Genomic DNA, 71,091 nt, shown 5'->3' on the forward strand with positions numbered 1-71,091 from the left:
CAGAGGCATCGCTTTCCTGTCCCTTCCAACGTTGCCATGGTGGGCCTCAGGCATCCACGCGCTTGCCGGAAACAGGGCTGTGCCTCGATGCGGCAGGAGGGAACGCGCTGACATGGAAGACGGAATTTTTTTTTTTAATGTGCAAACAGTCTGGGGAACCCACAGCAACAAAGGGAAAAAAGAGGAGACAACCCAACAAAGCCTGGAAGGGCCGAGGGGGCTGAGAGGCTGAGAGGGGGCGCAGGGAGAGGAGTGGGGCGCAGGGAGAGGAGTGGGCCGCCGATTAGCATCTGAACTGGGGGCGAGGGCCGGGCGGGGGAGGCCTTGCTAGGCCTGGGGGCTCCCGGGACGTGGCGGTGGGCCCTGGAGGGAGGACAGGTCGCCCGATGTGGGGATGCGGGGACAGAAACACGGTCGAGACGAGCAGACTGGACAGGCCAGGCTGAGGACCGCAAACTGCCGCGGACGACAAATACTTCCGTGCGTGACCCTGGGCGGAGTCGTCGCGAAATTCACAGAATCGCGGGGCGGAGCCACCGTCCAGCCGGGCCTTTGCGCCCAGAGAGGACGGAAGACGATTTCGGAGGCCGAGGTCTGCTGGGTCCAACCCTCTGTTGCAAGCTCTCTCCCCAGCACCCGTCACCTGCCTCTTGTTTATCATGCGTTTATTTTGACTGAGATGTAATTGGCAGGTCACGTTATGCTCACCTCGGGTGTACGGTGTAAAGACTCGGTATTTACACACATCGCGAAAGAGCGTGGTGTACACCTTCATGACCAGAGCGAACAACCCTGCCTAGGGGAAGGCGACCGAGAGAGCAAGCCTAAGAATCCTCATCACGATGGGAAAAAAAATGTGGTGACAAGTGGAGGCGGGTTTACTAGACTTATCATGGCGAGCATTTCCCAGTATAGTCAGCCTGCTGTTCAAACACAGAGCCACACCCGAATACGGGGATCCAGACACCCGGAGGAGCAGGAAGAATGTAGAGAGAGCCGGACGGGTCAACACTGGAGAGAAAGACCTGAGAAGCAAGAAGGGGCCGGACTCGGGCTGAGAGAGGAGGATGGGGGGCGGCTGGAGGCAGGCTAGGAGCCTTCCTGGTCCGTGAAGCTTGGAGGACCCAGGGCAGGAGTTGGGCAGGAGGTGGCAGGTTTGGGGCAGTGAGTATGGCAACAGGTGAAGCAGCAGAGATGCAAACGGCAGGGGGTGGTAGCGCAGGGGAAGATGCCCCCCAGGAAGTGGCAGACGGGTGTCAGCTTCCTCCCTGAGAGCTCGCTGGGACCCTCAGAGCATCCCGGGTGATGGAGGCAAGCCCATCCATTAGACAGTAACTCTGCTGCCCTGGGAGGTAGGAACACGTGACCAGAAGGGACACTCGGGGGGAAAGTCCTACGGTTGATGGATGAGAAGGGAGAATGTCCAATTGCCTGCTTTTCATTCCAATGGTCAGTTAGGTGAGGAAATCACCGTGTCCTGTCCCACTCTCTTTTTTCCCCCTGTTTTTAAATTCGGGGCTGTGCTGGGTCTTCGTGGCTGCTGCGGCGAGTGGGAGCTACCATCTGGTTGCCTGCGCAGGGCTCTCATTCTGGTGGCTTCTCTTGTTGCGGGGCACGGGCTCCCGTGAGTTTCAGGAGTTGCAGCTCATGGGCTCAGTGGCTGCGGGTCCTGGGCTCTGGGGCACAGACTCAGTCGTCGTGGTGTGCGTGCTTAGTTGAGCGGCATGGGGGATTGTCCCGGACCGGGGATGGAAGACAGGTCCTCTGCACTGGCAGGCGGAGTCCCACCCACTGCACCATCAGAAAAGTCCCCATTCTTTCTGTTATTTATTTCTGGAAATGTATGAGGTTAGTCTATTTGAGGGGCTCACTGTCCCCCAATGTGCTTCATTTTGTAAAGCATTCTGGCAACACAAGACCCAAAGACCTTACGGTCACATCGCCCTTTGCCACCAAAGTATAATAAGCGGAGCTTACCATTGACTTGGTTGTAGATACTTCCGTTAAATCTGAACACTGGTCTGAATGATTTCTTCAAGCAGTCTCATTACTGATTTGAGTGCTCCCAAAAGAAAGCACTGGTGATTGGCTTTTTTGAGGTGTTTCTCAGATGAAATCAATCTTCTAATCCCCCTGGATTGAACAAGTCTGTTTATGGGGTTCGGATTTGGGTTTTGTACTATCCATAAAGTTTTTCCTGTGAGATGAGATGGTTGGTTGGCATCACTGACTCAATGGACGTGAGTCTGAGCAAACTCCAGGAGATGGTGAAGGACAGGGAAGCCTGATGTACTGCGGTTGGTGGGTTCACAAAGAGTTGGACACGACTGAGTGACTGAATGACAAAGTGCTTTTGAGACCATTTTGTACCTTTACTAATAGTAGTAAATGCAGCTGACTGATCTTTTGGGAAGCATTTCAGGATGAAGCCTGGGATCACTTTAGGACTGGAGGATAAGGAGGGGAGAGGCTGAGCCAGACCAACTGGTCAGCACCTCTGGCAGGAGCCCGAGTGGGGCTCTAACTTGCTGTGTGGCCTTGGACCAAACGGTTAGCCCCTCCGTTCCTCATTTGTCCTCTCAACAAGATTGCTTGTTTCTATTTCCTTTAGGGCAGGAGTTACTCACCTGGGTTCTGTGCATTTGGGTGGGAAAAATCCATCCTTGTTCTCCTCATCTATCTCTAACTAAAACGGACCAGCTGGTTTCATTATGAAATAGGCATAATGATGCTACGGCAAGGATTGCGTCGCCTGTGACACTGTTGCAGCATAAACCACAGACACTTCTGTATGGCGCTACAGTTACAGACAATAATGCAGTTTCTGCTGTGTCTGCTGCTTCAAAATCGGTGATGAGACCTCGTTAGTTAACCTATCGGTAAAGACGCATACATCACAAGGGTATTTTATAACTATTTTAAATCTAATTGGTTTCCTAGAGGTCTTGTGTATTTCGCTTTATGCATTTAAACATCTTTGCCTAAGGAGGGCTCCCAGGGCTCCCATGGCATTTAAAAAAAGGTTAATAGGCTCTGCCTAGAGGGGTACTGAGGGGGTTGAGTGTTGGCTACAGGACAAGCAGGTCTTTAGGGCAAAAGAGGGGCAAGTTGACAGTGCTCCTATTGCAGCGGTGAATCAGGGAAATGACTCTGAGGGCTGAAGGGCTGAGCTGGGCTGACTTCGTGACCTGCCCGTGTTCAGAGCGGTCGGTTCCTGCAGGATGGTGTCTGGGCCACTCCTCCCGGATCTGGCTGAGCTGGCACCGGTGGGCACATCAGCCAGCAGCGCCCGGCCGTGTTGGCAACCTGAACAGGATGGCACGGCCCCGCTCACCACCCGGCCGCCGCCCACCCACCTCTCACTGGCACCACGTCCCTGCTGTGGTCCTGAGGAGAGATGTCGTCTGCGGACAAGCTGCGGGGCTGCCCCCACGGTCCTGCTCCTGCCGATGACTGGGCGGGGCTGCCCAGGGGCCCCAGACCTGCTTCCGGGTCTGACACGGGGGGGCCCTCCAGGGAGACACCCTGGCCCTGCGGTAGGGACACCTGGGCCTTTGACCCTGGTCACAGTGTCTCTCCAGACCCTGGTTTCTTTCTCTTCTTTCTTGGCCACTCTGTTAGACCTGTGGGATCTCACTTCCCCGACCAGGGATCGAGCCTTTGCCTCCTGCAGTGGAAGCTCAAAGTCTTAACCACTGGACCACCAAGGAGGTCCTAGACGTTGGTTGCTTCACCTTCAAGTGAAGGCGGTAACTGTGTTTCTCAACCAGGTGGTCTGAGGGTGACACCTCCAGTGCCCATGAAGGGTCAGGAAGCATCACCAGGACTGCAGTTACCAGAGCAGCGGAGCGCTCCGGGGGCCAGATGGGGTGGGGTGTGGCAGGGCTCAGCCCGACTCTGGGTGACTGGCTCCAGCCCACGGCTTGGGAACCTCGTCAGGCAGGTTCTGTTGTCTTTGGAGTGAAGATGCAGGAGTTTGCCAAGCAGGGCATGGTGCTCCTGGACACCAGATCTCCCCAGGAGGACAGCACCGTCCTGGACTCCAAGGACATCGTGGGTACCAGAGACTCAAGACTCCCTAAGGCGTCCCTGGACCACGAGGAACCTGGTCCAGGCTGATGGGGACGGTGCCCGCCTCGCAAGGGCCACACGGAGACCCTGGCGATTCACATGTGCTAATGCCAGAAATCCTGCTTCCAGAAATTCATCCACAGGAAATTTCCTTGAATATGCTAAAGACTTGGCTACCAAGTGGCTCAGTGGTAAAGCCACAGCCTGCCAATGTGGGAGAGGCAGGAGATGTGGGTTTGATCCCTGGGTCGGGAAGATCCCCTGGAGGAGGGCATGGCCACCCACTCCAGTATTCTTGCCTGGAGAATCCCATGGACAGAGGCGCCTGGTGGGCTACAGTCCACGGGGTCGCAAAGAGTCGGACACAACAGCACACACGCGTGCAGCTACCAAAACTCACCTCCGTCTTTTTCACAGTGATAAAAATACTGAAAATAATCTAAATGACCTAACACAGGAGACTAAACGAATGTGGTGTGTGTGATACACGAGGTAACACTTGGCAGCCGTCAGAGTCATGGTGTTGAAGGAGATGAGACGACAGGGAAAGGAGCGCACCGCATGTTAGGGCAAAGGCCACTCACAAGCAGGAGGGACGATGTCTAATTCACATACGTGTACACACGTGTACACAGACATACATATGTGAGATGAACAATTAGCTGAGTGCTGAAGCTGAGAAAAGTCTTATTTTCTTATTTTTTTAATCTATATTTTCTAAATACATGTATTTCTTTTTACTTATAAGAAGGAACATAGGGGATTTTTTGTGTTTTTCATTTTGTTTTGTCTGGATTTTTTTTTCTTGGCCGCATGGCACGAGGGATCATAGTTCCCCCAATCAGGCATCGAACCTGCACTCCTTTCTGTGGAAGGATGGAGTCCAAACCGCCGGACCACCAGGGGAGTCCCTGTCTTGTCTGGTTTTAAAAGAGGAAAGGCAAGTTAAAGAGGCAGAAATGCCTTTCTTTGCAGTTGCCCTGGGCAGGGCAGACTGAGGTGACCCTGGGCACCCGCCTGCCCCAGCCCCGCCTGCTCTGGTCTGAACCGTACTTTCTGAGCCTTCAGAGGACCGAGGACTCCCTCAGCGTGGGCCCCGTGGACCCCAGAAAGGGAGACCCAGTGCGCGGCAGGACACTTAGGTAGTCTCCAATGTGGTCTCCCAGATGAGAAGACCAGCAAGGTCCACTCGGGGGCTCGCGAGCACAGACGTGGAGCCAGCAGATAGAGCAGCAGAGCGAGGCTGGAGGTCCACCCCGCCACCTCCGGATAAGGGAGGGTCCCCGGCTGGGGGTGCCGCCAGGATGCAGGCTGGTCCAGGGGCATCATCCGACACAGAGACTCTAAGGGGATCCGAGAGAGCCCATCTCCTCCTGGACCTTCCGCTCTGCAAGAACCTAAGGTAATAAATAAAAACGAAGTGCCCTCTCCCTTACTGAAATTTACCCAAAGGAGATGAAAGGGCTCCACCATCGGAGCTTGCGCCTGGCTTGACACTCAAGCAGTGCCCACGGCCCCAGCACAGCCCAGGAGGTCGCAGTTCTAGGAAAGCCCGGAGGGCAGGTTTCCTAAGATGCCCAGCCCTGCCTGGCCCTGGGGGTGCAGATTGGAGGCCCTGGGGCCAGAATGGGGCCCCACACTTCCTGCTGGTCCCCCTGCAAAACCAAGAGCCGCCTGAGGTCGGGCTGGTCTCTGTCCCTTAGCTGAGGATCGCGGAGGCCCCTGCACGGAGCTGTCCCCGAGGCAGCAGGGCAAGAACACCTCCATCCTCGGCACCCGCCCGCCGGGCTCCAGCTTCCTCCTCAGCGTCTCTGCTTCTTCAGCCTCAGATGCTCTCGTACCAGACCCCTTCTCTCAAGCCTACCCAAGGCCGCGGGCCAGGGAACCTGTCTTCTGAAAGCTGTCGCTGGCTGTCTTTACCGTCGGCGTTCCCCAGCCTCCAGCCGGGACTTCACCCTCTCTGCACCCGCCGCCCCGCTCCAGGGGGCCGGTCACCCCGGAAGAGGTGGTCCTCGCGGGAGGACGACAGAGCCCAGCCCGGGTCCACCCGGGGGGACGTCAGCGCTCAAGCCGAAGACCCCGGCGCGGTCTCCCTCCGCACATGCCCCCCCCCCCACGTCGGGCTCCGGCTCCGCGGGGTGGAGGGCACTGTGCCCACGGTCAGGGACACGTTTCCTTGGATGCCTCTCGGTGCCCGCTCCACCCAGGGGCCCGCTGGGCCCAGGACGGTGACGGGCAGGGCAAGACCAGGCGTGTGGAGAGCGGGCGGGGTGTCGTGAAGGCGCCGGCTACCCCCCAGGGACCCCACGCGGGATGGGGCGCCAGGCGTCCGGCTGCCGTGCTGGCTGCCAAGGCCACCTGGACCGAGGGCCCGGGCTGCAGGCGGAGGAGGGGACGTCGGGGACGGCCCGGGGCCTTGCGCACGCAGGTCTGACCGGGAAGCTCCATTTCTCAGCCAGATGAGAGCAGGGCCGTGAGCCGGGCTGGCTCCCGGGTTCAGACCAACGAGAACGAGCCGGAGAAGCTGGCGGGCCCCCCTCCACTCCCGTGGCTGCCCCTCAGCCTCACGGGCTGGCCGGCAGAGGGGCCTGCTCCCCGGGGCCTCAGGTCAAGGACAGCTGGGCTCAGGGCCGGGGCAGCTCAGGGCAAGGACGCAGGACCTCCCAGCGGGGCCACTCCCCCGGGCCTGCTCCCCTCACCTGCCTGGGGGGCCTTGCCTGGGCCACGTGATGGCCTTGCCCGGAGCGGGGCGGGGTCTCTGGTCCCACCTCCGTCCCCTGAGCCAGCGGTGACTGCGGGCCCTCGGCAATCGTGGGAACGCAGGAGAGAGCTTCCGCCGCCGGCTGTGTCGTCGGGCACCAAGGCTCTGCTGGACCTGACCCCAGACTCCTGGGAGAAGGAAAAGGATTTCTGAGCGAGAAGCAAGTGTTCCTTTCTCAAGGCTGAAGGTCTCACATCCTTAGTTCCTACGGACAGTCAGCAGCTCGTCCTCGGGTTTTATAAAACACAAACGCTGCTTCTGACGCTTCTCCTCCTGCGAGAGGACCTTAACAAGCAACAGGAGGAAGTGTGAGACCGGATGAGCCTTCTGTGGTTTGACAGGAAAGAACACACTTCCAGCACACAGGGCCTCAGCCCATGCACGGCTGGACCACACCCTGGCGGTTTTCACCCGCAAAATTCGTCCAGGTTTTAGCGCCCACAAAGTATACAAAAGGCAGCAACATCTCCTATTCACCATTTGGGGGTATTGCTTAAAAAAACCTACTCAAGTGACCCTTTAATCTTAGGGCATTAATATTTAATCACAGCTTTGATTGCATATAAAGGCAGTTCTCGGGTATATTTTCACCTAAAGGTCTAATAATTTAATAACACTTATTGAAGCTGCATTTGTATTAGATCTCGCTCTGTTTTAATACCATGTTGCTTTAAATGGGGTCCATTTTTAATGGGGACCAAATAGTCTATTTTTTGGTTCTCTGCTTTCTTCTACAAACCACAGGGCATGAAGGTGCTTAATCAAGGTCCTTTGATGAAGAACAACAAAGCCATAAAGATCATTTCTATCAGACAGTGGAGATCACCTGACTGCAGTCTTCTCTCTCTGTGGACAACGGTCCCCCCGGGATTATTAGCACCTTTCATTGGCCACCATCAGATCACGCAGCAGAGAAATCCCCACTGGTTCAGAGAGCAGTTTGGGGCAAACCCCTAACACGGAATGGCCGGAGGACATTGGTAGTCAACTTCTCTGCTCACCAAGTTTGAGACCGGTATTAACATTTTCACTTATCACTTACAGGATCTTTCTGACTCCCAGGCAGGTTCTTAATTAGCTGACATTGGGCTGCCAACGTTTCATTATGTAACCTGCATTCCTTAGATATTGGTTTAGTAACAATCCTGAAAGGAGAAAGAAGTCGCTAGAATCTCTGCTCTAAGGAAAGACCTGTGTGCCTCTGAGCTGCATCACAGATCAACCAAGTCTGCACTTAGGGAACTTGGTCCTACACTGCGGTTCAACAGAACATGACTCTATTCTAATCGAATGGCTTACCCTGCTGTATCAGGCTTCTGCTTTGTGCTATTATGTTTGGGGGAAGGTATACAATTTTGACCCGTGGTTCCTTGAAATTTTGTTCCATAATACTAAGCCATATTATAAGATTCAAATACATTTTCCATGTAACCTCGTGGCTTATTTTGCTTCCTAGTAACTTTTTTTCTTTTTTCTTTTTTAAATTATGAAAGTATAATAACACACTTACAGGAGGCTTAGGAACTACAGAACAAAGTTACATATTGTTGTTCATTGTCCAGTTGCTAAGTTATGTCTGACTCTTTGTGACCCCACAGACTGCAGCACACCAGGCTTCCCAGTCCTTCATGTATAGTTCCACTGTGTATGACAATTATTTAATAAATGAAGCATTTTAGCTGGAGTTTCAGTATCAAACTCTCAAAAATTAACAGAATGACTATGCAGAAAAGTAGGAGAATATAGTAGACCTGAAAAGCACCATGAACCAATTCAACATCATTAAGATTTATATAATTTTCACACAAATTCAAGTTCTCATAGACCATAAACTAGGAGACGCTGGAACATATCCAGGGACATAAACCATGGTGCAAAAATTCCATGGTCTCAAGGTATTGAAATCATAGAGTCTGTCCTATTTGTCACTGTACGCTTCCCACTAACCTTTTAACAGATCAAACGTGTCTCATGAACAGTTTGCTGCTGTGGGGTAGAATATTTTCTATGTGTGTCATGGTACAGGCTATCTTTTTTCTTTCTTGAAAATCAAGATGCGAGTATAGCAATGATTTTTTTTTTTTCTTTAAGGAATTAAAGAAATCTCTGGGCACTTTTTCTCTGGGATGCAGTCAGAGTTGTAGCTGGCCTGAGTCCTGACTTGATTCCTATCTATGTACATAGGTTTGAGGGCTGCATCTATGAATCTAGGTTTCTACCCACCCATCCATCTTCCGAGTCCCCCCTAGGATTGGCAAGGGCACAGAGCTGTATCTGATGCTTTAGACACCACTTCCACAAACTGTCCTTACGAAGCAAAGCTTGCTCTTTCAGGTGATGGTCCTACAGACAAATGAGCCCATATCCTATTCAGTTTAATCATCATCTGTTTGAGCAGGGCAGGTCCTGAAAACAGATGAAAAGGGTGGATCCTTCCTCTCCAGCAAATACGTTTCACGCAGGAGGCCCCAAGCATGATTCCAGAGAGAAGCACGTCATCTCCTGCCTCTTTTTCTGCGTAATTCACAGGCGACGAGTTTCTACAACTTTCATATTTCAATTTCATTTGTTGTGTTTGACCTTTCATTTATTTAAGTCCTTGCTCTAAAAGCAGATCATCTGAGGAATTTAAGAAACTTATAAAGGGGATTAAATTATAGGCTAAAGATCACAATAAAAAATGCACATATCTAATGGGTATCCTTTTTATCCTTTTATAATATTATTAATTGCATTTTGGTATAAAACTATGGAATATGCTATGGACTGGGTGTCAAGATTTAAGATTACCTCAAACATTTGCCTTAGAGTTTAAAACAGGATATACAATCACATCAAAGGCTGGCGTTTTCTCATATTCATTACAACATGAATTTTAAGATAGATTGGTATACAGCTTAAAATATTTATTTAGATCATACTATTACATATATGAATAAATGTCAACCAAGCAGAGAAATAGGTATAAAAAATATAACCAGCTATTGACTCTATTTTTTTAGGGCTTGTCTTAGTAAATCAAGTATTGATCGCTCCCATTTGGGACTTTGCTCTATTCCACTCTCCACTCCTCAGTGAAATAGATTCATTGGTCTTGGCTTATTCTTTGCAAATAGTAATCCACATAACAAAATATAAGCTGTGCATCTCAGCCAATTTGGTCTTTTTCTTTATGAGAAGAGGCTCACAGAAGTCTTCCGTGGAGACCCAGAGAAACCATCTCATAAAACTGCGATTTGAAACCATCCACCTCAAACACATCTTCTCTCCTCATTATTCTAATAAGTAATGTAAGCCTCCCCCCAATATTTTCTCCGGGAATTTCTCTCAGTATTAGGTGGCTTTTCAGGGACTCTAAGAAACTTTTCTGTTACAGCCTAGGTGTTGTTTTCTTTTTCCTTTTTTCAGGCTTTTTGCTTTTGTTTGGTTTTTTGGTCAATAAAGGTCATTAAAAGGCAGGAATGTGGTTGGAGGGAATGTGGTTGGAGGGACGGTGGAGCCAGCGGCTCCTCTCTCATTATTTTTCATTAGCAAAAGCAGCGCAGCCTCACCACGACCCGGAGGGAAACCTAAGAGTCGTCGCAGCCGTAAGAAACGCAGTGACTCATATCCAGGACTCAAATGTAGTTTTAATCAGAAATCACAAACGTTTACATGAGTTTAACAAGTTTGATCTGGAAAGCAAAATATCTAAGTCATGAGATACTGAAAATCTTGCTAAGAGACAAGATTATTTTTACTAGGAAATAAGAAAAAACTGAATAGCCATATTGAGCAAAACCTTGAGATATTCACCATCAGAGGCGAGGTGTGTGGTTCTTGTCACAGTGGAAGCACCAACATCCATGGGAAACACCATCAAGAGTGAAGGCAGACCTCCCCACAGACACTCAGGGTGGAAACCAAAGCCCACATTCCCTTAAATTCTACGGCTGGCAAGAGCTGTATGTATGTGGGGGGTTGTCAGCGACACCCCTACACACACAAGTGTTACGGTTTGAACGGGGACTTCAAGCCAGTGTCTCTGTTGTGTTCCCGTGAAGAAATAGTTCAGTGTGCTTACCAAGGAAGCCGAAGGTAGGATAACGTTTACGGCTTATTATCTGATATGCGAAACGAAACTTAAATAGGTAAGTTTACTAAAGGTTTAGGCACTATGTTTTAAGTCCCAGTTTTCCTACCGTCCTGAAAAATGAGGCTAATGATTCTTAAATCCCATTTCCATTTTTTGTCAGTTGCAGGCAGTGCAGACTCATCAGGTTATAATATATAGGCTCCACACTACTGATATCAGCTAAAAAATCAGAAACTTTCTCAGTGAATGAATGACATTAACACAGAAGCCTGACTTTAACACAAGCTGAGGTGGGAGAGGGAGAAAGGGAACTTCTTTCTCTCCATGGTGGCAAATTTTTCTAAACTTACAAATTGTTTTCTCCCCAAGTGTCAGTTGAACGGTTTAAGTAATGCGCTTTCTAGGTAACCTTGTAACACACGGCAAATACTTTCTGCTTTTGGAGGCGGAACATCAACCCACTTCGTAAATTTCTCAGAGATAACAAGGAGAATTTCTTCTTTAAAACATTGTGTGTGAAGCATGTCCTGACATTTTAAACAATTAAAGTTTTATTCCACTAAATGTAAATTCAACAGAGACAATAATCTCTGTTGAAATCTCCAAGAAATGAGATCCCCAAGACAATGAAATCTCTAAGAGTGAGATCACTACACACCATTATTAAGGTGGTCAAAAGGCAATTTTCTATAAGTTTCCATCTCTCCTTTCATCTCCACACCTACAAAAACATCCATAGACAGAACAATAGTTGGTTAGTAGTAAAATCTACATGCTAAATATGAGGTGAAAATCTTTAAAAACAAAGCATGACAGGAGAGTTTGCACCAAAATAAACGAGTCCATTGGTGTCAGCCTTTAAGAATACATGATAATAAATACATGAATAATAAATCAACTTTCTAAATCATTTCAATTCAGAATGCATGCGTTAGAAAGGCCAATAAAATTGTTCACTATAAAAGTGTTCACTGCTTTCTATGCATTTGGTTAAATTTTAGGAATTAGAAAGTATTTAAACTTAAGGTTTCTAGAAATTTAAATTTCATTCCTGACATAAAGTAAATTCATTTCTTTTGGTGATAGCCATACAGTCCATAAAAATTAGCCTGGAATTTTGCAATGTATTTTCTTAATTTCATGACTAATCAAGTACTTATGAAATCAAATCAAGTCCTTATCAAACAGGACACTATACTTGTATATGTGCATGAACTATGCAGTACATGTTATTAAATCCTTATTTCATTTATGAAATGTCTTCACATTTGTCCTATTACTAAATGCTTTCCTGCCAAGACTCTTTGTAAATATCAAAATCCACACAGGTAATTTGCTTCATGTACTCCTCAACTGCACCTGGAGAAAGAAGTGGGACTTGTCATGATGCCAAAGAAGAGATTTTCAATAAAATATCAAACAGGAGACCCTGCAGTATGAAAAAGAGACACATAGTTTCTTCTTGTGAAGAAACATGAAGACGGAAATGCAGACATTGACCTTGGGGGCCGCGAGGTGACTCCTCTCTGCTAGTAGCACCGAGATTCCTAGAGTTCAGTGTGGTTAGTGGAAGTTTCACACAGACCTGGGGGAAAAAAGTTAGATGGCATCACTCTCACATTTAACATCAGCCCATAAGTCATTTACTTTCTGCAAAAGCACATTCTTGTGGAAGCACATTTAAAAAAAAACCAAAAACTTTCCTTATGGACATTTTCAAATACACACAAGCAGAGAGAAGAATGAGTTTATTCTGTTGCAGACTGGTCAACCACTGCTATTCCACTGGCACTGCCAGCCTTTTTTCCTGGAGCATTTTGAAACAAAGCCCATGGGTTGTGTCCTCCTGCCTGTGGCCATGGGAGTATTTAAGGAAAACTCGAGACAGGGAATCAGTGTGCTGGGCACTTAATCCAAGGTGCGGAGAGGCTTGGATACACAGTACATTTCCCACTGGAAGCAATGAATGCCAGCTCTCTAGACTGGGCTATGGATTATTCCAGCTACATAATTTATTTAAAATAGGAAATAGGCTAGCCCTTGTGTTATTTTGTATCATGTGTTTGCTTTGAAAGTAATTATTTTAATATTAGAATTTACCACTCTCTTTAATGCTTGAAAGTCTACACAGAAAGGTCGAAATGCTTTTACTTTAAATGCAGGCTAACTATTTCAGAATACTTGAGACCTTATTCCTTAGGTGGCCGTTCAAAATGACCATGTCACAAATTCTTATTGGTCTCATGTTTTTCTAAATGTTAAGATTTGATACCAAAGCAGAAGTGATATGTATAAAAAACATATTTATGTATTTATATTTATAAACTCACTCTTCCTAATGAATACCTCCACAAACCAAAGAATCCATTCATCCATAATCTAGAGTGACATGTTTAACCTTGAGTGAAATATAGCCATCTTTTTAATCATGACCTTGTATCTTATTAAGATTTTAAAATACCATTTTTACTTCAAGACATTAAAATGACAATCTAGAGAAGACTGGGTCATGTGCCACAAAACATTCAACTAGGAAAATCTAATGAACTCTTATTTTCTGCCTAGGAAAAAAAGGAGATACGTAAGAAATAACCCTTTACCACTTTTGCTGTCTCATGTCCCTAAAACAGAGTGCACTTGATAACTTTTCTTCTATCCACTGAATAAAACTACAGTGGCATCTGCAGGTCTACCTGCAAACCCATAGCACTTCACCGAGATGTTTTTCACTCATCGAAAAGATAACACGTTTATGAAAATCTCACAGAAGTATTATTTTTAAAGCCAAACACAGTCATCTTAAATTTAACATGTTTTCTCCATTATTCCCCATGTATTTGTGTGTAGGGGTGGGCCTTAGATTCCTATATTTTCAACGATCATACTTGTGTTAATTAACTAGATGGATGCACATATCAAATCAGCATGATGTACACTTTAAATACCTTACAGAAATTTTCTAGGTCATTTATACCTCTAAAGCTGAAATGCTGAAGTCTGTGAATAAGCACTGATTTGCTCCCGTGCTAACTATTAAAAATAAAGTGAAAAGGTCTACCTTAACTAGAAAAAAAGCAAAATTCTCTCACACACACACAAATATATAAGGTGTATATAAAGTATATTAACCTTCCAACCAAACTTCTAGTTCTAAAAATATCTACCTTTGAAAAGATTATTAATCTCCCTAAAAGCAATGTAGACATTTTATGAGCCCTCAGTATAGTGGCTGTTCATAGGATATAGGTCAAGTATTGGTTACTGTAGTTTCATAACCTCCAGTACACATACGCACACGCGCACACACACGGTCATCTCTCTAAAACATCACTTAGACAGGCAGAGGGATTGCAGCGAAGCAGTGGCAGAACAGGATAAAACAAAGCCTCATCTTTACAGAACAGAGGCTGATGCTCATGCTGCCATAAAAAACTCACTGTGAGTGTATTTCAGATTACACTAAAAGCATCTGGAGTTTCTCTATGATATGAGAGCCTCACCTTTTACACAGATTTCGAAAACCATCCTGATAGGTTAAAACATACTATTTCTTTGTTGGCTGCAGTCATGACTTAGGATTATTCTCATTACTGTGTCACTTCAGCTTTTTCCTGACAATAATTTTTAAGTTTGGAAAACCCTTGACCTTGTTGTGTGGTTTACTTCCTTCAATGATGGGGGGGGGGGGGGCAGTTAGGAGGGGCAGGGACTCTTGCCTCTTTTAGGATTAATGGATTCCTAGTTTTTATTTATAAATTATTTAGAGTACCCATAAGTATGTTTCACAAAGAAACAGCCTGAAAAAGCTCACTCCACTTCACTAGGTAGCAGCCATGTGGCGGAGAAGCCTTTGGAGTGGTTACCGTGTGTTCTCAATAGGGCTGGGGCACTGATACTTATGTTTACAGTAAACACTTAATCAGTCTTTCAAAAATCGATGCTATTAAGAATGATTTGATCATGTTTTATTTTACACTAGTGATATTGCACACATCTTAAGTTTATGCTTTACACTGCATTTTCTTTAGGATAATATTAATTTTTATTTCCAATTATAAACATACGGAAGGAATGAAAAGAGATAGTGACTATAATTGAAATTAAGCCAAACTGCTGCACTTGGAAACAGCGTTTCCTCAGAATCTTATTATTTGAAGCAACTCCTGCCATAAAGAGTTGGCGAAACTTTCTAGAGACTTCCATAATATCTGAGCAGGTATTCATATAGCAAAGATGATAATGACAAGCCCAAACCCTTTGAGGAAAAACAGAAAAATAAATATTCCCAATCTTGTTCATTACATTTTTGCTTACATCCTAACACACACATTCTCATCTCTGAATTGCTTGAAAACCTTCAAAAATAATTTCTTTGGGAAATTGTGATGATGTGAAGTTCACTTTAATTATGTGAAGTTCACCACTTACAACAGTACATATCCAAAATCAATGGAAAAAGCTCTGGAATTCCTGGCTATATTCTGACTATATTATTTCACTGTGGTCTTCAAACTCCCAACCAAACTGGATTTTAAACAGAGAACAACCCCATTATCTACTCAGTAAGAAAACTTCGTCATGTTAATGGAAATCTATTACTTTCTTGTTCAATAACTTTGAACGACAAATATTTATCTTCAAATCACAGTAACTATTATTTTAAGGACTTTGGCACTAAATTTGACTCTATGGATGCAGGTATATCATATTTTATTATAAACAATTGCTGAATGCTAGACATCTGAGGCTTCTATAATTGCATACAAGTATTTCCCCAGCTTTCAATCATCGTCTCCAAATATCACAGTCATTTTTTCAAAGATATCTGAAAACAATGTACAACCTGTACCACATTCTTATAAACCTATTTTAAAAGTGTCAAAATGACACAGACTAAAAGTCCTGTGTTTAAGCAGAAGCGAGGGCCGGGGTGATCCTGTGTTTCAACTCTGTATATAGGAAATAAAGTTTTGGCAGTGTTTTCTAGCTTCTGGTTATGTGTATGTATGCGTGTGTTTAAGAATACGAATCAAATATTATTTTCCACACCAGAAAAAAAAAAAGTTTTAAGAAGTAGATATTTGGGGAAAGGAACTTGAAAAAAAAATTTCCAGCCCAAATAAACCAACAGGAAAACATCAGAAATTTCTTACTAAAGAGAGACCCCACTGTCTGTTGGTGCAGGTGAGCAGGCAAGTCATAAAGAAATCCTTCCCTGGTCCAGGGTGGAGAACCCAGCTCTAAAAGTTTAAAAGGAGAAATGCTTTGGACCCGGGCAGGGCTAACCAAGCCTGTGCTCCTTCCCGGCTGGAAGCCAAGCATGTGTGAATTCACTTAAAAACGCCGAGGTGCAGAAGTGCAAGCAACAAGGCCACACAGCCCCGAGGTGGGTTTGTTTGCTCCCCTCACCAGACAGGCTCGGTTTGAAAAAAAATGAAAAAAAGCTGCTGAGCGGGAGAGGGGTGGGCCTGGGAGAGGGCGCACGCCACATCAGACACAGTACCTGACTTTCCACCGCACAGCGTGTCAGCGAGGTGGTGTGCCTCCTGGGTGATAAGTGAAAATATTTCATCTTCGAACTCTTCTATTATAGTCTCACACTGCAGAAACAGAACAACAACAGACGTGGATAGATGTGCGCTCACAGGACATCTTGCTAGGAAGGACTTGTCACAGTTTTATTAGCTAAAAACAGAAAATCATGTTACCAAGGTGGTCCATTTTTATTAGCCCTTTTGGTTTAAGACATCACTGCATTGGATTAACCCTCTCCCCAGAATGCTAATTGCATCATTTTCCCCGAGACTCAGCTGACTGATTAGTCGTGTTGAAAGACGAGGGTAAGGCAGGAAAATGGTTCTTTGTATTTGTTTCTCTTCCTCAAACTGGAATGGAATGCAAGGAACAGGAAGGGGGGGCGCTCCTACTTATGGAGCTGAAAAGTCTTCGCTTTTTTGGTGGGTTATATTTGCCGTTGTTGCCGTTGTTATTTTGTTTTTTGGAAACTTTAAAGAACATGGCTCCTTAAAATGGTTAAACCAGTTTCCTTTATATTTAACATAACAATCCATTTTGCGGTTCTAAAGCAGGATCTGAAATGTGAAAACAATTAAGCTTTCTCAGCAGTGAAAACACAAACGCTTCTTCCCTTGCACTCTGGATAACGGCTTGTCAGTCACTCAGGAAACTTTCTTTTCCTAACAGTTAGAGATCCATCTACAATTTCACTTTGCTCCCCTCACCCTCTGCCCACAAATCTGACATTTCTGAAAAGAGGGTGCTCAAAGGTACCCATGCCTCTGAAACCCTTAAATTCTGACTAGAGTATGTGTCTGCCTTGGGGAAACACAAGCTTACACTCTTAGGAACCGTGATGCTAAAGGGTGTTCACTGGAGACATGGAACTCATTTTCTGAGTTCATTAAGTGAGACTCTAAAAAATTTTAAATGGCATTTAAAAATATTTAACTTCCACTATCACGTGTTTATGGAAGACCTGTGAAATATAAGCACACTTCCTCTCTGCAGTCCCCATGCTATAGTATTTTCAGCCCTGAATTATTGCCTTGACTTTTTAATTAAAACGAAATCGCCCAAAGTCAGCTGCAGCCCTTCTATCAGGGGGTCGGCATGTCTGACATTTTGGCCACCGTGTGAACCACAGACATTTCTTAAACAGGCTTTCCCATCACGGTCTGACTCAACAGCATAAGTATAGTGAAATCTCTTGCCATATATTTGGTGGGCACATTCTGAGTCAGAGGCCACCGTCCACGTAAAGTAAACATTTTGAAGGGAGGAAATGTGCCACGAGGCCGACGAGCATCCCTAAGCCTTTGTTTAACCGAGTCTGTGCTAAAATAGTTGAATTAACTCCGGAGGAGAAAGAATTCTCCCTCTTCTGTGAAGCGGGGGGAGGAAAAAGTGACATGCGTCCCTCTCCCTCCATCGCGTGGCTATCCATATTTGAAAACAGCACTCATTTTAATTTAGGTTTTAATCTCAGGACCATGGCCCCTGATGCCTGACACGGGACCCTGTACAAGCGCCGCCCGCCCATGGGACTGACTGAGTCCCCTTCCCCACCGTCCCCAGGAGCAAAGCAACCTGCAAACGGTGCCTCCAAGTCACTGGGCCTTGTAACACACTTTCTGGAAAATATCACTTAAGTGTCTCCATGGAGATGAAACTATCACAGCCCCCCAGTGATGCGAAAGGCAAGTCACTGAGCGCCTGGTTAACACCGAGAAAGCAGCAGGACGACAACGCTAACAGACAACATTTAATGGGCCTGTCTTGAAACTCAACAAAATCCCAAAGAGCAAGAAATTTCTTTAAAGTACCAAAAACACGTTCACGGAGCATAGGATTCCTCTGCGGAAAAAGAGCTTACCGCGAATTTCAAAGGTCTGTAAGCATCTGAATAAAAATAGAATTTTTTAAATTCTTTGTATATTTTGTCTCCTTTCCTAGGAGCAAATCTCTTGAAAGTCTTCTCCTTCGTCACGGGGTCTTCTTCCAGTCTGTAGTCATTCATCCGCTCGCACACTTTGTCCAGGAGGTCTGTGAGGAATGCCTCCGACTGGGCTAAGGGGATCTATGAAGGAAAAACAAAAACGAAAAAGGCAGGACACTTGACTTAATGTTAGTGTTACTCAAGAGCCATTCCCCTGAACGCACGTGGCCGCACCCCACCCCCACCCCCCACGCGGGCAAACAGTCTTCCTGTCCGGTTACTGCCCAGCTGTATTATTTACAGCATTTAAGAGGTTAGCTTAAATTCCGCTTTTTAACAGGTGCCTATGTTTGCAAGTGGCCAGAAGAAAAACTTCTATTCAAACTAGCAACTATCCTTCTACAGGAGATAATTTCTGAAAATCACGGAACATGCAGAAGAAGGCTCTGAGCCACACAGAAGGGCTGTTATTATCTATTTACTTGCGAGAAACCGACAGACCGGAGCCGGAGCGCGCGGGGTCTCTACGGCCGCGCACCCCTCGAGCTGGGCCCAGGCCCGGGCTCGCGCTCCGCAGCCTCCTGGACCCTCGGTGGCCGCCGGGGTCCGGGGCAGGGCCGGGGGCCGCGGGGCGGGAAGAAGCCGGGCGGACGGCGTGTCCCCGCTCGCGGGGCGCGGCCGCGGGCGCGTTGTCTTTGGAGCAGCCGGTGCGGGGGTCCGCGCGCCCCTCTCCCTCCAGAATCCGACGAGGATTCAGGGGACCCTGTGACCACCACGTTCGCCCCGCACGGGGGTCAAAGAGCACCCCGCGCCCTTGGTAACCGTGACAAAAAAAGAAAATAACCAACTCGGGGGCCGTCTAGACAGGTCAAGGTGCAGGAGGCCGCGTCCCCGCGGCTCCTTCCGGAAGGGGGCGGGGACCCGCCAAGGGCGCCGCGGGCGCGCCGCGGCCCCGGCCTCCGCGGGCCTTTCTGCTTCTCCACCCTCTGCTGATCAAAGTAGGAAGTTTGCCTGACAACCGGGGTGAAAGGGGCCGGATCACAAATGAACTCGATTTCGGCGCTGTGCAGATACCGCGCCTCCATTGTCCCCCTTTCAGACGCAGTGTGAACCCTTCCGGTGCCGGCGACCGCGCGGCGCTCACGGGCGCGCTCCGGGCGCACAAAGGCCCCGCGCCCCGCCCGCCGCCCGCGCCCCGCGCCCCTGCGCGCAAACCTGCTTGCAGCCCCGACCGCGCCGGCGGCCCTGCGCTCACCCCCAGTCTCAGCAAGGAGCCAACTCTGTGCGAAGGGAAAGGGCAGCGCGGGGACGTTCCACCGGCCCCATCACGGGCGTGGGGGTGAAATTTCCCACCTTCTCTTGGCGAACCTGGAGACCGACTCCGAGCTGCTTTCAAGGCCCCTGCGGTCAACTTGGCAATTAAGTCGCTTGTTAAGCTGGAGTCTACTGCAACATCCTTTATTCGCTAAAATACCGTTTGTTTATTTTTAATGAGTGATTTATTTTAATGTCTACAATCAGAAGACCCTTAAAAAGTAGATGAAAGTGCACAATCGAACCACAATGAATACGATGTAGTCACACTTTTAATTGTGCCGTGTAAGCCTCCTAAGTTGTAAATACAACCAAAAACATAGGTTAACCGACAGAATCTGCTTTATGGATTTACGGAGACGAAAGATTAAATATGTGTTGGGACTTAAAAGCTAGAAAAGAGAAGTCGGTTCTTAAATTACAATTAGTCAAGCAGATCGTGAACAGAATGAGTATGGTCTTCATTCTGCCAGGCGAGTGCTGCTGTGTACTTCCCGGTCTGGTCCATATGAAGAGGCTCCTAGCACTTTCTGGATGTCAACAAAGCGGCACTTTAACCTCCAAGTGAAGAGCTGGCGCTTTCGTTTAGAAATCTGTCATCGGGAATGCCTTCTCTCTGCCCCTCCCTAGCCCTGTCCCCAGTCTCACCGCAAGCATTGGGGAGACGCTGTCACTGAAAAGAGAGGCTCCGCGTGCTGGAGGGTGCTTTTGGAACCCTGGACGAATACACCACACTAGTTCCCGAGGCGCCGAGACCACTTTCGGAATCGTATTTTAAAACAGACCTGACGTTCTGAGCGGCGTGCAAAACCCCTGAGTATATAAGATCTGAACAGATCAGAGTGTTAATAACGTGAGACCTTCCACAACTTACTTTTGAGAGCCATTTTATTTATTTCCCGGTTGGCGCTTTAAAAAAAAACAACAAAAAAAATCATCGCCATGTGATAACTTTCTACGAAACAGGATTGTTTTTCCTGTTTTGAAAGTGGGATTTTGTATGTCTAATAGAGTAGTATTGCACCAATTTTAACACAAATATGTTATATCCAGGGATCAACATGTGAGTTTTGTGGATTTCATACATCTTTGAAGGCTAACTGGCTTTTTGATGTAATTAGCTGGCTCTTTCTAGTAAACGTTCTTTAATAGAGAGAGTAGGAAATGTTGCTGGCAGAGAGCTCAGAAAATGCTGTTTTACAGTCTTCACTGAGAGCAAGAAAGAAAAACACACAGCAGGAGACTAGTACAGTTCACTCTACAGAAATATTTTTTAAAAAATTGACCTAAAATCCCAATCAAAGCATCTGATTTTGCGAGAAAATTTTAAAGAAAAAGATACTTATGCATGGTAGCTATTTATACATTTATTAAAATGCACACAATTAGGGTTTAACATGATTCCACTTTTAAAATGCACACAATTAGGGTTTAAAATGATTCCACTTAGCTGAACTACTTTCACTAAATTTAAAGACTGTTCGGGGAATAATTGAGGCTTTTTCTCCCCTCAAAGTGTTTTGATTTTAAGAGTGCAATAAGTATGGAGACAAGTGGAATAAAACTGAGGCTTTCTTTCTATACTATGAAGATTTTAAATAGTACTTGTCAATAAAGCAACTCCTATTGTAGTCTTAGGGGAGTGTTGCCTCTGTCCTGGAAGGAGGGTCTCAGAGATACTAACCTCATTAAAATATGAATGAAAAAGGCCGCCATCATTGTATCCGGAGAAAACCGATTCACCAGCCATTACTTTTACACATGGACTCATTTGGTATCGGTTGCAAATACAAAAACCATCCGTTTCGATTTCGTTACTGTCTCAGTGCACCCTCAGAGTAAAATCCTAAGTTTTCTCTTTCTGAAACCTAGCTATGACTCTCTCTCTTTTTTTTTTTTTCCTTTAGGCCCCTTCTGACCATGTGCTTGTTCTGTGAGCAATGACATGGGGATGGGAGGAGGTACTCATATTCCGACTTGAAAACAGAAAAAGGTAGCTGAAAGTTTTGGCTTCAGTTTCTCTAGAAAGCTGGAGTTAGGGAATTATTCCGGACCACTATGGCAACACTTTAATAACAGTCAATTACAGGGTGCTTTCCGTGTTCCTTCATTACTGTCTCTGTTAATCTTGTAGCAAATTTCTTGCTTGATAGCTATCACAATCAGGCAGCAATACAATTATGTTACAGTGTACAGTCGGACATGAAAACTGTCCTTGTGGTATACTGTCTCCTTCGTAACAGTCTGACAATCTCAAATAAATCTTACTTATCTGGATGCTTATTTTGGAAGGGCCCTGAGATAGGAAACCAACATTCAACCTGCTTAGTTTCACGTTGTTGCAAAGGTTTTCTTCCTAGAGGTTTCGTTATTGTAAAAATTTTAATTGCATTACAGCAAATATTACATCTACTTTAATCACTAACTTTTCACCCATAAAATACTGAAATCACTTCTGATATTAGTTAAAAGTCAATATTTAGGAGTGAAAATTCAAACCTCCTTTGCTTTAGGCTACAACAGGGAGAGCATGAATTCAGAAACTCTTGTAAGTTGATGAGATATATAATTAGCTTTTATGTTAATTGACTGCTATGAGTTTGTTGTGTGACACTTCTTCATATAATATGCAAATAGCATTGACTGTTTAGTTTTATTGGACAATATAATTAGAAATCTAAAGAAGCTCATTTTGATGAAGAATAATAAAGGTTGATAAATTTTCCAGTGTTCTGTATATCAGAAAAAAATGAATCCCGTCTGGACTTAATCAATAACAGAGATTTTAAGCAGCCTTTGTTCAGAGAGCCAAAGCCAGGCAACATATAACAGAATTAATATTAGCTTTTTCAGTTACATAAATTTGATGTTAAAACAGGTGAATTTGTGCAATCAATAAAACCTTGGGGGCAAAAATACAAAGACTGCAGCACAATTTACCACAAATGACACAATAAATTTATGAAAACATCAAAAATTTTGCCTCCTTTAATCTGAATACTGAGAAAAAGTCATTATTTGAAATAAATATTTTGCAAGTGTTTCCTATTTTTATTCCTGGACATATTATGTCAACATAAAGTATACGCTCAGATTGTGAGAAAAATAGAAATAATAAAATAATAATGTGATTGGGGGGAAATTTTTCCTAGAATTCAAAACTATTAAGATTTCAATCATGTTTTTTAAAAGTTCTGGAGCCTGTTTTCAGCTAAACAATATGGAAAACTTGAAAGTATAGAAAAATTGCATAATGGATCACCATTAATGAACTCCAAATGGGAGTCATTGAACTCAATTCGACTTCCTAAAGTTAAAAAATATATACTTTCTTTTCATTATTAGATACAAAATTGGCAGGGCCATTTGATTTCTCATCTTAAAAAGTATTCTATTAGTCTTTTAAGAAAGTTTACTTTTCAAACATTTTTAGGTGAACTGAAATACAACTATCCATGTGAAAAATGTTACAATTTTTCAATCTTTGTTAAAAATCACTCTAAGAGAGGATTTAGGGCGACCTTTTCACGCTGCTTCTGAGCTTTGACCTCTGCTGGCTTACCCCGGAAGGATTTTGCAGATTAGAAAAAAAGTAATAGAAGAAAGTGACAGTGCTTAAAAGGGCAAAGGCGGTAAGAACTGCAGCAGTGATAGAGGTGATGGGAATGTGTTCATTCAGTCAACAGTATTTATTCAACTCCATCTCCGTATCAGACAAACTTACGTCTCTAATTCAGGCTTTTTAAAGGGGACTTTCCTGTGATTCTGAATAAAATTACAAAGAAATACTTGAAAAAGACTGCCTGGAAGAGAGCCAATAAATCCCAGTGGATGATAATATGACTCCTTGTCTATCAGTTTAGCTAAAGATCACATAAATACATACCCATGTCCTGATGTTACAATTTTCTGCCCCCCACCTCCCAAATCTGCCAGTCTTTCACCATCTTGCTTCTGAAAACACAATAAGAATCCATTTCTAACCACTTCTGCAAACTGCTTTCCTGGAATAGAAGAAGTGAAAAGTCACCTACGGGAACTCTGTTGTGGCATTTCCCGGTTGCGTCATCCCTGTGAGATCTTGTTTGAAAGTCTTAGCACTCTCAGAGGAAAAGGACGAAGACTGGGATCAGTTCAGAAACCCACGGTGTTTCATCTCCCTCATTGTGGAAACATGAGCACACAGATGTGTTCCCGCTGGCCGCAAAGAAAAGCCTTTCTTTAAAAATAGTTTTAAATAGAAAAAGTAACACATTCACTTGATTTTTGTTTTAAATCAGAAAGGAACAAAAGCATGGAGTAAGAAGTAAGACTGATGCCTCCCCTAGAACGCCTCCCCCAGACCCCAAAGCCCAGCTCTCCATCCTCCAGAAACATTCTTGGTGCACGGCTGTGTGTATGTGAGTGAATGTGTGTGCATGTGTGTGAATGTGTGTATGCATGTGCATGCGGGTCTGTATGTATGTGTGTCTATGTGTGTCCTTGGGTGCTTGTGTGTCTATGTATGTCTATGTGCGTGTGCACATGTGCATGTGGGTCTGTTCTCATGTGTGCCTGTGTGTCCCTGTGTATCTCTGTGTGCATGTGGGTCTGTATGTATGTGTCTGTGTGTGTCCATGTGTATCTATGTATGCATGTGTGTGTGTGCATGTGGGTCTTAGGTACATGTGTCTGTGTGTCCGAGTGTATCTCTGTGTGCATGTGTGTATGTGCATGTGGGTCTGTATGTATGTGTCTCTGTGTGTCCATGTGTGGATATGTGTTCATGTGTGTATGTGCACGTGGGTCTTATGTACATGTGTCTGTGTGTCCGAGTGTATCTCTGTGTGCATGTGTGTATGTGCACGTGGGTCTTATGTACATGTGTCTGTGTGTCCGAGTGTATCTCTGTGTGCATGTGTGTATGTACATGTGGGTCTTATGTACATGTGTCTGTGTGTCCGAGTGTATCTCTGTGTGCATGTGTGTATGTGCACGTGGGTCTGTGTGTATGTGTCTGTGTGTGTCCATGTGTGTCTATGTGTGCATGGGTGTATGTACATGTGGGTCTTATGTACACGTGTCTGTGTATCCGAGTGTATCTCTGTGTGCATGTGTATATGTGCACACGGGTGTGTATGTATGTGTTTGTGTGTGTCTATGTGTTCATGTGTGTATGTGCACGTGGGTCTTATGTACATGTGTCTGTGTGTCCGAGTGTATCTCTGTGTGCATGTGTGTATGTGCACACGGGTGTGTATGTATGTGTTTGTGTGTGTCTATGTGTTCATGTGTGTGTGTGCATGTGGGTCTTATGTACATGTGTCTGTGTGTCCGAGTGTATCTCTGTGTGCATGTGTGTATGTGCATGTGGGTCTGTATGTATGTGTCTGTGTGTGCCCATGTGTATCTATGTGTTCATATGTGTGTGTGCATGTGGGTCTTATGTACATGTGTCTGTGTGTCCGAGTGTATCTCTGTGTGCATGTGTGTATGTACATGTGGGTCTTATGTACACGTGTCTGCGTGTCTGAGTGTATCTCTGTGTGCATGTGTGTATGTGCACATGGGTCTGTATATCCATGTGTGTCTATGTGTTCATGTGTGTATGTGCATGTGGGTCTTATGTACATGTGTCTTTCTGTCTGAGTGTATCTCTGTGTGCATGTGTGTATGTGCACGTGGGTCTGTATGTATGTGTGTGTGTCTATGTGTGTGTGTCTGTGTGTGCGTGTGGGTCTTATGCACATGTGTCTGTGTGTCTGTGTGTGTGTGCATGAGTGTCTCCGTATATGTGTCCATGTGCATGTGTGTATATGTGAGTGTCCATGTGTGCACTTCTGAGCGTCCTCCTCTTTGTACAAGATCCAAGCCCAGCACGGCCCCTGTCTTTCTCACTTGTGGATAAAAGGGCTCAGGCACGTCCAGAAGGCTGAGGATGGTCTCCCCTTGGACCTCAGATGAAGGACACGCAGTGCGGAGGCGGCTAAATTTAAACCTGTGCAGATTCAAAGACGCCCCATGTCCCGAGGACCGGTTCAAAAGGGAGCTCCTGGCCAGTGTGAGCTATGGCAGAATCCCTCTGGATTGTTTGTTAAACGTCAGTCTGGGGACACATCTTACCTTATTCTATCCTGAAATGATAGTTTCGAGGGGGTGAGGTGAGTGTTTTTCCCCCTGTCCTGGATGAGTAGCCCCGGCCCAGAGGCTTCCTTCTGCGGCCATGACGCGGCCAGGCCATCATGCTGAGGACTCAGCCGCGCAGACACCGGGGGCGGGAAGGCCTTGGAGACCCCCTCCCAGGTGGGGAGACTGAGGCTCCGACAGGGGCGACTTGCCGGGGCCCCACAGGGGCCGTTTCAGTCGGCACCCCGTGCTGCCTCCCACCGAGTGGCCTGCAGGGCCATCTCCCCCAGACCTCAGCTGGTGGGGCCGGTAAAGAGGTGATAAGGTAAAACCCTGACACTGGGAAGGACGGAGGGCAGGAGGAGGAGGGGGCGGCAGAGGATGGGATGGTTGGATGGCATCACCGACTCAGTGGACATCAAACAAACTCCGGGAGCTGGTGAGGGACAGGGAAGCCTGGCATGCTGCAGTCCCCAGGGTCACAGAGAGTCGGACACGACTGAGCGCCTGAGCGGCAACAGCAAGGTAAGCTGAGGTGACCAGTCCCGATGGCCTGATCTGACCAGCGTCCTCATGAGATGGGCTCAGCACACAGCCACGCGCCAAGGGGCAACGTGTGCGGACACAGCAGGGCAGGGGGGACGAGGGCATCGAGCGGACAGGAGAGGGGCCTGGGGGGAACTGGCCCTGCCCACACCTGGTCGGGATTCCCAGCCCCAGACTGCAGACGATACTCTTCTGCTGTTTAAGCTGCCTGGTCCGTGGGACTTTGGCCGCTGACCTCCTAACACAGTCCCAGACTGTATTCAGCCCTGGCCTGAGGTCTTGCGAGTCTCACCTCTCACGCCCAAGAGGTGACCCAGGCTGCTCGGGTGCCTGCCGTCACAGGGGGACACAGAGGGACACGCGCCGTGGGCTGGCACGTGTGCTGTGATCCCGTCTGAGCCGGGGGAACCCTACACAGGCCCCCCAAACAGCTCCACCCTGGCCTGGCCCCGCCTACAACCTACGGAGGGCTGGACCACACGCTCGCTCCTCGCTCGCCAGAGGCCTGGCTTTAAACCTGGGGTGGAAGCGCCAGCTGCTCTCGTGTGCCTGACCAGGGGAGGTAACTGGCAGGAAGACCCTCCGAGAGTTTGGCACACCCCACAGATGTGAAGGGACCTGATTTCCTTCCCTCGGATGGACGCCGACTGTTTTAGCGTGTAGATTGCCTTACAAGTGAAGCAGGCTGAAGGCGCACAGGCCCATCTCTGCAGCCTTCCTACCGGTGGGCTAGTAGACAGTCCTGGGACTCCGACGCAGTGCCTTGAAAAGCCAGCCTGAGGACCTCTCACTGTCCTCGCCCCTTCCCGTCCTCTCAGAATCTGACAGCGGCCAGCCACGGGCGTCCAGACCCGTGGCACTCAAAGCGTGGTCCGAGGCCCAGCAGTTTTGGCCTCAGGACCCCACGACCCCCCCAGACCTGCTGCCACTCTCCCCGTCCCCGAGCCCCTCGGGCGCCGTGTGCACGGGGAGGGGCATCACAGCCTAGGATCCTGCTGATGCTCGGGGCGGCAGTGGCAAGAGGGGCTGCCCACTCTGATTTCTATTTTCTGCTTCTGTGCTCTGCCTAAGAAAGAGCAGAGACTGGAGGAAGGGCCATTTGTACAGAGAGACTGAGCCAAAGGCTCGTCCTTAGAAACGCGTGTGGGGTGACCCGCAAAGAGGCCTGGGTCCTCAGACCGGACAGCACCTCTCGGTGGACCTCACCACCACCACCCCCCAATTACCATGACGAGCGCTGAGCTGAGTGAGACAGCAGTTCATGAGTGAGCACACGCAGACCCAGGGCACAGATCTTTCATGCACAAGCAGAGAAAACTGAAGGGTCCACGGAGGACAGTGAGGGGCACAGCCTTCCTGGACCCCTGGCTTGAGGGGAGATTACAAGGCTGAACACTGAAAACAGCAAACAATGAGCCCATTCTCCATGGCATTATCTTTCTCTCATGCAGTTCTGCAAACCCACACCAGGCAGGGGTGAGGTCCCCAGTGTGACTTTGCTGGGAGGTCCTGGTGCCAGGACGAGCGTCCCAAACTGGGAGTCCACGTCAGGGCACACCCTCCTGCCCCAGCCCGGCGCCCAGGCTGTGGAGTAAGAAAGAGTAGAACAGAAAAGGGTCGTGTTTTCTCTGATGCGCCAAACTCAGGTCACCCAACGCTAGCAGCTTTAAAACAGCTTTAACACGACATTTGAGATCCTGTATCTCTCCTGGCTCGGAAGTTCCTTTGTCTCAGAAACCCCCCCAGAAAAGTTTGGGGACTTCCCTAGTTTCCTGCTTAGCTATTTCAAATCCTAAACGATGATGCTGTGAAAGTGCTGCACTCAATATGCCAGCAAATTTGGAAAGCTCAGCAGTGGCCACAGGACTGGAAAAGGTCAGTTTTCATTCCAATCCTAAAGAAAGGCAATGCCAAAGAATGCTCAAACTACCGCACAATTGCACTCATCTCATACACTAGTAAAGTAATGCTCTAAATTCTCTAAGCCAGGCTTCAATAATACGTGAACCAAGAACATCCAGATGTTCAAGCTGGATTTAGAAAAAGCAGAGGAACCAGACATCAAATTGCCAACATCCACTGGATCATCAAAAAAGCAAGAGAATTCCAGAAAAACATCTACTTCTGCTTTATTTACTATGTCAAAGCCTTTGGCTGTGTGGATCACAACAAACTGTGGAAAATTCTTAAAGAGATGGGAATAACAGACCACCTCATCTGCCTCTTGAGAAATCTATATGCAGGTCAGGAAGCAACAGTTAGAACCAGACATGGAACAACAGACGGGTTCCAAATTGGGAAAGGAATACGTCAAGGCTGTATATTGTCACCCTGCTTATTTAACTTATATGCCGAGTACTCTGGACTGGATGAAGCACAAGCTGGAATCAAGATTGCTGGGAGAAATATCAATAACCTCATATATGCAGATGATACCACCCTTATGGCAGAAAGCGAAGAAGAACTAAAGAGCCTCTTGATGAAAGTGAAAGAGGAGAGTGAAAAAGCTGGTTTAAATCTCAACATTCAAAAAACGAAGATCATGGCATCCAGTCCCATAATTTCATGGCACATAGGTGGGGAAACAATGGAAACAGTGAGAGACTTTATTTTCTTGGACTCCTAAATCACTGCAGATGGTGACTGCAGTCATGAAATTAAAGACATTTGCTCCTTGGAAGAAAAGCTATGACAAACCTAGAAAGCACATTAAAAGCAGAGACATCACTTTGCCGACAAAGGTCCGTCTGGTCAAGGCGATGGTTTTTCCAGTGGTCATGTATGGATGTGAGAGTTGGACCTAAAGAAAGCTGATCACTCAAGAATTGATGCTTTTGAACTGTGGTGTTGGAGAAGACTTGAGAATCCCTTGGACTGCAAGATCAAACCAGTCAATTGTAAAGGAAATCAGTCCTAAATATTCACTGGAAGGACTGATGCTGAAGCTGGAATCCAATACTTTGGCCACCTGATGCGAAGAATTGACTTGTTGGAAAAGGCCCTGATGCTGGAAAAGATTGAAGGCAGGAGGAGAAGGGGATGACAGAGGATGAGATGGTTGGATGGCATCACCGACTCAATGGACATGAGTTTGGGTAAATTCTGGGAGTTGGTGATGAACAGGGAGGCCTGGCGTGCTGCCGTCCACGGGGTCGCAGAGTCAGCCAGGACTGAGCGACTGAACTGAACTGGCATTCTAGTGGTTAAGACTCCAAGCTCTCAATGCAGGGGGCATGGGTTTGATCTCTGGTTGGGGAGCTAAGATCTCACATGCTGCAGGGAAATGCCAAAAAACAGAAAAAAGGAGCACCCAGTTCTGAGCCAGTGAGTCCTGGGGTGGTGGCCAGACGTGCTGTAGCTTCAGGTGCAATGGAGGCTAGTGATCAGTAAACTCCTGAAGTGTGTAGGGAGCCGCCACCCCCTGTCCAGGGAGAAGGGTCATCAGTGTTTCTGCTTTATTGCTAATTCTTGGGTTCTAGGTCTGTAGCATCTCTTAAAGTCTCAAAAGAATGGGTACAAAACATGGGTCTGATTGAGATCCCCCCCCTCTCTCCACAGAAGGACAGAGAGGGGACTCCCCTGGGGGTGTAGTGGCTGGGAGTCCAGCTGCCATTGCGGGGCACACAGGCCCATCCCTGGTCTGGGAGGATCCCACCAGCCGCGGAGCAGCTGGTCCCGTGAGCCACCGCTGCTGAGCCTGTGCTCGCAACAGGAGACGCCACCGCAATGAGCAGGCTGCACACCGCAACTAGAGTCGTGACCGCTTGCCACAACTAGAGGAAAGCCCCCGTGGTAACAAACCACCCAGCACCGCCAAGATAAATTTTTTTAATTTAAAAAAAGAGAGACGGTTCATAAGTCAGCTTTGTTCTTGTCCCAGAGAACATTTGGCTTGTTTGGTTTGGTTTTCCTCCTTGAGGACCGCCAGTGAACTCTAGTCTCCGCAAACCAACGCCTTCACAAGCTAAGTGTGCGAGGAGGCACTGTTCATTCAAGTGTGCAACGAGGTGCTATTACATTCAAGCAACCGGGCTCAGACACAAGAGGGGAGCTGCCCGCCATCTCAGCTTCCCGCCCGGCCCTGGCCCCATAGCCCTCCTGCGTCCCCACTGCCCCCTTGCCCCATTACAGGCCTTTCCGGGAGCCCCCGGCCCCATGATCATCCGATCATCCGGGCAGTGGGCACCCATGAGAATCCACACCCTCCTCGAAGCCCCTTCACTTTGGACATGTAGGGAGTTGCCCATATTTAAAACGAGATGAATGATTCTGCTCTGAGCATTTCTGCACATGAGGTACTTTTGCTCCTGTTGGATTATTTTCTCAGGCCGTGTTTCTTAATGTAGGCTGCTGCTGCTGCTGCTAAGTTGCTTCAGTCGTGTCCGATTCTGTGCGACCCCATAGACGGCAGCCCACCAGGCTCCCCTGTCCCTGGGATTCTCCAGGCAAGAACACTGGACTGGGTTGCCATTTCCTTCTCCATAATGTAGGCTAACTAAGTCCTATTTGGTTTTATCTACTGATGCTTCTGGTCAGACCACGAACCCCAGTCTGCCTAACAGAGAGACACCTGTGAAAATAAACTACGAGCTCAGTCAGGGCAAAGTTCCTCAGCAGTTTCCCTAAAGAGGAGCGGCTCCCTCCAAGCCTGTGTGCCGAGTTCCTCAGAAACCTGCTCCAGGGAGACGGTGAGAGGATGAACGGCTGGGGTTTATCACAGGGCCTGCGGCATCGCTCAGCGCCCACGGGGCTCTGCTCGGTCACAGTACAGTCTCCACTTTGCCCCCTGCTGACGCTTCCAAAAGGAGCTGAGCCTGAGGTCATTTTGTTCCATTTGAGCCGAGCTTTCTTTTTCACTATTGGATAAAAATGAACAATTCCAAGAGGTAAAGTGAAAGCTTTCTTCCTGATTTCTGTGCATCTGGATAAATGTTATCTTTCTGCTCTTTAACACCCAGATCTTGGAGGAAGATTATATTTCTAAATATATTCTATACTTCTAAATTGGGAGTAAGAAAAGTTCCCCTATCGCTTCCAAAGGGAAGCTGTGGGTGGGACCTGGGCCTTAGGTGGGGCCTGCGTTGTGGGTGGGGCCTGGGCCATGGGTGGGGCCTGCGTTGTGGGTGGGGCCTGGGCCATAGGTGGGGCCTGCATTGTGGGTGGGGCCTGTGTTGGGGGTGGGGCCTGAGCCGTGGGTGGGGCCTGAGCCCTGGGTGGAGTGAGAGTTTCGGGACCTCTCCACTGGGCTCCAGGATCACAGAGGCCACCTGCATGGCTAAATTCCACTCAGCGAGCGCGGTGCTGGGAAGCAGGACGAGTGGACTCCTCTGAGGACAGGGCAAGTTCCCCACCCTTGTGGAAGCCGGGAGAATGTTCCAAGGTGAACGTTCTGAGGAGAGGCCCACAGACCCAAATGGTGAAATCTATCAGGCGATCGATGTTTACTGAGCACCTGTTGGGTTCCTGTTGAGAAACCTGTATGCAGGTCAGGAAGCAACAGTTAGAACTGGACATGGAACAACAGACTGGTTCCAAATAGGAAAAGGAGTACGTCAAGGCTGTATATTGTCACCCTGCTTATTTAACTTATATGCAGAGTACATCATGAGAAACGCTGGGCTGGAGGAAGCACAAGCTGGAATCAAGATTGCTGGGAGAAATATCAGTAACCTCAGATATGCAGATGACACCACCCTTAAGCAGAAAGTGAAGAGGAACTAAAAAGCCTCTTGATGAAAGTGAAAGAAAAGAGTGAAAAAGTTGGCTTAAAGCTCAACATTCAGAAAACTAAGATCATGGCATCCAGTCCCATCACTTCATGGGAAATAGATGGGGAAACAGTGGAAGCAGTGTCAGACTTTATTTTTTTGGGCCCCAAAATCACTGCAGATGGTGATTGCAGCCATGAAAGTAAAAGACGCTTACTCCTTGGAAGGAAAGTTATGACCAACCTAGATAACATATTAAAAAGCAGAGACATTACTTTGCCAACAAAGGTCCATCTGGTCAAGGCTATGGTTTTTCCAGTGGTCACGTATGGATGTCAGAGTTGGACTGTGAAGAAAGCTGAGCACCGAAAAATTGATGCTTTTGAACTGTGGTGTTGGAGAAGACTCTTGAGAGTCCCTTGGACAGCAAGGAGAGCCAATCAGTCCATCTTAAAGGAGATCAGTCCTGGGTGTTCATTGGAAGGACTCATGTTGAAGCTGAAACTCCAGTCCTTTGGCCACCTGATGCAAAGAGCTGACTCATTGGAAAAGACCCTGATGCTGGGAAAGATTGAGGGCAGGAGGAGAAGGGGACGACAGAGGATGAGATGGTTGGATGGCATCACTGACTCGATGGACATGGGTTTGGGTGGACTCCGGGAGTTGGTGATGGACAGGGAGGCCTGGTGTGCTGCGGTTCATGGGGTTGCAAAGAGTCAGACATGACTGAGCAACTAAACTGAACTGAACTATTGGGTTCCAGATACTGGGTTAGATGTGAAGAGACAGCAGTGAACAAAATTAAGGTGGCCCCTGTCCTCCCAAAACCTGTGGTCTGGTCCCCACCTGAAATCACACAGGGCCATGTTGGCCTCGAGGTTTGTGTCCATGAGCCAAGACCGGTTTTTACATTTACAAATGGCTGGAAAAAAAATCCAAAGAATATTTTGTGACACGTGAAAATGAAATGCTATTCGAATTTCAGTGTCCATGGTAAATCTGTCTGGTTGTTTCCAGAAGACTCTTGCCCAGCCCTCTGGTGCGCTGAGTCCCGGTTCCCAGTGGGCTCCTGACCGCTGCCCCATCCCCACCCGGCCCCGCCCCCTGAGTGATGTGGTCCAGGTTCCCCAGCTCCCACCACCCCAGCGTCCTCCCTGCTCTGGCGGCCCGCAGTGCCTCTCTCCCGGAGGACCCGACAACAGGTCTTCCAGATGTGTTTGCACACACACGCGTGCATGCACACGTGGATACACATGCAGATACTGAGTGAGCCTCACGGCCCCCAGGGAGCCTAGAGCGTCTTCTCCCCAGGCCCTGCTCTCCTCCCGCCCACGGTGATGCCAGAGTCACTACAGTTGTGGAGCTTACTACATGCTTTGATATAGGAACCCCCCCCAACACACACACACTGCTGGGGTGGGTATTGTTGTCTGGTATTGCAGGCCAGGAAATGGAGGCCTCGAGAGATTTACTCAGTGAATTCAGGGGGCCAGGCCTGCCTCTCCCGCTGGTGCCACACAGCCGGCCCCACAGCGCACGCAGCAGATGTCTGTGGCTCCTGTGGCCTGCTGCCTGGGGCCTCTCCCAATGAGATGCCCTTCTCTCCATCCACAAAGCTGCCCCTGTCCCGGCTCCTTTCACCAAGGCTGGGGGCCCCATCCCACTTCCCCAGACACACCACTGAGAAGTTGGTCTCTTGCTCCAGGTCACAGACCTTGGGTACATGCTGAAGCCAGAAGCTAGTCAGGTCCGTTTGAGGCTAAAGCCCTTCTCTGAGTGTGGGGGGCCGGAGGGCATGACCCCTCCCGAGCCTTCATGGAGTGCACTGCCCTGGGCAGACACCTGGCACCATGGGGGGGCCCCAAAGCTACTGTTTGTAGAGAACAGCCAGTGTCAGGGGACTCAGCCTCACACCTCAGCCGTCTTTCTCATGACCATCAGCACGCTGCTTTCCCTCCAAAGTTTCCAAGGAGAGAACCGTGTGAAAGCGCAGATGCAAAGTTGTGCTGTGCTCCACCCAGCTCCCTCGCCGAGGGCTGCCCGGCGCCACTGCCAGGCCTGGCTCCTCTTGCGCTGGGAAAGCAGCACAATCCTCCAAATGCATCCCTTTATCCCTCCCCGATTGTGGAGTCGAACAATTCTGATTCAGTGGAATAAGGAGCAATTAACGGGACGAGGGATTTATTAAGGATAAGTCATGCCAGACAGTTTTGACAGCTTGTTTTGAGTGTGACAGAATTACAAAATGCATTATGTATTTAGACTTTTGTGCAGCGTCTAATTCCAGGCTCGTGGAGTTATTCTTGCCAAATGGTCTGAACCAGCCAGAAGGAGAACAGTCTCACACACTGCAAATGAATGCAAAGATCAGAGACAAGAGGTACAGGGGGCTCAGCTGCAGGCCCAGACGGAGGCCAGGAAGGGGGCCGAGCTTCCTGAGGGCATGGGGGTCAGGGTCAGGGTTTGTTCCCCTAAAGTCTTTAGCGTTGATTCCATCCACCACTCTATGTGGGGTGGGACACCCCAGCCCCAACCCTGCTGCCCTTGGCCTTAGCACCCTGTGAACGAACATGAGGAGGGGCTGCAGAGGGTCCCCACCCACCCTCCGGCACCCTGGTCACCTGAGGACCCTCAGCAGAAGGGCAGGGTGGGAAGGCAAGCCCACTCAGCCTGGAGGAATCAGAAAGACAGGGCTGGGAGGCCCCGGGGTCGCCAAGTCTAACCCTGCAGCGGTCAAACTGTCTCCGGAAAGATATGCGCACGTCCACACACCTGGCACCTGTGAGCGCAGGAGCGTCTTTGCAGAGGTAAGGAGATATGATGAGGGCATATTCACTTTGGGTGGGCCCTGATCCAGGGTGGCTGATGCCCTGCTGGGAATTGGAGGACAGCACAGACAGCCAGAGAGGTGAAGGCCACGTGCTGACCGAGGCAGAGACCCAGGGGAGCCACATCTCCAAGCCGAGGAATGCCAAGGACTGCAGCGGCGAGAGGCAGGAAATCCATTTCTCCCCGAGTCCCGGAGAAAGAACCTACTGCCAACACCTTGGTTTTGGACTTCTGGCCTCCTGAGCTGGGAGACAGTCTGTCCCTGAGGCCTGATCTGTGGTGCTTTGCGACACAAGTCTCAGAAATGAAGAGCTACTGAGTGAGTCCAGACACCCCGGGGAGCTGTGGACGGAGGCGCTGCGGAAGCCACACTCCCAGCTTCCCTCCGGAATCCGAGTGGGAGAGGGGGCGTTCCCATGGTCTTCAGGGGCCCGGGAGGACTCAGGCCGGGGAGAGGGAGCAGCCACCAGGCCACTAGCCGGTACCATGGGTCGGTATCACTTCTTTTGTTTGTACTGATCAATTGAAACGCATGCGTGGCCAGAGTTTGGTTAATTAACCATAATTCTGTGCTAAGCTACTGTAATCTTTAATTCTCTCCCATCACTTTCTGCCCTCTGATAATTATTATTTTTATCTGTCCATGGTTACTGAATCATCTGTTTTATCTCCTCTCCCCAAGGACAGCGTGGCGTTGAATCGTTCTATACGCCCAGATGCTAACGTCAGCGTTTTCTCGCTCAGCCAGAATGTTTGACCTAATCGGACCGCGGTGCCTCTGTCCGGGTCGTGTATACGGTCCAGCAGTACCAGTGATGGCAGAGGACGTGGGCGCCGCGGGCGCGGGGGCTGGGGGCACAGGGCCGGGGGCTGGCCGTGGGCGTGGCCGCCCCGGGGTGCGCAGGGCTGAGGGCACAGGGCGGCCCTCCCAGGTCTGCAGACGCGGATGCTGGCGTCACAGGCTCCTTTCGGGCCCCTCTGCGCTTGCTCAGCACACGCCTGACACCACACTCACAACATCATCAGATCATACGCCCAGGACGCTTACCGGTGGCGATCCTCTTTTATTAAGTTTTTATTTATTCATTTTTTAACTCTTTGGCCGCACCGTGCAGCATGTGGGATCTTTGTTCCCTGGCCAGGGATTAAACCTGCATCCCCTGAAGTGGAAGCTGGGAGTCTTAACTGCTGGACCGCCAGGGAAGTCCTCAGATACTCTTTTTTTCCTTGACATTCTATCATCTTCCCAGGCTCTTCACAAAATAGTGGAAACAGTCCCCAAACACCTCACAGAACCAAAGGAGAAGTGACATATCTGTCAAGCAAACAGTTATTCTTTTATTTCACAGAAATTGAGAATGAACACACTACTAGCCAAATATTATGCTATGAGGTGTAGGGAACATGAGTTCAAGATAAAGCATGCCCTTCAGGACAGAGAGGTATGATAGAACACAAGTAACTAGGATAAATCATGGGCTTTAACAAACGCTCTGAAAAAGCTACAAAAATACTTTGGATGTTCGGATCTTGCGAGGGAATGCCTGTATTTCAGTTCCTGACAAATGCATCCTTGAAAAGCTGACAAAGTGTCATTCGAATGCAACAGGGAGGGGGAGTGTGGTTTGTTTAATAAACAGTGCTAACACAAATGACTTGCCAGAAGGAAAGAAAGCTGGACCACACCTCACACCACATCCAAAAACCGAGTTCCGTATAGACTCAATGTTGGAACGTGAAAGCACAAACCATCAAAAGAAAATTCAGAAAACAATCAGTACAAAGCAGGGGACGCAGTCTTGAACGAGATGAGACACCCAAAGGCATCAAGGAAAGAGACCGTGTGTGGGGTAAGGGTGCCAGGGCCTCGGACAGATGCCACCAAGAACAGGCGTGGGTGGCATGGAGCCAGCCGCCCTGCACAGTCACCTGGGAAGTAACAACATGCAAGACAAACAGCCTCACACAACACGGGGAAAGGTCACAAAGAAGCAACTCGAAGCACAGGAAATCTGCTTAACATCCTGGGAGCCAGTGAACGGGAAATTAAGATGGGAGTGAAATGCCATTTTTCATATATTACCAGGAATTAAACAATGACATCATCCAGTCCTGGCAAAAACAGAAGAGCTCACACGCGTGGCCAGCAGGAACACAAAATGTGGCAACAACCTGTGGGGAGAAAAGCTGGCGGCAAGGATTCGAGTCAAGACGTGCGTGCCCTGGGAGCCCTACCCTGTGGAGAGTCTGTCCTGCAGAAATCACGGGAACCACACATATATAATCAGGTTTCCCTGGGGGGCTCAGACGGTAAAGAATCCGCTTGCGATGCAGGAGACCCGGCTTCGATCCCTGGGTCAGGAAGATCCCCTGGAGGAGGAAACGGCAACCCATGCCAATATTCTTGCCTGGAGAATCCCATGGACAGAGGAGCCTGGAGGACATAGTCCATGAGGTCGCAAAGAGTCAGACACGACTAAGCGACTAACGCGCGTGCACACACACACACGTAATCAGGAGGCTTCTTGCACTGTTGCTGTAGTGGCAACAGACTGGAAGCAGCCTGTGTGTGCGTTTGTAGGAGAACAATCCCAGCGGCCAGGCTGGGTCTCTGTCCACTGACCTGGAGGCCGTCCATGACGGACGCTCATTAAGTGAGTGTCTTAGCGTGGGCCACCACCAGCCAAACACCACCAGCTGGGTGGGTCACACAGTGGAAGTGTTTTCGCACAGTTCTGGAGGCTGGACATCCGAGATCCAGGGCCCGGCTGAGTCTGAGGACTCCCCTCCTGCTTGGCCCCCAGCCACTCCTCTCCGTGACCTCTCACGGCCCAGAGAGAGGGCTGGCATCTCTGTCTCTCCTTACTGGGACACCACTCCCATGCGACTGAGCCCCACCCTATGACCTCACTTAACCTGAATCCCCTCCTCGAAGACCTCAACACGGTCACACTGGGGGGAGGTGAGGGTTCGCCATGTCAATCCGGGGAGGTGGTGGAAAACCATCCAGTTTACAGGGCAAGGAACGCATTTAAACTTAACATTTAAATCGGTTTAACACTTCCATGCCCTTCAGGGGAATATATATATAGTGTGATTTTACTATTATTTTTAAATGATAAAAAGATAAAAATGAATCCATATGAGATGTGTATGTTTGTACAGGTTTGAAGAGCGTGGAGGATGCTGAAAAAAGCAGTGCTCTCACCCTGGATTATTTGAGGGGGTGGGAAGCCAGCAGAGGAGGGTGGAAGGGTCACTGACAAACTTTTTGGTGTGGATCTCAAGTTAAAATTACCACGTTACTTCTGTAATTTAAGTTTTCTAATGAAGGAAAAAAAATTGAAAGCCCCAAATAATCAGCAGACACAAGTGCGTCCCATACCACCTGTAAACTGCTGAACACCCATCAGGGGCTCCCAGCCCACTGCTCCCCACTGTCTGGGGGACCCACCCCCAGGAGCCTCCGGAGACCCAGCCTCTGGGCAGCATCGCCTGATCCTCCATCGAGAGCTCGACTCCTCCCCTGAAACACTGGGAGAGTGCCCACGGGGGAGCTTATTAGTGGACCCAGCGGCCTCTGGACCATGAGAGGCGACTCCTCACCCCACATTTTCCATAGAGCTCTCCAGACGGACTGAACTCCAACCAGTCGAGTGGCCAGAGACGCCTCCTTCCCTCTGATGTTTCAGAAAGTTCAGGAGGAAGAGCATGAGAAGAGCCCAAAGAGCCTAATTATTATTTTTTTTAACTTCAACAGTGGACAGGGGAGTATATTCTCTCTTCATATAAATTTTAAAACCTCTCGATTGGTGCTGTGTCCACCCCAGCCCTTCCGTTAGGCCTCTCCTCTTATCATGAGCAGGGGCCCGACTGTTCCTTCTGTCCCACGTCAAGCTCGATGGGGGGACTCAGGGGCTGTCCCCACTGCAGAAATCACATGGGACTGGAGAGAAGGGGCGTTGGGGTCCAGCCCTTGAAAACCACGCATTGGAGCCCCCCATCCATCCCCCTAGAAGGCTGTGCAAGCTGAGGCAGTTTCTGCATCCAGAGCTGAACCCGCAGGAGAAGAGGTGGTCTTCACGCCCACCGAGAGTCCCCTGCAGCCTTCTGCCCTCCAAGCACAGTCCTCTGCATCCTTCAGGCATCTCTCCTTTGTCAGAGACCCGGTTACAGGCAAAGATTCTGCACCTGCCAGGGAAGTGACTGCCCCCAGCGGGGAATACTGGCCTCCGAGCCTGGGAGACAGAGGAGTACACCGTGCCTCTGAGCAGAGTCCCTCCTCCGCCTGCTCCAGCCTCGGTGCCCTTGGCCATCCCGGGTGTCCGGCCTGCGTCTCCCCTCTGAGCATCTCCGGTTCTGCTGGTCCCCCCGTAAGGACTCCAGTCACCGGATCAGGGCCCGTCGTGGTCCAGCATGACCTCATTAACAACAGACACCTCCTAGGGCCCTGTTGTCAATAAAGTCACACTCTGAGGCTCTGTGTGGGTGTGAATGGGGGGTGCTATTCAGCCCAGAGCTAATCCCCAGATTCGCGTGTGATTTTTTTCCATGCACCTTCCGCCCTGTGTGTTCTGCAGGGGTGTCACTCCTTCCAAACTGGACCTGACCACAGCTGAGGTCCAACCGCGGCAGCTGGCGTCTCAGTCATAAGAGAGCCATGCAACTCCAGGTGGCCATCCTTTGTAAAGTGACAGCTCCAGCTTTCTCTAAACACTGGAATTCCAAGTCTAAGTAACTAAAACTCCTGGGTTCTCCTGGTGGCTCACTGGTAAAGTATCCACCTACTTTATGCAGGAGACTCGGGTTCGATCCCTGGTCCGGGAAGCTCCCACAGCTAGGCCGGGGCACCCCAATATTGGGCCTGTGCTCTAGGGCCCGGGAGCCACAGCTCCTGAAGCCCGCGCACCCTGGAGCCCGTGCCCTGCAACAAGAGACGCCACCGCAGTGAGAAGCCTGCACACCGCAACTGGAGAGCAGCCCCAGCTCGCCCCAAGCGGGAAGCCCGAGCAGCACCCAAGACCCCGCACAAACAGGGAGCACCGACTAACTGACGGGAGAAGACGACTCCTACTGAACAGGCCTTCGCAAGCTCCGCGCTGGGGACAGTGAAGACCGGCGAATCCTTTGTGGCAGCGGCTGTCCTGTGCCCGCAGCGCCCGCCTCTCCCCGCGAGGCCGGGTAGCTCCCTGGCCCCCCACTTTCCCCGCCAGCCACATCTCCAGTGTTGCTCCAGGTCGCCCCCAGCGGAGACCCACGGCCGCAGACCGGGTTCCTAGCGGAAGCCTCTGCTGAGTCACCGTGATGGGGAAACAGGCCGTCTGACACCCTGGGCTTGCTGGCGGCAGCGTCCGGGCTGACCCCGGGCAGCACGTGGTGGCCGAGCCCGGCCCCAGCCCCCTGCCTCGCCGGCAGGTCCACACCAGCCTCCAGGCCTCTGCAGACAGCAGGCCCTGCATACTGGGTGACCACGCACATTGTATTTGTGAATAGGCTTCTCATCATAGATAGACTCTTAAAAAAAAAGATTGGGTCATACTAGACCTAAATTCTTGACGATCAATCTTCTCTGCCTTCTCCTTCATGTTCATGTTTTTAAATTGAAATTCAAGGAATGGGGTCCATGTCAGGGCTTCCCAGGTGGCGCTAGTGGTAAAGAAGCTGCCTGCGAATGAAGAGATGCAAGACACGTAGGTTCAATTCCTGGATCTGAAAGATCCCCTGGAGAAGGAATTGGCAACTTGCTCCAATATTCTTGTCTGGAGAATCCCATGGACAGAGGAGCCTGGCGGGCGACAGTCCATGGAGGTACAAAGAGTTGAACATGACTGAGCATGCATGCACTTCTTTTGTGGTGGACACTGGCCACTGCTTCCCTCATAGCTCAGTTGGTAAAGAATCCGCCCGCAGTGCAGGAGACCCAGGTTCAATTCCTGGGTCAGGAAGATCCCCCAGAGAAGGGATAGGCCACCCACCCCAGTCTTCTTGGGCTTCCCTTGTGGCTCAGCTGGTAAAGAATCTGCCTGCAGTGCAGGAGACCCCAGTTCAATTCCTGGGTCAGGAAGATCCCCTGGAGAAGGGATAGGCTACCCACCCCAGTCTTCTTGGGCTTCCCTTGTGGCTCAGCTGGTAAAGAATCTGCCTGCGGTGCGGGAGACCTGGGTTCGACCCCTGGGTTGGGAAGATCCCCTCGAGAAGGGAAAGGCTACCCACTCCAGTATTCTGGCCTGGAGAATTCCATGGACTGTATAGTCCATGGGGAAGCAAAGAGTCGGACACAACTGAGTGAACTTCACTTTCACTTGCCACTGTTGCTTAACATGAAGCTAAATTAAAGAATTTCTTTCCCTCAAGATCGTGTGAACTTAGCATGTATATCATTAGACTAGCCATGACATTTGAATTAGGGAGGTCCAGATAACACTTAAAAGGTTAAAGATGCGTTTGGACGGCAGGAGGGCTCCTCGAGCCTTAGACTGAGGACGCGCTGAGCCCATGGCCAGGTAGCGGTGTGTGCGCGCTTTTGGCCGGGGGCCCCTGCTTTCATCGGCCGGTCCATCCCGCCGCTCTCATCCTCTCCCTCTGGGCTGGGCCTCCAGCTCCCCTTGTGGGGGTGGTGGCTGGTGATGCACGGTCCGCACTCCAGGGTGGGCTGGCCCCTGATTTGTCTGTTTCCTAATCACTCCTCAGCTGAGCCTTCAGGAGCTCTGGCTGCTCTCAGCGCCTCACAGTCCATCAGGCAGACACAGCCGGGAATCCAAGCAAGACGTAGGGCCACGTGGCTGGTGGCTAGAGGGGCAGAGATCCAGGGAAATGCCGGGTCATCAGGGAAGGGGGACACTGCTGTCAGGTCCCCGGAGGGTTGAGCCCTGAGCCCCGCATGTCCCAGGATATATCAGACAGACCTGGGAGAACGAGTCCGGCTCATGCACTGTAAATTGCCCAACTCCCTGGAGACTCTTGTGTGAAAGTGTGAGACCCAAGTCAGCTTGGATCTCAACGACAGCTTGAGCGAATAAAGCAGAGTGCGTGTCAACATCTGTTCAACATCACAAAGAGGAGTTTACTTCAATCGGATCAGCGTCTGGTAGGACCCTCTGTAAGTGAAAATGATGTTGAAATTTAGAAAAGGGGGAAAAAATTGGTTCTGAAAGTTCGCCTGATATTCTCTAATAGCTGCTTTCTAACAAAAACAGTTCCATCTGTTCTGCCTGCCAATTCATGCTCGGCCCTGAGGGCTGTTTCTTTCTCTGGGTCATTGTCCTATTAAATGGTTCTTTGACTGTTTGGAGACCAGGACACCTTTTTATGCCATGGCTTTATGTTATGTTACCAACCATCTCCTCCTCAGTCTATAGTCAGAAAACAAAATAAGCTGATTTCTTCTTTACCACGCAATAAAACCAAAAAGATCTGCAATGGATATCCATTCAAGCCTGCTGACATACAGATTAAAGACAGCAGGACATCTCTGGGGGATTGCCCATGCCATTAGAGGAGCTAAGAATAAACCACACACAGATCATGCGTCAGTGGTGACCCGGGACTCGGTGTGACCACCTACAGATAACCTGGGACATGGTGTGACCACCTACAGATATCAGATAACCTGGGACATGGTGTGACCACCTACAGATAACCTGGGACATGGTGTGACCACCTACAGATATCAGATAACCTGGGACATGGTGTGACCACCTACAGATAATAGATAACCTGGAACTCGGTGTAACCACGTACAGATAACCTGGGACTTGGTGTGACCACCTACAGATAACCTGGACTCGGAGTGACCACCTACAGATAATCTGGGACTTGGTGTGACCACATACAGATAAGCTGGGACTTGGTGTGACCACATACAGATAATAGATAACCTGGACTCGGCGTGACCACCTACAGATAACCTGGACTCGGCGTGACCACCTACAGATAACCTGGACTCGGCGTGACCACGTGCAGATAACCTGGACTCGGCGTGACCACCTACAGATAACCTGGACTTGGTGTGACCACCTACAGATATCAGATAACCTGGGACATGGTGTGACCACCTACAGATATCAGATAACCTGGGACATGGTGTGACCACCTACAGATAATAGATAACCTGGAACTCGGTGTAACCACGTACAGATAACCTGGGACTTGGTGTGACCACCTACAGATAACCTGGACTCGGCGTGACCACCTACAGATAACCTGGGACTCGGAGTGACCACCTACAGATAATCTGGGACTTGGTGTGACCACCTACAGATAATCTGGGACTTGGTGTGACCACATACAGATAAGCTGGGACTTGGTGTGACCACATACAGATAATAGATAACCTGGACTCGGCGTGACCACCTACAGATAACCTGGACTCGGCGTGACCACCTACAGATAACCTGGACTCGGCGTGACCACCTACAGATAACCTGGACTCGGCGTGACCACCTACAGATAACCTGGACTCGGCGTGACCACGTGCAGATAACCTGGACTCGGCGTGACCACCTACAGATAACCTGGACTTGGTGTGACCACCTACAGATAACCTGGACTCGGCGTGACCACGTGCAGATAACTGCAGAGTCAGGTCTCCCAGCATTGCGCCCTGCCACAGTCATCCCCACACAGGCTGAGCCCCGGGCAGCACGTGTCTCTGCCTCTCTATCTCAGCCTCTCGTCCCATCCACCACTCGGAAGGCAGGAGGAAGGAACAGGCCAGGGCTGGCAGCTCAGAACCTTGACATGACTTCAGTTGGCCAGCAAGTGGAACTCCCGTGGACTCACAGACCTCGAGAGCAGACTGGGGTTGCCAGGGGGTGGGGGTGCGGGAAGGTGGGATTGGGAGTTTGGGGTGATCAGACACAAACAAGGGTACATGGGATGGATAAACAAGAAGGTCCTGTGATAAACCGTAATGGAAAAGAATACAAAAAAGAATGCATCTATGTATGCATAACTCAGTCACTTTGGGGTACAGCAGAAATCAACATAACAGTGTGAATCAACTATCGGTTCAGTTCAGTCCTCAGCCATGTCTGACTCTTTGCCACCCCATGAATCGCAGCACGCCAGGCCTCCCTGTCCACCACCAACTCCCGGAGTTCACTCAAACTCATGTCCATCAAGCCGGTGATGCCATCCAACCATCCCATCCTTTGTTGTCCCCTTCTCCTCCTGCCCCCAATCCGTCCCAGCATCAGGGTCTTTTCCAATGAGTCAACTCTTCGCATCAGGGGGCCAAAGTATTGGAGTTTCAGTTTCAGCATCAGTCCTTCCAATGAACACCCAGGACTGATCTCCTTCAGGATGGACTGGTTGGCTCTCCTTGCAGTCCTAGGGACTCTCAAGAGTCTTCTCCAACACCACAGTTCAAAAGCATCAATTTTTCGGTGCTCAGCTTTCTTCACAGTCCAACTCTGACATCCATACGTGACCACTGGAAAAACCATAGCCTTGACCAGACGGACCTTTGTTGGCAAAGTAATGTCTCTGCTTTTTAATATGCTGTCTAGGTTGGTCATAACTTTCCTTCCAAGGAGCAAGCATCTTTTAATTTCATGGCTGCAATCACCAACTGCAGTGATTTTGGAGCCCAAAAAAATTAAGTCAGCCACTGTTTCCACTGTCTCCCCATCTATTTCCCATGAGGTGGTGGGACCAGATGCCGTGATCTTAGTTTTTTGAATGTTGAGTTTTAAGCCAGCTTTTTCACTCTCCTCTTTCACTTTCATCAAGAGGCTTTTTAGTTCCTCTTCACTTTCTGCTTAAGGATGGTGTCATCTGCATATCTGAGGTTATTGATATTTCTCCCAGCAATCTTGATTCCAGCTTGTGCTTCTTCCAGCCCAGTGTTTTTTATGATGTACTCTGCATATAAGTTAAATAAGCAGGGAGACAATATACAGCCTTGACATACTCCTTTTCCTATTTGGAACCAGTCTGTTGTTCCATGTCCATTTCTAACTGTTGTTTCCTGACCTGCATACAGGTTTCTCAAGAGGCAGGTCAGATGGTCTGGTATTCCCATCTCCTTCAGAATTTTCCACAGTTTATTGTGATCCACACAGTCGAAGGCTTTGGCATAGTCAATAAAGCAGAAGTAGATGTTTTTCTGGAACTCTCTTGCTTTTTCAATGATCCAGTGGATGTTGGAAATTTGATCTCTGGTTCCTCTGCCTTTTCTAAAACCAGCTTGAACATCTGGAAGTTCACTGTTCACATATTGCTGAAGCCTGGCTTGGAGAATTTTGAGCATTACTTTGCTAGCGTGTGAGATGAGTGCAATTGTGCGGTAGTTTGAGCATTCTTTGGCGTTGCCTTTCTTTGGGATTGGAATGAAAACTGACCCTTTCCAGTCCTGTGGCCACTGCTGAGTTTTCCAAATTTGCTGGCATATTGAGTGCAGCACTTTCACAGCGTCATCTTTCAGGATTTGAAATAGCTCAACTGGAATTCCATCACCTCCACTAGCTTTGTTCGTGGTGATGCTTTCTAAGGCCCACCTGACTTCACATTCCAGGATGTTTGGCTCTTGGTGAGTGATCGTACCATCAAGATTATCCGGGTCATGAAGATCTTTTTTGTACAGTTCTTCTGTGTATTCTTGCCACCTCTTCTTAATATCTTCTGCTTCTGTTAGGTCCATACCATTTCTGTCCTTTATTGAACCCATCTTTGCATGTTGGTATCTCTAATTTTCTTGAAGAGATCTCTAGTCTTTCCCAGTCTGTTGTTTTCCTCTGTTTCTTCGCATTGATCGGTGAGGAAGGCTTTCTTATCTCTCCTTGCTTTTCTTTGGAACTCTGCATTCAAATGGGAATATCTTTCCTTTTCTCCTTTGATTTTTGTTTCCCTTCTTTTCACAGCTGTTTGTAAGTCCTCCTCAGACAACCATTTTGCCTTTTGCATTTCTTTTCCATGGGGATGGTCTTGATCCCTGTCTCCTGTACAATGCCAACTATACTTCAGTAAAATAAGTACATAAAAAGGAACTGTTCTGTATTCAATCCTGGAACGTGCCGATCCGTCAGAGAGAGGGGGAAGAAAGGAAAGTTTGTGAGGTTTGGGGCAGAATAGATACATGTACATGTGTGGCTGAGTCCCTTGGCTGTTTGCTTGAAACTACAACACTGTTAATTGGCTATACCCCAATACCAAAAAAAAAGTGTAAAATTTGGATTAAAAAAAAAAGGAAAGCTCATGCCATCTGCGAAAAGACTCTCAAAGCAAAATGAATGCTTGTTTCCTGAATTTTTAAGTACGTGCCCAGACAGCAGAGGCTGCAGATCACTCAGCTGACAGTTGGGAAGAGAGAGTTCCCGGAACAAGGCCCAAAGTGACCCACACCGCGTCAGGGTGTCCTTTAGGACTCACGGGACACTCGCTTCCACAGTCCACCCCCAGAGGCAGAGGTTGACCTCAACTCTGAATTCCACTCGCCAACAGCGTCAAGTGCAGTGAAAATCTGAGCACCTTTGACCGGAGAAGCAATCTCTATGGGATTAAAGCAATTCTCTTCCTTAGGAAAGAAAAACAGGCAGTCTGTAATTACCTGCTCCCAGTGGCAACGTCTGTCCTTCCAGCCTCAGTCTAAGGCGACTCAGCGGCTTGGCCCTCCCTGCATTGTTTCAACACCTACCAAGAGGATTAAAAATAATCTCCTTCCCTTTTAATTTTGCGTCACCCCGCTACCCTGCATGCCCTGGGGACGCCGTGAATGTTTAATCCCCGTGGTTTGGGGGTGGGGGGAGGTTAACCCTTGTTGAGGCACCGGCTGGACGGGAAGCCCTGGGGGAAAGGGCCCCCTGGTGGCCCTGCCCGGAAGAGCACCGAGCGCCCGGGCCGAGGGCTCAAGGTTTGCTGGCAGAGCTGTGTCTTTGCTGCGCTCGGGGGCCCCCAGCGACCCCCTCTGAGTGGGTCCCGGCCAGGCCTGCCCATCCTGGTACCTCCCACCACCGCACACGCTGGGTGACCCAGCCTCCCCTCTCTGCTCTGAGATGGGCAACTGCCCCCTCACGGGCTCGTGCCGTGCGTGTGTGCGCACGGTCACACCCATGCACATGTGGTGCGCACACATGCATGCACGCATGCTCACGTGTGCACACATCCGTACACACGCATGTCACGCACACCTGCACACACTTGCTGCTGCCCCCCAGGTTTGCCTTTGCACCCTGGCCTCTTGGGGGGTGGCTCTGGCTGAAGAGGAAGAGGGTTTGGCCACCCAGGGCGGTTCCAACCTGGGGGTCCGGCCAGGGGCAGCGCCGCCCTGGGGACAGGCTCAGGGTGACTCAGACAGCTCCGGGCCTCTGGCAGGGGTGAGGGGCTGGCGTGGAGTCTGCAGAGTGGAGGGGACGTCAGCCTGTCAGCCCTGGGGGAGGAAGAAACCAACAGTCCTGCAGGGCCCAGACGTCCACCAGCTGGGCAGGGGCCAGCGAGCTGGCCAGGTAGCGCCCTCCACTGACCCACGGCTGAGGAATCCAAACTCCCACCCTCATCCCGGGGTCCTGGCCCCAAGGCCGGAGCGGCCACAAGCGCGCCCGCTTAACACCAACCTTCCTGAACCCTCTGCCCCCCAGCCTTGGGCCCCAGACCCTCCTTCCCCTGGCGGCTGCATGGGAGCATCTAAACCTCGAAAGCCTGCATTCAATTCCTCTCTGTTCAAAATCACCGCAGGGGTTCTTACACACTCAGCAGAACCCTGGCTGAGATGTGATGGGTGCAAGGATCATCTGGGCCGGCCGGCCTTACCCGGTTAGAGGCGCTGAGATCGTGTCACGTGTAAAATGGGACCCTGCCAGTTGCAGGCCTACAGTGGCGTCCGTCTGGGGCCTCCCGGGACCTTAGTGTCTGTGGAGCGAGGCTGGGCTTCGACAAGCCTGAGGTGGGTGATGGACCCCACTGCGTGGGGAGATCATAGGCTTTGAGCTGCTCTGTGCTGGGGCTGCAGGTCGTTGGTTTGAGGAACCCTCTCTTGGGTGACACCCTAGATGCCTGGTTACCAGAGAGCCCCACGGCACAGCCTGTCCCCAGCGGCTACAGGGCGGAACCGCCATGTGGTCACCTGACCCCAGCTCCCTGGAAACCGATCAGGTGAGCACAGGTGCCAAAGACAGAGCTGGGTGTGCAGGCAGAAGGGAGACACTTCACTCTCAGTCTGCCCTCTGGACCTCCCCCAGGAGTCCCCTGCCCCCAATTCCCCACCCTCCCTCGGAACATGCAGCGGACCCCGAGGACTGGGTCCCCGAATGGCCATGGCAGCAGCCTCCCCTGCCCACCGGCGCCGGTGGGCAGGAGGGCAGCTGTCGTCGTGGGAGCTGTCCCTGGACTCACACGGGAAAGACGCCCGTGGCACCGTATCAACAAATCAGCACGAGAGCCAGAGGGTTTCTCTTTTTAAAAAAGTGAAAGAGGAACTTCTCTGGCAGCTCTGTGGGTAAGAATCCGCCTGACAGTTCAGGGGACATGGGTTCTACCCTGGTCTGGGAAGATGCCACGGGGCAACTAAAGCCTGCGAGCCACAGCTGCTGAAGCCTCCAGCTGCAGCTACTGAAGCCTGTGTGCCTCGAGCCTGTGCTCTGCAACAAGAGAAGGCACCGCAGTGAGAAGTCTGTGCCCCCAATGGAGGGCAGCCCCTGCCGGCTGCAGCTAGAGAAAGCCCGCATGTAGCAACGAAGACCCAGCGCAGCCCAAAATAAATAGATTTTTTAAAAAAGGATTCTTTATAGAAAAAAGTTCAAATATAACTTGTTTAAAAAAATAAAAGAATAAAAGGAGAGGTAAAAGAGAAGATGACACACAGTCAAAGCCGTCAACCAAATGAATGACAGAGATGCAGCGAACCCCAAGTGTAGTCTGGAAAACGAGAAAGGCCGCTCCTTCTCCTCTTTCTTCTCCGGGAGAGAGGGGCAAGGGAGCCTGGGAGGAAAGTAGCCAGGCTGCCGAGGACTGAACACACAGATTCTGTGCATGTCCTCTGGACGCCTGAGACAGGAGATCCGCTCATCTCAGAGACTGGGTCCTGGGCCCCCACGGCTTTAGAGGGAAGAATCGGCAACAGAGACAAAGGTGACAGCCCCCTGACTCCAGCGCTGCCTTCCCGGGACTGTCCGAACCTCCACAGGACGGGGATGGAAGGCGGCCCCCCACAGCTGACCCGGTGGGCCACCAGGAGCAGGGGCCGCACAGACGGGGGGTGGCCACCTGCCTGCTTCTGTCGCGTGTTCTGTGTAGCAGAGAGCTACGTGTGCCTTCCACCTCACTGAGAGCAAGGCTGCTTTTGAGAATTGGAACTCCTGAAATGACATGGAATTCTTTTGATTTCTCAGGGAAAAAAAAAACAACCAAAACTCAATTTTTAAAAATTACACAGTAGTCATCTGTTCACGATGGGAAAACATTAGAAAGATGAGCAAAAAAAAAAAAACAACAACAAACGAAGCCTCACAGCAATGCCAGGATGACCCCATCATCATCAAGGCGTATATTCTGTGCCCCCGTCTCCCAAGACCAGATGCCCACTCATGGGGAGTATCTGTATACACTGAGTAGTCACTTCTTTTTTGTACTTGAAAACTGCACTGCACCTTTCTGATTTTCTTACATGCTGATTCACGGGTCCATGTGAACATAATTTTATCTTCAGTTGTCAAAGTAATAAATTGATTAAGGTGTTAACCACTGCCTGAATATTCATTGTAAGGACTGAAGCTGAAGTTCCAATACTTTGGCCACCTGATGGGAAGAGCCACCTCATTGGAAAAGACCCTGAAGCTGGGGAAGATTGAGGGCAGGAGGAGATGGGGATGACAGAGGGGGAGTTGGTTGGATGGCATCACCCACTCAATGGACATGAGTTTGAGCAAACTCCGGGAGTTGGCGATGGACAGGGAGGCCTGGTGTGCTGCAGTCCATGGGGTTGCAAAGAGTCAGACACAACTTAGCCACTGAACACACACACACTACGGGCTGACAACGTCCGTAAAACAACATTGGGGTGGTCCCCCAACTCCTGCTTGCCAGTGTAGCTTCCAGTCCTGCACCCATCCACACCATCTCTTTCTATTGCTTGCAGGAAAATTCGAGAGAACTCAGGACTGTCCCCCAACCCCGTTTCAGTCCCATCGCCACACTAGGGTCTCCACACTGTCTCTGAGCCCTCGCGCTCACAGCACAAGGCAGAAGTGTGGACCGCTGGGTGGCCACCTGCCACAAGACCACCGCCCCCCGACCCTCAGGCTGACAGACTGCCTCTGTCGCCCCTCCTCTCCTCAGGCAGCAGCCCCCACCCCAGGGCTGGCCTGACCTCCCGGGGACTCCCTCACGGTGTCCTGACTGTAAGATACCATCCGGACTGTCTTGGGGCTGGGGTGTCGGGGTCTTTTGGACAAATTCCCCACTTGTTGAAAAGGAACCTGAGGCAACGCTTTTCTGTTTTTCTGTTCTGAGGGCTGTCTACGGGTGACACGGGGAGATGGGTGGCTCACTGGGGGCCACGAGGAGATTCCGCCCACCAGGCCGAGCTCTCTTTCTGCCAAGATGGGCAGACAGGAAAGGCAGAAAGGGGCTCGGTCACCCCTGGGGTCCCTGGGCCTCCAAACTCACCCCTGGGGCCACCGGCATGCAGACTATCTCCTGTGTAGGACAGGAGACGCTGCCTTAGCTGGTTGGCCCGTTGTTCGAGGCTGAACGCTTCCCAGGGCTGCCTTTTTGAAACGAGTAGCTTGAAACCATCAAGCTCTGATGCCAGGAGTGGGGACGAAGGCCAGATCGTCTCTCACCGCCGTCACACGTGCTCACGCTGCCCCCTTCTGAGATCTGAGAACGCCTCCTCTCCACCACCCCCAGCGCGGGCTGAACGCGCACCAGGCATCCTGGCTCAGGGTGGCCCCGGGGCCAGAGCATAACCTCTGAGCTACGGCTACTGGGAGCTGGGAGCCAGGCTGCCGGGGCCCCCGCTGGGCTGGGGAGACAACCGTCGCCCCCAGGCCGCCTTGGTCCCTGGGTCCACGGACAGCGCAGACCACCAAAACCCAGCCCTGCTTTCTGCCGTAACCCCTGGAGGAGAGGTTCTGTTGGTTTCCGCATGGGGAATAGCAATTCCTGTGGCATTGTTTGGGTACAAATAGTCCTCCAGAATGAAAGACCTTTAGGCTGTGGTCCCATGCTGAGAAAGGCCATCTGGGGCCGTGGCTCTCAATGTTTGGGACGTGACCCACTTTTTCCAATGCAATTCCTTACATAAAGTGTCAGGAGACAATAGCTTCCTTTGTCAAGATGCACTCTGACACTTCACATACATGTTTCCACGCCAGTTTCACCCCTGGCTGCTGACTGGTGGCTCGCTGGTTGGGGGGCGGCCCGCAGTCTGACCATCAGTAGGGGACTGAGTTCCCCTCTGTCCCCCAGCTGGCCCGTGACTGTCCAACACTCAGCCTCTCATCTCGCTGGCAAACAGGCCTCCGTGCTGCCATGAGGATGTTCCAGCAAATGAGACTTCTCCTCATCTCAGCACTGCACGCCCCTCCCCTCAGGCCTGCCTGGGTCAGGCTGGGCACCCCAGGCTCCGCTGTCCACTGAGTCTGCAAAGCGCCGTCCAGGCCTTGCTTGGTTACCACTCAGAGAAAATGGGGCCTCTCCCCCAGGGCTCCCGGCCCACCACGCCGGGTGGGGAGCTAATGGTGGCCCGGTGGCCCTCCTGGGGAGGGGGACCAGAGGGGCACTTTGCCTGAGAGGGCCTCACGGTAACTGTCTGGGTCTGGGTTTCACTGGAGGGTCATTGCCCCCTCCCCTCCCTTCTCCAAACATGGGCGGGGCAGGGGCAGTGTCTGTGGAAGTGGGGGCAGAAGGTAAAGGTGGATCTTCCGGGGTGGCTGGGGCCCAAGTCCACTGGGGCTGGTCCAGAGCGGGGGGAGCGCTCCTGAGAGGTACTGCACCCAGGAGTACTGGACCCCTTCCCTGCACTGCCCCGCCCCCAGTCTACCCCTTTCTGCTCACCGGAGAAAACTCTAGGAGAGAGCAGGGTTCCTGGAGTCAGTGGGAGCCTCCGGGGAAACGGGAAAGGCCGCATCTGCCACAGCTCCCCACCCCAACCCCGACCTCCCACCCCAACCCTGATCTCCCACCTCAACCTCAAACCTGACTTCAACCCTGACCTGACCCCACCCAAGTCCCACCCCATCCCTGACCTCCCACCCCGACCCTGACCTCCCACCCCAAACTGACCTCCCACCCCAACCCTGACCTCCCACCCCAAACTGACCTCCCACCCCAACCCTGACCTCCCACCCCAAACTGACCTCCCACCCCAAACTGACCTCCCACCCCAACCCTGACCTCCCACCCCAAACTGACCTCCCACCCCAACCCTGACCTCCCACCACTGACCTCCCACCCCAACCCCGACCTCCCACCCCAAGTCTGACCTCCCACTCCTGACCTCCCACCCCAACCCTGATCTCCCACCTCAACCTCAAACCTGACTTCAACCCTGACCTGACCCCACCCGAGTCCCACCCCATCCTCCAAGGGCCGGCCCTCCGGATGTCCCCACCTCCCAGCACCGTACAGTGGCCACGCAGGGGGCGTGTCCTGGTGTCCATGGTCCAGCGAGCAGCCTCCAGGGCAGGCCGCCCTGCACAGGGGTGTACGGAGCTGAGAGAGGAAAGCGGGGAGCAGGGCTCAAGGCCAGGCTGACCCAGGGCCACGGGGCACGGCAGAGCCAAAGCAAGGGGGGTCCAGCTGGCGGGCGGGGCCAGGGCAGGTCCTAGCCCCGCAGAGCCGGGCCTGCCTCCTGGAGCGGGTGCAGCCTAGCACAGGCTCCCCAGGGCCCCCGAGCACGTCTCCCAAGCTCCCCCGGCTCCTGGACCAGGGGCTTCGGCTTCCCGGCTGGGATGCCCTCGGGAAGAGTCAGGGAATGGCACAAGGCGGGTGGATTTCTGCACAGGCCCCGCTGCTGCCTCTGCAGAGTGTGGAGGGCGGAGAAAAGGCCGTGGGGGAGGCGCGCGGGACACCCTGGTCCTCGGGCTGCGGCAGCGATGGGGCAGCAGGAGCTGCCGTCTGGGGGACACGTGGCCCCTCGGGGCCTGCCCCGCCCATGCCTTGTCTTCTGAGCCCACCTTCACGGGGGATGGAGCACGCTGGGCAGGGCCGGCTGCAGCCCACTCACCACGCGTGACCCATCCCAGAGCAGCTGGCCACGTTCCTCCCGCCACGCCGCCCTCCCCGGCGCCAGGCTGGATATGGCCGAGCAGGCGGCATGGACCTGTGCGTAAACAGTCCACACCGCGCTGGAAATGCCAGCTCGGGCCTCTGAGCAGGGCCCTCCCCCTCCCTCCAACGAAGGCCTGTCTCCCCCCACCCCACCACCCCCGGACCCTCAGCTTGGAGGGCGCAGCACGCAGGTCAGTGCTCCCCCGTCCTTGGAGAAACAGGACCAAACCAGGAAACGAGAAAGCAGGACAGGCAGGATGTGGGTCTCGCGCCCTTGGCCAGCGCGTCGGGACGCACCCTGAGTCTAGGCCTCTCCCAGCGGAGCGCAGGCCCAGTCCCGCCGGACGCTTGTTTTGTGTGTGTGTGTGTGTGTGTGTGTGCGCGCGCGTGCTTCTCAAACACCAAGTTGAGCACACACAGGCTGCGCGCTTGCTTGCGGCAGAAGGACCGAGAGATGGCTGCACACCAGCCCCGCCGCAGGCCCGCCAGGCCCGCGTCCAAGGCGGCGGGTGAGGCCCCGACTTCACACCGCACGAGGCCTTGCGTTTCAAGTCTGACTGGCTGAGAAAATGGCAGCGGGGCTTTGAAGCCGGGGAGCGTTTCCTAAGCGGGTGGGAGGGAAGGCCGCTGGCTTCTGTGAGGCCTGGGAGCCGCCGCGGTCACTGGCCTCATGTGGGCCAGAGGCCGGGAGGCTGACCGCCAGCCCTGACCCCAAAGCCACACGGTTCCAGGACAAGTGGCTGGAAGCCCAGCCTCTCCGGGCACCGTGGAGCCTCCCCGTGCCGGCCTGGAGCGTCCGGCTCTAGCGCGGAGGGCTGGAGCTGGGGGGCCTCACCCCGTGACCGCTGATCATGCCCCAGGACAGTGGGGCTCACGGTTGCTGGGACTCTGAGGTCACCTTGGCCCGAGAGACGGATGCACCGGAATGGCGGCCCTCGGGGCTCAGCAGACAGTTTGCGGCGACTTTGAAAATGTGGTTTCAAGTGGGTCATCTCAGAGCAGAACCAAGCGGGGTGAGGAAGCCTGTCGCTGCTAGAGGTGAGTCCATGTGGGAGCTCGGGGCACTCCGCACGGACCCCAGGGAAGACCCCCAGGGACGCAGTGGGAGAGCTTGGAGGGTGCAGGGCCCAGGTGCGCCCCGGCCCAGCCCCACGGGGCCCACTGTCTCCACGGGACCCTGGGACACCGCTGACCTGCTCTGCATGTTGTCATCAGAAAGCAGGTTTATTCTGCAGGTCGCTGTCAGGACGGGAAATCACTGAAAGACTGGCATGGCGGGGTTCTCAATAAACAGCCGCCAGCTCCCCGAGGTCCCCACCCCGCCACCTCCTCTGGGACCTTCCGGGTCCCCTGGGTCAGTCATTCTTTAGAGAAAGGCTCCTTCCTCTGTCCTGGCCCAGATGCACCAGCAGCGGGTCAGGTAACCCACAGTCTAACCTTTTATCATAGCGACCCTCCCTTTACTTCAGAGGCCGCACTGGCCCCAGCACACACACCTTCGCTGCCCTGCTGGACGGTGGGAGACGGTGCGGCCGGTGGAGGGGCCCGGGCTGCTCCCCCCCGCAGGTCACTGTGGCCGCCGGGGCCACCTTGTCACTAGGAATCGGCCTGAATGGAGCTGCCGTGGGTGCACGGTGACGCAAGCTGTCATGGTCCTTCCCGGGGAAGCACCTGAGTTATCAGAATTATCTGATCATTCTGGTGAATTACCTGGTGAAATTATGGGAGAAGGGTTGATGTGGGAAGGAAGGCCCTGCCCTTCTCGGGGTGGCTCCTGACCCAACACATCTCTTAAAGACGCCCTTCAGAGTGTCCTGCTGGGCCTTGACCAGCCCACTCCCACGCTCTCTGATGGGCAAATGCTCCAGAAAGAGGTGGAAAAAGCGGACAGCCCACCTTGGCCATTTGTCCAAGCGCTGGACCAAACCAACAGGAAATCCAAGCCCAACTTCCGTTCAGCCCAGAGCACGTTGGGTGATGTGGTGCAACACCTTCTCCAGCCTTGATTCACTTGTGTGTGTCAGTCGGTCAGTCGTGTCCAACTCTTTGCGACCCCATGGACTGTAGCCCATCAGGCTCTTCTGTCCATGGAGATTCTCCAGGCAAGAATACTGAGGTGGGTTGCCATGCCCTCCTCCAGGGGATCTTCCCAACCCAGGGACTGAACCCAGGTTAGTCCACATTGCAGGCAGATTCTTTACTGACTGAGTCACCAGGGAAGCCCTTGTTTGGCTTAGGATGACTGTGAAATCGCTTACTCGTCTGGGCACTTACCACCTGAGTGCGGGGTGGGGGGAGGAGACAGGAGCCCAGGTTCGCCCTGGCCCCATCTAGCCCCTCCTCCTGGGTCCTCAGACCCCTGCCATCAGACACTCAGGCTGGAGCGGGGCGGGGCGGGGCAGGGGGCCCTCCCGGAGGGCATCCATGGAGGAAGCATATCCATCTTTCCACTCAGATGAGTGACTGGGTCTGTCTCAGAGATGGGTCTCGAATCCTTACCCCCAGGAGGATCATCTGCGGATCGTGGCGGCAGGGATGGGGAGCCGGGGGGAGGTGCTCAGCCTCCGAGGTCCCTAGGCAGCCCCCGCAGCCGTTCAGGGTCCCCTGCAGGCCTCGCCCAAGAACCGTGGAAGCGCTATTTTTATCCTGATGCACAATAGTGCCAGAACGCCTTCCGACTTGACGAGACACAAAATTTAGGTGCTGGGAGAGAGACTTCAATTTCAAGCTTAAAGATTACTTTGGGTCCCCCAGGACTCAGAAGCAATTTAGAGCTGATACCCTGAACAAGAGAAAGGTTAGAAGATTAAGACCAACTGCTGTTTGGATAAATGGCTGGTAATTGCCCGCACCCGCAATTATACACGGGGACATAATTTCTTTTCCGCTACCTTTCTCCTCTCCTGCGTCCCGTCAGGATTCATTCGGAAGGAGCCCACCTTGGTCTTCTCCTGCCGAGCCTTGGTGACGTCGTACTCCACTTCGTCCATCAGCGCTCTGCACGCTAAACAAGGCAAGGAGCGCGCGTTACTCCCGGAAGGGCCCCCGCCCCGAGCCCCCCGTCCAGCTGCAGAGTCACGAGCCCGCGGTCCCCGGGGCTGGGACGGCTCCCCTCCTCCGGTAGCTTCTGCACAGGCTGAGACGTGCAGAACTTTCAAAGACAGCCAGACTGAGGCTTCCTTTGCTTATCCTTTGGCCCCCTGTGTTTTTCATAAACCACATACGTTTTACGTTTTCATGTAAAACACACCTTTTTTTTTTTTTTTAAAGAATAGAGAGACCTCTGCTCCGAGTCCTTCAGAGTTCCCTAAGCCCCACTGGGTCACAGTCATTACACCCACAGAGCCTCAGCAAAGGAAACATTTTGTCCAAAACGGGGCCCTGCTCCCAAAGACACTCTTTGGCTGAGTTTAAAATCTCAGGGAACCTCTGAAACCGACCTCCCTCTCCCCAGCTCTATAGCTGATTCTGCGCCTCTTCCCAGGCAGGGCTGCCCAGCTGAGAATTCTTAGCAAGAAAAAGTAAACGAAGTGATGCCTCCAGCATCAACCTCGTTTGCTCAACAGGACGCTGGTTTTGAACGTTCTATCTTTGCCCCCATTCTGACACGGATGTCGGAGGAGCCCAGCAAAGCCTGGGCTGCTCACAGCCCCTTGCCTGGTGTGAAACAAGGCGCGAACATGTTTTCTGTCTGATTTGAGCACTGCATTTCAGGGGTGAACAGCATAACCTTTAAATTCCCAAATCTGAACGCCGGCACGGCCGACCTTGGTTGTAGCTCTGTTTCCTGGTTAGCATCACCGACTCAATGGACTTGGGCTTGAGCAAACTCCAGGAGATGGTGAAGGACAGGGAGGCCTGGCGTGCTGCCATCTATGGCGTCGCAAAGAGTCAGACACGACTGAGCGCCTGAATAACAACCCACTGTACACCAGAGTGGAATGGCGTGGGCTCAGCCTGCGTCAGTGGCAGCAAGGGCCAACCACAGTCTCGCCGACGCCGACACGACAGACACGTCCTGCCTGCCCCGTGCTGGGTCGTGAGCCACACTTTCGACACTCCTCGGAGCCTGAGGAGTGACCCTGTGTCACGGTGAGGCTTAGAGAGACTGGAGGACGTTCCCCAGTTCCTCTCTGCAGGCCGCTCAGAGCATGTCTGCACGGACGCAGGCAGGTCTGTGATTGAGAGTCAGGCCATGGGTCATCCAGCCCAGCTGCTGACCGGGTGACCCTCGGGCAGTGTGAGACATCCTTGATCATTAGGGTTACCTACTATGGAGGCACCGGCCCCCTGAGCAGGACCCACTCTTTCTCCATCCTCAGGCCTCCAAGAACAGCCCATCAGTCCAAGGAGACAGCAGGAGCTGGAAGGGCAGTGGGCGGTTGCCCGACGCCAGGAGAGCCTGGCATGCCTGCTCCTCCATGCCCAGCCTGCAGCCACACGCCTCCATCCCAGTTTTCTGGGCCTCGTAACTTGGCTCTGGAGCAGGCATCCCAGCACCCTCCTGAAGGCCCTTGACCCAATGATGTCCTCCTGTCGCTCTGGACCAGTGCCCTGGGCACTCGGGGCAGCTCTCCCGGCCCCCTGGATGGCAGCCTCCCTCCTCTGTGAGGGGCCTCAGCCGCTGCCCTTCCAAGTCCATTACGGTCCCAGGAAAGGGTCTCCAGGGGGGTCCCTGACCCGCCGAGCCCACCGGCCGGGGTGGGGGCCATACCTCCCTGGCCTTGCAGCTGGCGGATGGCCCGGCATCTCAGCCAGGAGGCCTCCTGGGAACAAAGCGCGGGTGACCGCTGGCTGCAGCTGAGGACCACTCAGGATCCCTGGGGACGGACAGGTGTGAGGAAGGATGTCCTCGAGTCTCCTGATGCCCTTCAGTCCTTGCTTCTAGGAGGGGAAGGGAGTGGGAACCAGTCTCTCGGCCGCAGGGAAGGGAATGGTCAGTGCGAAGGGGCAGTGGCTGGTGTGGCCACAGGGCTGCGAGGCGGCTTCCAGGGAGCGATGTGGCTCCCCCCCTGCCCAGAGGACAGCCTGAGGAGCCCCACGGAGCAGGGCCCGGGGGACCAGGGGGCTCCACGCTCCAGCAGTGCCACCAGCCCTTCCTGCTACAGCTGCCCGCTTGGAGGGCAGCAGGGTCCCTGTTCACAGCCCGGGGCTTCCGAGCCTGCCCTGGGGTGCCTGCTTCACTTGCTCTGACTCACTTAGCTCTCTCTTCGTCAGAGGGTGAGGATAACCTAGAAGCCACCGAGTGTCCACATCCACTCAGCGAACTGCCCCCACCCTCAGCTGGACCCGGCAACCCTCCCGGGCCCCCAGTCCTGCCTGGCTCTCTGCTCTGTGTCTGCAGACTTGGGTTCCAGGATGTTCCAGGATCCAGCAGGTCTAGGATGTTCCAGGCTCTGTGGAGCCCACGGGGCGGACCTAGCCACTGTGCCTATCCCCGGGCTTTCGGTCCTGTTAATGTCCTGCTCCTTTCAGCTCGGGCCAAGTCTGGGGAGCACCAGGACAGGCCGGGAAGAGGAAAGCGGAGTTGACGGCAGGGTCGCCGTGGTCCCCACGCCCCCAGCCCTGCCTTCTCTTCTGTGGCACCAGCTGCCTGGAGTCCCAGCCTCCAGGGGCCAGACTTGCCGGTCAAGCAGAGTGGCTCGGGGCAGAGGTGAGCTCCACCCACGTGGAAGGCCGGGCTTCCCGGATAGCCCTGGAGGGCGTGAGGTCGTCCAGGCCTGCGTCCTGACCTCCCCGGCTCAGGGAAGGCGCTGCGCGAGCAGAACAGATCATTTCACATTTTCGCCCCAGGTCACAGAACAAGTTAACACAGTCACATCAGCGACCTGGGCCTCCAGATTTCTAGTCCGGCATTAATTTAAATGTTAATCTGAAATCTTCACTTAAGTCACTGGAGTTTCGAGTTTATTAGAGCAGGCGGCAGGCCTGGAGCCTCCTGGGGGGGTTGGCAGGTCACGTTGCCTGCCAGAGGGCGAGCCCTCCCCCCAGCTGGGCCCGCTTGTCTCCTCCCTCTGTCTGCCTCTTCCTCTCTGCCGGCCTCTCCTCTCTCTCTTTCTGGGAGTGAGATTTGGAAATGGGGAGGAGACGCGGCGGGTGTTCGGGGCCGTCGGGATGGCCCCTGGGGGCTGCAGAGGGCAGGTGGGGGGCACCCCCCTTCCCAGCCCTGAGGGTGGGGACAGTGCCCAGGGAGCCTGCAGTCTGCCGGCCCCCTCTGCTGACACCACTCCCGCAAGAGAACACGCGTGACCTGGGGGTCCAGACCCCGCACCCTGCTGGGCACACGCCCTCAGGAGTCACCTGCGTTCAAGGACCTGTGGTCTGCAGGGTTATGCGAGGAACAGGGGAGTCCCAGGAATAGATCCCCAGCCAGGCCCTCAGGGCGCTTGTGTTTGCCTGGAGGGCGGCCTGCTCACCAAGGGGCACAGAAATGAGCAGTGCGGGGTGGGGGCTGCAGACAGCTCGCCAGTGAGGTGAGTGAGGCCGCCTGAACCCCCAGAGCCGCCCACAGCTCAGCCAATTCTGTGCATCAGCGCTGGCCACCAGCAGATTCACCTGGGCAGACGCCAAGACACAGACCCGGGTCCCAGCCCAGGAGGGGCCCAGGCTCTGCCTGCGTCCCACCACCGAGCTACCTGTCTCTGCTTAGTGGGGCCCCAGCTCCTCCGGGGAGACGAGCCCTGACCCCCAAGGCGGGGGCTGTCCTGAAGAGTGCAGCTCCCCCACCTTGCCCATCAAGGAACCCTCGGTCTCCTGCGAGTGGAAGTGGTGGCCAGTGCTTAAGTCTTTCTTGAATGTTTTGTCCACAAGACACCAGAAGTGTGGGGGCTGGGGGGGTGCTGTTCCACGAGGGGTGGGTGGGAAATGAGCTGAGAGGCCAGTGACAAGCCACACCAGTGACCCTGAGCTGGGGCCTGGAGGGGCACAGCCCCCCGGGAGTCCTGCAGGGCTGGAGACCCCGGCAGCCGAGAGCCCCCAGGGGAGGCGTGAGCGCCAGCCAGGCGCGCGGGAAGCCGGCTGGGCTTGGGAGCGAGCCTCAGCTTCAGGCGCCCTGCATCTTGCAGCCACCTTCCTCCTCCCCTCCCTCTCCCAGGGTCGTGGGCAGAACTGTGTCCAGCAGGATTTGTGCCCAGCCCCGGCCCCGGCGGAGGTGACCTCATCTAGAGACAGGGTCTTGGCAGATGGGCAAGCTCAGATGAGGTCATTAGGGTGACTGGGGTCTAGGAAGGAGAAGAGAGACCCAGAGACCGTCGCCCAGAGGGAGACACGGACAGGGAGCCTCGGGGTGGCAGACGCAGAGGCTGAGGCTACACGCCCGCAAGCTGATGGTCATCAGCCCCCGCTCTATGTTGGCAGAGGCGGGAAAGGCCCTCCTCAGAAGTTTCAGGGGGAATGTGGCCTCGCCGACACCTCTGGACTTCAGACCTCTGGCGTCCAGAACCGTGAGGAAATGCACTTCTACTGTTAAGCCCCCCAACACCCCTGGGCACCACGTCTCAGCTGTGCCAGGGGCAGAGACACAGTGCGAGGAAGGCAGACGGCATGGGCGGGGGCAGGCAGAGTCACGGGACGTGCATGGCTGGGCCTCAGGGCCTCCCGAGCTCCGGAGACGGCCAGGCGGGCCGACAGAGACCACCAGCTCCCAGGAGGGGGTGATCCCCCCACCTCGGGAGCAGCTGTATCGGCCGGGGAACGATGGGTGTATTCGAATTTGAGCGATGGAATGACGCTACTGCACGATTGTGACTTCTTTGTCCCGCTTTTCTCCTTCAGTTCTCTACCATCAGTATATTCTCGACTTGCTGCTCAGCAGTGACTGTTACAAAAGCTGCGTGTGAAATCCCACCGAGAAGATGCACCGCAATCGCCTTAACTCTTCTACCCGCTCCTGTCAAGTCATTTCAGATGTTTAAAGGGGGGATAATTTGCCTCACAAAGGCTCGTTCTTAGCAAAATAGCTGCTTTTTAAGTGAACTTGGGGACATCATTGTGTCTCATTCATCTGATCATTCAAGAAATAGTAAAACCCTGACCCTCTTCCAGACCCCGTACCTGCTGCAGGAATTACAATGGAGGGTAAGAGAAGACCACCGTCCTGACCGCAGCCACTTGGGGTTTGCAGAGGACAGGGGAGTGTGGGTCAGCTCCAGAAAGGAGACCCTCACGGGCTCTGAGATGTTCTGTGATTAAGAAAGGATGTATTTTGATGTCCTTCCGTCTTCCCACACTGCTGGGCTGGCCAATAGCAATGAAGGAGTGACGTGTGCAGGGCCAGGCCTCAAGGGGCCCGGGAGCATTCACCTCGGCCCTCTTGGGATGTCTGACCGTCCTCTTCAGGGCCCAGAAGGACCGCTGACCGAGAGGTCAGGTGGGAACAGGCGGAAGCCAAGGGCCAGCACCCAGACCCCAGACACTCCCTGGGGGCCGCTGCAGGACTCGGGCGCACGAGCTAGCGCAGGGGGGCCCGAGGCTGCCAGCCCACGCCTACCCAGCCCGGGAGCACGGCCAGTTCACGGGCAGGCCTCTGAGGGTGGGCGGGCTGCACACGGTGGGTGAGGGTGGCTGGGTGCAGGTGAGGCGTGTCCAGGCTCCTTGGAGAGAGGGACCAGCAGACGCGAAACGCCCGCGTGCGGTCAGTGCATCTGAGGGAAGTGGAAAAAGAAGCCCGTCCACATGCCTGAGCAGGAGCGCGTGAGAGGAGCGTGACTGGCGAGGAGGCCGAGGGCTGGGCAGGTTTGTGAGTGGGGCGCCAGTCTCGGGGGTGCCCGGAACACATCATCCGTCTACGCGATCGTCTGGAGGCTGAGAGCCCCGAGGCCACCTGGACCTGACGACCGCTACACAGTACCTGTCCACCACAAAGCCCCTGATGACAGAGAAGAAAGGTACTGCAGAGCGGAGTCCTGGGTGGGGTCAGTAGAAGCACAGGTGGGGTGTAGGGGCCCAAGATGGCGTCCATTATGCTAACAGCCGTGCAGTAGCTCATAATCCAATTTGACCAGTCCCTTATAAGCGGAACTTCGGGCTTCCCTGGTGGTCCAGTGGGGAAGAGTCCGTCTTGCAGTGCAGGGGACACCGGTTCGATCCCAGGTCTGGGAAGGTCCACATGGGCTTAGAAGCGCAGCAATGAAGCCCATATGCCACAACTACTGAGCCCGCCTGCTGCAACTACTGAAGCCTGAGCGCCTAGAGCCCTTGCTCCGCAACAAGAGAAGCCACGGCAGTGAGAAGCCCCGCAGCACAGCTAGAGAATAGCCTCCGCTCGCCACAGCCAGAGCAAGTCCTCACAGCAACAGAGACCCAGCACAGCCAGAAAAAACAAGCACAATTTTTAAAAAGACCTTACCTCCAAATACAATTAATTACACTCATAGGTACAAGGGGGGAGGGCTTCGACATATGAATTTAGGGGAGCACAATTCGGGAATAAAGTTTGTCTCTGGATATGAAGACACCCCAGATCGGTGAGCGCAGCGTCTCAGCAGCTCCCCGACTCTGGTTCCGCTTCTCTGCCACCCTCTCCACTTTCCCGCACAGGCGTGCAGTGTCACCTGTGGTCCTCAGCTTCCAAGCCTCAGACGTGACACCTAGAGTCTGAACAAGTATTTCCTCGCCTGTGAGCTCCTGTTTGTAAGGAAAGTTCCAGATGCCCCTGGCAGACTCCCACTGTCCTTAGCCAGAACTGTCCTGTGACCTGGCCCAGCTCAGTCACTGGCATGGAAATAAAATGATGATGTTTAGCTCAGACCAACTGAGATCTACCCCTTGGGGCCAGAAAGGGTGCAGCCTGGCCTCGGAGCCTCTCGGTCCCTCTGTAGATGGAGAAAATCCAAGTTCTGCCAGCAAGCCTGCGCTGCGCCCGGGGACCCCACGAACATCTCAGTGCTGGGCAGTGAGTCAGGGAGGCAGCAGGTGGGGGCGGGGCCTGGAAAGAGGAGGCCCACCAGCTGGTGCAAAGACAGAGCCCAACCCAGAGGCTCCCGCACGCATCTCCCCGCCCCAGCACGTCACCACGGCAACCCAGCGCCCCAGCGACTCCCCATCGAGTTTTAACCCAAATTATATTTTCCAGATCTAAAAACAGAGGCGCTGTGAGGATTCATGTTAACAACCTGAAGGTGTGCAAAGATGAGAGATGCGCGGTAGAAAAGGCAAACCTGATCCATGATATTTTCTAATCGAACAGGCAAACCCTGGTTACTCACAACCCAAACTGACAGACATTTTTCTCCCACACTCCTTTAAGAGAAAGAAGCAACCTTAGGGTTTTCAGCAGCAGTGTTTGTTTCCCAGGGAATGTTCCAGCTTCACTGTAATTCTATTTACCTTTAGTCTCACTCCATCATCCTTGACATTCAGGACAGCAGCCTTCAGTCACCAGGGGAAGAGATAATTACAGCCGGCAGATGCTGTTTACTCTGGGAGAAATGTGGGCAGGTACGCCGCTGGAAGATTTCCGGTGCTAACAATACAAGGGTCTCTGGTCGGCCTTCAGGTGACCGGAAGTGCCACCAACCCAAACGCCTCTTAAATCTCTTAGAATCTCTTTCTTTGGTTCAGGTCCTTCTCAACTGATTACTCTGAAAGTTTTTATTCTGCGGGTCTTGAGTACGAAATTTCTCTGAGACTTGGGAATGTTAAGAAAATTCTGGGCAAAGCATAAAACAGGCTGTGGGTCGCTATTTTCACAAGGCATAGTCAGAGCTATTTGAGTGGGACTTCCGGCCCTCCAGTCCCTGTCAATTAAAAACGCCCTGATGTGATTAAAGATTGTGAGGGATGCAAGCTATTGTATCAGTTCAGTTGCACAGTCGTGTCTGACTCTTTGCAACCCCATGGACTGCAGCACGCCAGGCCTCCCTGTCCATCACCAACTCCCGGAGCGTGCTCAAACTCATGCCCAAGCTATTATATCTAGGATGGACAGACAACAAGGTCCTGCTGTACAACACAGGAAACGCTACTTAGTATCCTGAGATGGTGGAAAAGAATATGAGAAATGTATATGTATGTATTACCGAGTCACTTCGCTTTGCAGCAGAAACTAAGTATAGTAAGTCAACGATACTTCAGTTTAGAAAAGACCATTAGGGCACTGAATCCAGGCCTGTCTGGGGAGCTGGGAACCACATGCATGTGCGGGGGCTTCCACTGGTGGGCCCGCTGCATGCAGGCTCTGTGCTGAGGCCTCTGCCCACCATCACGATGAACACCCAGAGAAGCTCTAGGGCAGCTGCTGTGTCATCATCCCATTTGACAGATGAGAAAACTGAGGCTTGAGCAAGGAATCAATCTGCTTCGGGTCACACAGCACCGCAGGGCAGAGATTCAAAAGCAGGTGCATCTCCAGAACCTACCATGGTCCCACCCAAACGCCCTCTGTGTGGAGAGATGGTAAAGCAAGCCAGCGAGGGCCAGCAGAGCGGGAAAGAGTGGGCAGGTGGGGCCGTCCAAGGACAGCGCGAGAGTGCTCACACGAGCCAGGTCATCTGGGAGGGTTCCATAGAGACTGCTACGGCCCCTGAAATCTCCATCATAAAAAAGTTTGGTTGTAGAAAGAAGCTTAAATGCAAAACTGTCCTGAGTTCTAACGAGCTGATGAAGACACAGCCCAGGCTGGCGTCATCCTGGGTGCTCGAGCCCAGGCTGGGTGGATGCGCTCCCATCACCAGGGGTCCCTCGGTTCCTGCCAGAAGGACGCCTGCCTCCCACAGAGGATGCAGACACCTGCTCTCCCCAGGAGGAAACTGACTTCCCAATAAAGCACCCAAGGATGTTCAGGTCGGTTCCAAGAAGACCACAGTTCCTGCGGGTGGGGTTGGGCTGGCTGCAAGCGGGAGGTGGGCGTGGGGGTGGGTCTCATCAGGTAATCCCACTCGGTGGTGAAGTTACCTGGCTGGTTAAGCTTGCTTCCAGAGCAGCGATATAAACCGCCCTGAGGGAACAGAGGCTTGCCTCCCTCTGCAGACACACACCCATCTACAGAAGGATGGAGGGAGAAGACCGCACTCTGATGGGGACCCTGCCTCTGCAACATGACCTTGCAGTTCTTCTCTGCCCACGTGGGGCATTGGCTCAGCCATCTGACTCCGGGGACTGAGGTGGAAGTGACAACCTGCCAGGTCTGAGCCTGGGTTTCCCGGGGCATCTCACAGCTCCACTGGTCCTCCTGCTGCCATAACCTGGCCAAAGAAGAGCACGTCCCTCCCAGCCCCAGGTTGGAGGAGGAGGAGTCATGTGTGGGACAGACCTGAACCCACATTACCCGGGAAAGCCGCCTGCTGAGCCTACACACATGAATTAGTCACTCAGTCATGTCTGACTCTTTGCACCCCATGGACTGCAGCTCACCAGGCTCCTCTGTCCATGGAACTCTCCAGGCAAGAATACTGGAGTGGGTAGCCATTCCTTCCTCCAGGGGATCTTCCCAACCCAGGGTTTAAACCTGGGTCTCTTGCATTGCAGGCAGATTCTTTACCATCTGAGCTACAAGGGAAGACCTTCTAGGCAGTTGGCTCCCTTCAACCAGCAGACTTGGAGGGAAAAATGCCACTAGGACTTGTTTGTTATGCAGCAGTAGCTGGCTGACAGTGTACACACAAATCAAAGAAGAATTTAGAACTTAGACACTGGGGGTGGATGCCAGATGCTGGCTTGGGTGTTTTGCTTTCAGATCGAGTAGGTTATATAACAACACGGGGAAAGTGCATGTGAAGAAAGACCCCACAGTGGTGTCAGGTGTTTTAAATGAATGAGGTGGGCCCAGGGTGATGTCCGCGACACTGTCGTGAATCACCATGGCCCCAGGGAGCTGTGCTCAGGCCTGGCTCAGCTTCAGAAACACGGCGTTAGCAACAGCGCTCAGTAAACTGTTCTGGCTGGGCTTGTCCCAGGCATGTGGCAAGTGGGGCTCGGCCTCCCCCGTCTTCCTACCCTGGCTTCGGGTGGAGCCAAGGGTGAGTCACGGCTGAATCCCGGCATCTGCATGCTGGTCAGGACCCTCCAGGGCTCTCCGCCCTCGCCCGCCCATGACAGCTGCCAACGGCCAGGCGGCCCTTGGTGCGCGGAGAAGCACCTCACGATGGGAAGCACTGGGAGCAGGTGTTACCCCAGCGCGGCCTGGCCTGTCCTGACCGCCTGCCACCCGGGACGTCACCCCCCCCCGGGAAAGGGACCTTGCCCACACCCGGGCTCCCCGGGGTTCGGCCAGCACGGGCCTCTGGGGCTGGTTTTGGAATGCCCACTAGAGGGGACCCCAGTGCAAATCCTGAGGGGCGCAAGGAGCGCCGTATCATTGGGGCCCGGGGGCAGGGGGCCCTGAGAGCCCAGACCCACAGAGCGTCCACATCTGGGCCCCCGCAGGGCTCCCGGACGACCAACGGGCGGGGCCGCCATGCTGTCGTGAAGCCCTGGCTTATGGACAGGGGCCCTGCATCAGCCTTTCTCCCACACCTCGCGAATTACGCAGCGGTCCTGGCCCGGGGCCCTGAGTGACCAACCGCTGACCGCTGCCTCTGAAAGGGGTGCAAGAAGGCCAGCCCTCCATGCCAGGCTGGGGACCTGGGCTCGGGAGGAGGTGGGCACCGAGGCCAGGCGCAGGTGGGGGAGGCTCTGCCGTCTGCAAGCAGGACCCCACAGCCAGGGCACTGTCTCAGCACCCTGGACAGCGGCCCTGCCGGGAGACCGTGGCCCTGAGCGCTGCCCACTCGGGAGCCTGGCCCCATCACTGCTCTGAACATCCCCCGCCTCCCTGAGAGCCAATGGCGTCACCCAGCTACCTGTGGGAGCCCGAGGCACACAGTCTTGGGATGAGGAAGCACCCAGGGACCAAACTGAGGTCAGCAACGGGGAAAACGTGAGCGGGAGGGACGGGAAGCCTAGTGGAGCACGTGGACCTCCCCACTCAGACAGAGGAGCTGAGGTCTCTCAAAGACAAGGACCCTCGGGGCCACTTGCTGGGGGGTGGGGTGGTGATGAAGAAAGAATCAGGGCCCTGGGGACATGGTCACTAGGAAGCCCCGAGCGAGCCACACCGAGCCTTTCCCAGCAGAAGGCCTGGTGGGGACACCGAGGGCTCTGCTCTCCTGGGGGCAGGCAGTCCCACGCCACCAGGCTGACCAAAGGGAGGTGGCTTTCATCCCTCAAGTTCCCCTACAAGTCCCCTCCTCCAGGGGACCTGACAGGAACTGAGCCGCTCTTTGCCGTCGCCTAATTCCCAATGAACTTGTTAAAGCATTTTTAGTGTAATGGAAACATTAGATCAATCCTGAGCAGCGATGGTTGTCACTAAATCAATAGCCTGCGTGGCGCTGCCCGCTGACGGCTGACACACACGCGTGAAGGTCTGTGAAGAGTTGCGGAGGACAGAGGGCCTCCCCCCACGAAGTGAGGGGGCGCAGAGGAGGAGGGCCAGGAGAGGGAAGCCTGCTCAGTCCGCAGGTCGAAGCGCAAGAGGAGGGGGACATGGTGACCGTCTCCATGCTACAGGCACCCCGAGAATAGCAGGTGATGGTGGAGGGGGTCAGGACCAGATGCCCCATGCCGACGCTTGTGCAGCAGGGCCAGGGCAGGCCCACACCCAGCAGGGGCCTCCCACCCGCTCCAAATGAGCCCAGTAGATCAAAGAAAGGGTCGGTGAGAGTGGAGGAAGGAAGAAGTCCTACGACAGGAGGGACTGCCCTGGGGGTGCAGTGGTTAGGATGTTGAGCTTCCAGTGCAAGGGGCACAGCTTCCATCCCTGGTTGGGAAGCTAAGACTCCACATGCCTTGAGGCATGGCCAAAAATTGGGGGGGAAACGGTACTAAAACAGAATAGATGCTGGCTTTGTGCGGAGAATGGGGGAGAGGGTGCAGGCAGGAAGTGGGGGCCAGTTGGGAATAAACGAGGCCCGAGGTGCCGGTGGCTGCCCTGGCCTGCAAGCAGTGGACGGCTCCGCATGGCCGTGGAGGAGAATCGCCGGGCAAGCCTCGGGCGGGGAGCAGAGGAAGGAGTCAAAGGTACAGGCTGGTCCTCCGCTCCTCAGCCGGGTGGAAGGTGGAGACAATCAGGGGTCTGGGCAGGTGAGGCGGCGTGGGGCGAGCCCCGTTTCGGAGGCGACGCCCTGGCAGGGTAGGTTCAGCAGGGTGGTCTCGGGTCCTGCGACTCAGGCTGCCACAGACAGAGGCCCTCAGCCACTGGCCCCCTCCCACCCTGGAGCCAGCTGGGTGTTTGCCTTTTGTCCTGAGGGGCCAGACTTCAAAACTGGCCACCTAACCATCCAGGGTGAGCTCCCCAAGCTCACGGACAGGTGGCCTGACATTCAGGGGTTAGGACCTTGCAGCCAAAATTTAAGCATCAAATATTTAAAAACACACACACACATACACACAAGCACATATACACATACACACACATACCCAGACACATATACACACACATATACATATGCACATATACACAGAGACACACAGACACATGTACACATACATACATATATACACAGAGACACACCGACGTTCACACAAACACATACACACAGAGACATACAGACACATAGACACATATACACACATATGTACACACAAACACATATAAGACATGTATACACATACATGCACACACACCCATATACACAGAGGCACACACACACACACACCACAGAGAACATGCACACAAACACATACAAGACATGTATACACATACATGCACACACACCCATATACACAGAGACATGCATACACACATACATTCACACACACCCATATACACAGAGGCACACATACATACACACACATGCACAATACACACACACACCACAGAGAACATACACACACATACACAAACACGAGCCTCACGCTGTCCTGGGCAGTAAAGTCGCATCAGCCGATCTCAAAGCCACGGCTGAGGCTTCAGCTGCTCTCGGGGGTAAAGAGGGATCGGGCTTCTGCTTCCAGGGGCGCCGGGAGGGGAGGATGTAACTAAGGTCCTGGACGAGGGTGGTGGGGAACCAGGGGGTCACCGTGGGGCAGGCCTGAGCCTCAGCATTCAGACATGGGAGGGGGGCCACAAAGGAGCCGAAGAGGAGCTGGGAGAAAGCCAGGAGGGCAGAGGGCAGGAGGGCCCATGCTGCCACGGGGGTCGGGGGTAGGGCGTGACTCGTCCTCCTCTGAATCCCGTCGTGGGCGTCCCTTCCCCTCTTCTCACACTCGGCACTGTTAAGGCACCTTGCTGCTTCCACAGCTTCTCCTCTAAGGGCTCACAACCTCTCTCCACGGGCCCCGGAGAAGCTCACAGGTACAAATGTCCATTGGTTCTGGAGTCACTCAGAGACGCAGGACAGCACAGGGGATCCAGACTGCAGAACCCAGGTCCGCGGACCGGCCTGGCACTGCCCCCCACCGGCTGAATGGCCTCGGGAGAAAAACTTCAGTTTTGCCAGTTTCCTCCTCTGTCAAATGTGGGCGATAATTCGATCCACCTGTCTTAGGTGGAGTTCCCGCCAAAACAAAGGAGTGGGAGGGACCCGAAGAGGTGAGCAGAGAGGCTGCATGGAGGCGGCCACGAGATTCAGTCCTTTGAGGGCCTGGAGCCCATGGGCCAGACCTGGCCCTCTGCGTGCTGTTATAAATAAAGCTTTATTGGAACACAGACACATCCAATTGTTTGCATGTTCTCTACATTAGGGTTTCCAGGGTGGCGCTAGTGGTAAAGAGCCCACCTGCCAATGCAGGAGACATAAGAAATGTGGGTTCAATCCCTGGGTTGGGAAGATCCCCTGGAGAAGGACATGGCAACCCACTCCAGTATTCTTGCCCGGAGAATCCCATGGACAGAGGGGCCTGGTGGGCTACAGTCCGTGGAGTCACAAAGAGTTGGACATGACTGAAGGAACTCAGCATGCAATGAGAGCCCGAGGTGGGTGGGGCCCAGCTCTGAGGATCCGGAAACGGCTCCAGTGAGTCCTTGGGGATTCTCAGCAGATCACCTGCCCCCAGGCCTCAGGGACACCGCCCTCTCCCATCTCCCTCCATGGCCCCCAGCTTGAGGTCCCTTCTCCACCGTGGGCTCTACGGCTCCACCCTACCTGTCCCTCTGCACCCTGTCCCCAGGCCCTGGCCCTAAGGGACTCCCTCCTCCCATCCCCCACCCCGACGGCGTCCAGGAGCCCACCCAGGGAAGCCGGCACAGGTCAGTGACTGCCCTCTCACTGCCCGGACCGGCGTGGCTCCCCCATCCACCCAGAGACCAGGGGCCGCATGATGGGTCCGCGCAGAAGCAAACAGCAGAGCGGGGCTCATGCTTGACCGGAGCCAACAGACGTTTCTGCTGGCACGAGTGGCTTCCCGGTTCCACGGTCTCATCCCCACTGAGATGGCCAGTGGAAGCCCACGTGCTCCTCCCCAGATCCCCGATTCTCATTAATGATGCCCCGCCCCTCGGTGTGACTAAAGGACCACCCTGAAAAGACTAAAAACCACCCGCAGGTTCTACAGTCCAACGGGCAAGCTTACAGCCAAAACCTGGGCACGCAAGTATTCAAATCAGCTGTGACTAACAGGTCCCAGTAACTCGTCATCCCAGGAGAGACGTCACTAAAGTGCCCTGGGTCACACATGCCAGTGTGACCCCACAGCTGAGCCGACACCCCAAGTTCAGTTCAGTTCAGTCGCTCAGTCATGTCTTACTCTGCGACCCCATGGACTGCAGCACACCAGGCCTCCCTGTCCATTACCAACTCTCCGAGTTTACTCAAACTCATGTCCATCGAGTCAGTGATGCCATCCAACCACCTCACCCTCTGTTGTCCCCTTTGCTTGCCTTCAATCTTTCCCAGCATCAGGGTCTTTTCAAATGAGTCAGCTTTTTGCATCAGGTGGCCAAAGTATTGGAGTTTCAGCTTCAACATCAGTCCTTCCAATGAATATTCAGGACTGATTTCCTTTAGGATGGACTAGTTGGATCTCCTTGCAGATACCCCAAGACTGCCCCCAAATGAGGCCCACAGACAGGAACTGAGCACCCAGGCTCACAGCGGGGCTG

At 52.5% G+C, this 71,091-nt stretch overlaps 1 protein-coding gene across 6 annotated transcripts; it reads right to left on the reverse strand.

The window, feature by feature from the left end:
- Nucleotides 1-10,448: 10,448 nt before the first annotated feature.
- On the reverse strand, nt 10,449-56,033 carry CNPY1 (canopy FGF signaling regulator 1). Of its 6 annotated transcripts, none has more exons than XM_043872643.1 (4): nt 56,012-56,033; nt 18,301-18,504; nt 16,411-16,507; nt 10,449-12,492 (listed from the first exon to the last, which is right to left on the reverse strand). In XM_043872643.1, exons 2-4 carry the CDS (start codon nt 18,442-18,444, stop codon nt 12,455-12,457), a joined length of 279 nt encoding a protein of 92 aa, XP_043728578.1. In that variant the 5' UTR covers nt 18,445-18,504; nt 56,012-56,033; the 3' UTR covers nt 10,449-12,454. The 6 variants fall into 6 exon arrangements, with proteins under 6 accessions (XP_043728578.1, XP_043728573.1, XP_043728575.1 ...); XM_043872638.1 differs by lacking the exon at nt 56,012-56,033 and adding an exon at nt 19,579-19,713; XM_043872640.1 differs by lacking the exon at nt 56,012-56,033 and adding an exon at nt 19,619-19,671.
- Between the last annotated feature and the right edge of the window lie 15,058 nt (nt 56,034-71,091).

This window comes from Cervus elaphus, chromosome 18 (genome assembly GCF_910594005.1).
Source record: "Cervus elaphus chromosome 18, mCerEla1.1, whole genome shotgun sequence".
Lineage (NCBI taxonomy): Eukaryota > Metazoa > Chordata > Mammalia > Artiodactyla > Cervidae > Cervus > Cervus elaphus.

Coding starts and splice junctions, on each gene's coding strand:
- CNPY1 (XM_043872643.1), bottom strand. CDS start 18,444: ATGAATGACTACAGACTGGAAGAAGACCCCGTGACGAAGGAGAAGACT. Junction 16,508..18,300: donor ACAGACCTTTGAAATTCGCG/GTAAGCTCTTTT, acceptor CTGTTTCTGCAG/TGTGAGACTATAATAGAAGA. Junction 12,493..16,410: donor GCTGTGCGGTGGAAAGTCAG/GTACTGTGTCTG, acceptor TTTTTCCCCCAG/GTCTGTGTGAAACTTCCACT.